This window comes from Tursiops truncatus, chromosome 19, assembly GCF_011762595.2.
Source record: "Tursiops truncatus isolate mTurTru1 chromosome 19, mTurTru1.mat.Y, whole genome shotgun sequence".
Classification (NCBI taxonomy): Eukaryota; Metazoa; Chordata; class Mammalia; order Artiodactyla; family Delphinidae; genus Tursiops; species Tursiops truncatus.
In genome coordinates this window covers 57,944,158-58,016,246 of record NC_047052.1, presented here as the reverse complement: position 1 = coordinate 58,016,246, position 72,089 = coordinate 57,944,158, and the positions used below count along the sequence as shown (strand labels likewise).

Here is a 72,089-nt window from a genome sequence, read left to right as displayed (position 1 = left end):
TTGAATTCTGTAATAGTCACCAGAGAACCCGCCGTCCACAAGGGGGAAGGCAGGACTCCCTTCGCTCTTCTGTCTTGTATGTGACACCCTGAGACCCTCAGCAGCAGTGAGTCCTGCATCCTCTTCAGTGGCTGTGACCGTGACCAAGGATGCAGAGGGACTGAATGAGTGAGAAGACCAGGACGTGTGTGTGTTGGGGGGTACGTTAGGGCATGTTTAGTACCCCTCCCCACTTGGAGGCATGGGCTGCCATCCAGAGTTGTCTAGATACACATGCTTCGGCTGGGCACCGACACCAGGACATTCCCAGGCCCTGTCTGTACCTCCAAATACAAGAAACATCCCGAAAGTCCCGTGGACCTGGGCTTTGATCATTACAGAGACTGCGAAGGGCGGTGAGTGGGACCTGGGGACCCAGATCTATCGTCTAACCAACGAAAGAAAAGCAAAGAAGAATAATGGGGAAATGTGACTGCCAACTGGTTATTTATTGCTTTCAGGGACAGCAATGGGGGGGGGGACAGTCAGGAAATGGGTAAACGTGGTCAAAATGTACAAACTTCCAGTTATAAAATAAGTCCTGGAGATGTAATATACAGCATGATGACTATAGTTAATACTACTATACAGGCATCACCCTTTATGGGGGTGAGAGGGGATGCATTCTAAGACCCCCCAATGGATGTCTGAAGCCACAGATAGTACCAAACCCTATATATACTATGTTTTCTCCTATACATACATACCTATGATAAAGTTTAATTTATAAATTAAGAGATTAACAACAATAACTAATAATGAAATGGAACAATTATAACAATAGGCTGTAATAAAAGTTATGTGAAGGGAATTCCCTGGCGGTCCAGTGGTTAGGACTCTGCGCCCTCTCTGTGGAGGCTGGGGGTTCGATCCCGCAAACTGCGAGGCGCGGCCAAAAAAAAAAGGTGGATATGGTCTGTCTCTCTCAAAATGTTGTACTGCACTCACCTTTTTTCTTGTGATGTGAGACGATACAATGCCTACAGGGTGAGATTAAAGAGAAATGAAAGACATAGGTGTCGTAACCTAGCGTTAGGATACTGCTATTGACCTCCTGGTGATACTTCAGGAGGAGATCATTTGCTTCGGGTGATCCAGGATCATCATGTGATGATGTAGATGGTTGGCTATCCGAGGCAAGACGGAGCAGGACTGCTGAGAGTTCATCACGCTACTCAGAAAGATGTGCAACTTAAAACTTACGAATTGTTTATTTCTGGAAATTTCCTTTTAAGATTTTTGGACCACAGTTGACCTCGGGCAACTGAAACCATGGAGAGTAGAAGCTTGGATAAAGAGGGACCACTGTATTGTATATTTGAAATTTCCTAAGGGAGTAGATCTTAAAAGTTCTCATCACAAGAAAAAGTTTTGTAAGTACAGGCAGACCTCGGAGATATTTCGGGTTTGGTTCCAGACCACGGAAATAAAGTGAATGTCGCATAAAGCAAGTCACACAAATTTTTTGGTTTCCCAGTGTATATAAAAGTTATGTTTACACTATACTGTAGTCTATTAAGTGTGCAATTGCATTATGTCTAAAAGCACAATATGCATACCTTAATTAAAAATACTTTATTGTTAAAAAATGTTAAACATCATCTGAGACTTCAGTGAGTCCTAGTAGTAACCTGAAAGATCATTGATCACAGATACCATAACAAATATAATAATAATTAAAAAGTTTAAAATATTTCGACAATTACCAGAATGTGACTTAGAGACATGAAGTGAGCAAATGCTGTTGGAAAAATCGTGTCAATAGACTTGCTCCAATGCAGGGTTGCCACAAACTTTCAATATGTAACAAATGCAATATCTGCAAGTGGCAATGAAGCAAAATATGCCCGTGCATGTATGGCGATGAATGTTAGCTAGATACATTGTGGTGATCATTTCATAGCACAGTAGTCCCCCTTATTTGAGGTTTCACTTTCCGTGGTTTCAGTGACCCTGGATCAGTGGCAGTCTGAAGACATTAAATGGAAAATTCCAGAAATATGAAACAGTTCGTAAGTTTTAAATTGCAGGAGACGACATTCACCTAACTTTTATTACAGGATATTGTTATAGTTGTTCGATTTCATGATTAGTTATTGTTTTAACCTCTTACTGTGCCTAATTTATAAAGTAAATTTTCTCAAAGGTATGTATGTATAGGGACAGAACATAGTGTACATGGGGTTCAGTACTGTCCGTGATTTCAGGCATCCACTGGGGGTCTTGAAACGTATGCACCTTGAGTAAGGGGAGACCACTGTATATAAAAATTTTGGATCACTATGTTGTACAACTGAAACTAATGTAGAAAGAACGAAAGAAAGAAAGAAAGAAAAGAAAAGCAAGAAAGAAAGAAAAGAAAGAAAGAAGGAATTCATCAAGCCCAGGCCTTCCTTGCTGTGCGTGGAGATGGCGTGTGAGCACGTCTATGGGGAGAATCCAGGATGGAAAAGAAGCTCCATCTACACATCTGGCTATCTGTCAGGCACTTGTGTTCCACCCGGGGCTGACTTCTCCATCAGGCACTGGAAACCTAGTGCCCAGGACCCATAAAACTTTTCTTAGAGGAGGAGATTTCTTATGATGTTTTAAAATTTATTTATTTATTTATGGCTGCATTGGGTCTTCGTTGCTGTGCGCAGGCTTCTCATTGTGGTGGCTTCTCTTGTTGCAGAGCACTGGCTCTAGGCACGTGGGCTTCAGTAGTTGTGGCATGCAAGCTTCAGTAGCTGTGGCTCACGGGCTCTAGAGTGCAGGCTCAGTAGTTGCGGCTCACGGCCTTGGTTGCTCCGTGGCATGTGGGATCTTCCCGGACCAGGGCTCAAATCCATATCCCCTGCATTGGCAGGCGGATTCTTAACCACTGTGCCACCAGGGAAGTCTGTGATAATGTTTCAATTTCTTTTAAAATCAGACGAGGAAAAAATGAACATAGTGACTGCTACATCCTGGAATATATTCATCTTTATACCAGCATGGTCATAAAATATAACTTTTTAAAAATTGAAGTAAAGTTGGCTTACAATGTTGTGTTAGTCTCTGCTGTACATTAAAGTGATTCAGATCTGTATATACATATAGATATACTTTTTCAGATTCTTTTCCATTATAGGTTATTACAAGATTTTGAATATAGTTCCCTGTGCTATACAGTAGGATCTTGTTGTTTATCTATTTATATATAGTAGTGTGTACCTGTTCATCCTAAACTCCTAATTTATTCCCCCCCTTCCACTTTGGTAATCATAATTTTGTTTTCTATGTCTGTGAGTCTATTTCTGTTTTCATTTGTATCATTTTTTAGCTTCCACATATAAGTTATAGGTATTTGTCCTTCTCTGTCTGACTTACTTCACTTAGTATGATAATCTCTAGGTCCATCCATGTTGCTGCAAATGACATTATTTCATTCTTTTTTTTATGAACGTAATATTCTGTTATATCTATATAGATATAGATATATATATCTCACATAGTCTGTATCCATTCATCTGTCAATGGACATTTAGGTTGCTTCCACGTCTTGGCTACTGTAAGTAGTACTTCTGTGAACATTGGGGTGCATGTATCTTTTTGAATTAGGGGTTTCTCTGGATGTATGCCCAGGAGTGGAGTTGCTGGATCTTATGGTAAGTCTATTTTTAGTTTTTTAAGGAAGCTCCATACTGTTTTCCATAGTGGCTGCACCAATTTACATTCCCACCAACCGTGTAGGAGTGTTCTCTTTACTCCACACTCTCTTCGGCATTTATTATTTGTAGACTTTTTGATGATGGTCATTCTGACTGGTGTGAGGTGATAACTCATTGTTGTTTTGATTTGCATTTCTCTAATAATTAGTGATGTGGAGTATATTTTCATGTGCCTTTTAGCCATCTGTATGTCTTCTTTGGAGAAATGTCTATTTAGGTCTTCTGCCCATTTTTTGATTTTTTTTTTTTTTTGATATTGAGCTGTCTGAGCTATTTGTATGTTTTGGAAATTAATCCCTTGTCAGTCGTATCATTTGCAAATATTTTCTCCCATTCTGTAGGTTTTGTTTTCCTTTTGTTTATGGTTTCCTTTGCTGTGCAAAAGCTTATAAGTTTGATTAGGCCCCACTTGTTTACTTTTGCTTTTATTTCTTTTGCCTTAGGAGACTGACCTAAGAAAACATTGCTACAATTTATGTCAGAAAATGTTTTGCCTATGTTCTCTTCTAGTAGTTTTATGGTGTGATTTCTTATATTTAAGTCTTTAAGCCATTTTGCGTTTATTTGTGTGTATGGTGTGAGGGAGTGTTCTAACTTCATTGATTTACATGTGGCTGTCCAGCTTTCCCAACACCACTTGTTGAAGAAACTATCTTTTTCCCATTGTATATTCTTGCTTCCTCTATCGAAGATGAATTGACCATAAGTGTGTGGGTTTATTTCTGGGCTGTCTATTCTGTTCCTTTGATCCATATGTCCACTTTTGTGCCAATACCACACTGTTTTGATTACTGTAGCTTTGTCATATTGTCTGATGTCTGGGAGGGTTATGCCTCTAGCTTTGTTCTTTTTCCTCAGGATCGCTTTTGCAATTCTGGATCTTTTGTGGTTCCATATAAATTTTAGGATTATTTGTTCTAGTTCTGTGAAAAATGTCATGGGAAATTTGATAGGGATTGCATTAAATCTATAGACTGCTTTGTGTAGAATGGCCATTTTAACTATAATTCTTCCAATCCATGAGCATGGGATATCTTTCAATTTCTTTGAATCATCTTTAATTTTCTTTCTTTTTTTTTAAAACATATTTATTGGAGTATAATTGCTTTACATTGTGTATGATAATTTTCTTTATCAATGTTTTATAGTTCTCAGCATATAAATCTTTCACCTCCTTGGTCAGGTTTATTCCTAAGTATTTTATTTTATTTTTTATTTTTTAATTTAATTTTATTTCTTTGATGTGATTTTTAAAAGGGTTTTTTTTTTTTTGTTTTTTTTTTACTTTCTCTTTCTGATATTTCATTGTTACTGTAAAGAAATGCAACAGATTTCTGCATGTTAATCTTGTATCCTGGACTTCCCTGTGGGCACAATGGTTAAGAATCCACCTGCCAATGCAGGGGACATGGGTTCGAGCCCTGGTCCAGGAAGATCCCTCATGCTGTGGAGCAACTAGGCCCATGCGCCACAACTACTGAGCCTGCACTCTAGAGCCCTTGAGCCACAACTACTGAGCCTGCGTGCCACAACTACTGAAGCCCGCGTGTCTAGAGCCCATGCTCTGCAACTAGAGAAGCCACTGCAATGAGAAGCCCGCACACTGAAACAAAGAGTAGCCCCTGCTCGCCACAACTAGAGAAAGCCCATGCACAGAAACGAAGACCCAACACAGCTAAAAAAAAAAAAAAAAAGCCCGTGGCTGCTGATGCCAGACCTGCCCTAGCCACAGGGGCGCCAGATGCCCCAGGGGGTAAACCCTTGGAAGTCACACAGCTGCAGGGAATCAGCTCAGATTTCAGCCCTGCCTCTGCGTGTGGGTAACCTGCAGGCACTCGTGCGCTCCCAGACCTTATAGAGGTTGAGCTGAGCCCACTGTGAGCACGCTGAGAATGAGGCTGCTTTGGGGGGGGGTCATGCCCTCCCCTTTACGTGTGCATTGACAATGACCTCCCCAGTTGTGGCCTGGACCACACTCCAGGCCCTTTGGGCTGTCCCCACACAGCTGACCTCAATCCAGTCCCTGGATCTGTCTGTTGAAGCCTGAGTTTCAGCCCCCAGGCACTGCATACTCCAGCGGGTGAGATCTCTGGCTGGGAAGTGCAGCAAAGTGACCAGGACCTTCTGTGCTGCTCTGTCTCAGTCCTGCCTGATGCAAGGCTGCTGCACTCACCTCTGAGCCTCTGAGGCTCCCTATCTGTGCTGGCTGATCTCTCAGCCAGGGAGGATTGCCAGGGAAAAGGAACCCTTCCTCCTTCACAGCTCCCTCCCATGAGCACAGGTCCCGTCCAATTCCTTTTTTTTCCCCCTTTGGTCCTACCCAATCTGGGGATCTTTCTTGCAGCTTTGGTTGTATGAGATCTTCTGCCAGCTTTCAGTAGGTATTCTGTGAGAACTGTTCCACATACAGATGTATTTTCGATGTACTTGTGGGAGGACGTGAGCTCCATGTCCTATTTCACCATCTTGATCTCTAGCTCATTAGATCTTTTTTCGAATATAACTTTTTGTTTGTTTGTTTTTGTTTTTTGGCCGCACAGTGTGGCTTGTGGAACCTTAGTTCCCCAGCCAGGGATTGAACCCACACCCTTAGCAGTGAAAGCACAGAGTCTTAACCACTGGAGAGCCAGGGAATTCCCGTCAAATATAACTTTTAATGTTATTTTGTTGAAGCTCAAGAATGTAACTTTTTTAAATAAAAATTTATTTATTTATGGCTGCATTGGGTCTTCACTGCTGCCCACGGACTTTCTCTAGTTTTGGTGAGTGGGGGCTACTCTTGGTTGCCGTGTGCGGGCTTCTCATTGCGGTGGCTTCTCTTATTGCAGGGCATGGGCTCTAGGCACACAGGCTTCAGTTGTTGTGGCTCGCGGGCTCAGTAGTTGCGGCTCATGGGCTCATTAGTTGTGGCTTGTGGGCTCTAGAGCGCAGCCTCAGTAGTTGTGGTTCGTGGGCTCCAGAGTGTAGGCTCAGTAGTTGTGGCGCAGGGGCTTAGTTGCTCCAGGCATGTGGGATCTTCCCGGACCAGGGATCGAACCCGTGTCCCCTGCATTGGCAGACAGATTCTCAACCACTGTGCCATCAGGGAAGTACCGCAAATGTTAAGTTTTGATATTACTTTTATGGGGCAAAACCACACAGGACCCACAAAAGTCCTAATACAACCCTGGGTCCCTGCCTTTGCTCGGTCTGCTTAGGTGTATACAGTGTGTCTGAGCCCCATGCCTGCTGTAACAGGTTACATTCCTCTGGCGTCTCTGCCTCGGTTCGTGTGGTGCGTATGAGCTCCTGCCTGGCCTAGGCAAAGCTTGGTGCAGCGGCTGAAAACACGGTCAATTAACTCCCGAAGCTCTAGAAGCCACAAGTCCAGAGTCACTTGCCCTGCGCTCATGCCCAGGTGTCTGCCAGGCTCGTTCCTTCTGAAGGCTCCAGGGAAGAGTCTATTTCTTGGCCTTTTCTCAGCTCTTGGTGTCCCCACATTTTTATGCCTTGTGGCCCCTTCCTCCCCACATTCTCTGCGGTCTTCACGACCTCTGTGCTCACGTCGCTGTCCTCCTTCTCTGCCCCCCTCCCACTTAACACCCTTCAGGAGCTTCCCATCTGAGAAATGAAACCCAGCCTCCTTGGGAGCACCGTGTGATACACCTGCCGTGTCCCTGGCTCCCAGGACTTGGAGCGGGAGGTGGAGAAGCCGTATCAGGCCCAGCAACCCGCCACCCCCATAACCTCACCGTTCCATAGACCCAGGCACAACATAGAGGAAAGCCCCTTGCTGGAACTTCAGGATGGCAACGGGGAAGGCTTAAAGCCAGCCTGGGCCCTGCAGGCTGCGCGGGTCCCCCAAGTACCATAGCAAATGCTTCTGGGCTCCTCTCCCTGGGGAATGGGGAGGAACTCCAAGGGCTGCTTTATCTGCCTTGCCGCACGTCACCACGCCACAGGAACCTGAACCACTCAGCGCCTGCGGATGCGGACGAGGCTCGTGCCTCTGCAAAGCCGCATGTGTCACCCGGCTTCCCGGGGCAGCGTGCGGAACCGAGAACCCTGTTTTCTGTAAACGGCAAGTCCATTCTGAACCGAGGGCCTGGAGACGCCCTAATCTCAGCACTCATGCGTGATGGACCTGCTCCAGACGTTGTGATGGGGCCTGACCACATGGTGGGCAGCCAGGCACAAATGACCACGTGCACGATGGATAAAAATCCCTCCCGCGACCCCATGGACTCCTGGAGCTGGCGACAGGAGGGTGCACCCGTGCACAGAATGGCCCTTCTCACCCCTGACTCTTGTTCCTGCTGTGCCCTCCGCCTGGTGTTCCCCTCTTGTTCACCATGAACTCATTGACACTCCTCCCACAAGCCTTCGCTATTCCACCCTGCGTCGCCTGGCTTTCGCATCCACGTCTGCTTCTGGGGGGCCCCTCAGTGTCCAATTCCTGCACTTTTGTTGACATTCCTAGGAAAGAGCGAGCCCTGTTCCATGCAGCCGGCCCTGGGAGGATGCAAGCTCACATGGGGTCACAGGGGCAAGACAGCACAAGGAGGGGCGAAGTCTCTTCAGGGGAAAGGGGAGCCCAGAGCGGCGTGGGGTCAGGGCCGCCCGAGGGCGAGTCCCCTCTGCTGAGCTTTCCCGGACAGACCCGGGCGTCCATCTGCACAACCAGCCCGCGAGTCTCTGGGACAGGGTCTGCGCCCCACCGACCTAGCGCAGGGGAGGGTTTCCGACAGGGCCCAGGGTCCGGGTCGGGGGCAAGCCTGGTCTGCAGCAGCGCCGGGGGGAACCGGTGTCCTTCTGACGGAGAGCAGACAGACGCAAGCCGCAGGCCAGATGGACATGTGGTAAAATGGAGGCTCTCCAGTTACCGACGGAGCGAGAGAAGTGAGGCAGAGGCGTGCGGCACAGTGACATTTATGTAAAAAGCAAAAATTAAAAGCACAGGTGCACGGAACTCGATGCATGTTGGGCAGGACGTGCGCAGGGACACGGTTTGCTGGGATGGCCTGGGGCGCTGCGTGCGGGGAGGGGGCTGGGACTGGAGCGGGTGGTGGGGTGAGAGCAGGGCTGGGTGGATGCAACACTGTAAATCCCAGAGGAAAAAGAAGCGATCCGTGGGCACCGGGCCATGGAGACGTGGGCTGGAGCCCAAACTGGGCACCCGCAGGCTCTCGGTGCGGCCGCCCCCTCACCTTCCTGCCGCGGCATCTGGGTGAGGTCCTCTACCAGGCTAGCGGCCAATCGGAAGCCGCCTAGGCTGTGTTCCCCGCCCCAATGGAGTCCGGGTGTTACCGGGACACGGATTCGGTCGCCATGGTAACGGGGTGCCCTGTCCGGAGAGGGGGCGGAGAATGTGCAGTGTCTGCACTGCCTCTGAGCGGTGCTGTGCAAACGTGCTCCCTTTGCAATTCAGCTGCTAGGTAAGGCCGAAATTCCAGACAAATGAAGAAAGTTTTTCTTTTTGACTATGAGTGTGTCTCATATTTAGTATGTTAAAAAAATTGTTTTAAAAATATTTATTTATTTGGTTGTGCCAGGTATTAGTTGAGGCAGGCGGGTTCCTTAGTTCCCGCACATGGGCTCCTTAGTTGTGGCATGTGGCCTCTTAGTTGCGGCATGCATGTAGAATCTAGTTCTCTGACCAGGCATGGAACCCGGGCCCCCTGCAGTGGGAGCGCAGAGTCTTAACCACTGCGCCACCAGGGAAGTACCAAAAATTTTTTTTTAAAAAAGTATATCTTGGTTAGTGTAATATGTCCCAGTATAGGATTTCCACATTTAGCAACTTAAAAAATAGGAGAGGCCCAGTTAAGAATTGAATTGGAGATAACCATGAGTGTTTTTTAGGATTAGCATGTTTCACATTGAGTGTATTTTAAGAACTTCAAATAGATAAGCAGCAAGGATCTATTGTACAGCACAGGGAAATATAGCCATTATTTTGTAATTAATACAATAAATTTAAATGGAGTATATTCTATAAAAATACTGGACACTACGTTGTACACCTGAAACTAATATAATATTAGTTTCTATACTTCAATTTTAAAAAAGCGATCAAAGCCCAAGTATAGCAAAGGGATGATACCACATATGAAAAAGGAAAAAGAGGATTACCTTGTCTGCTATCGGACCATGTAATATCAATTAGTCAAATAAATATGAAATAGACACACGAAAAGCAAGTTTTGTTGCCTGTTGTCAAAGATGCCTGCGGGACTTCACTGGTGGTGCAGTGGTCAAGAATCCACCTGCCAATGCAGGGGACACGGGTTTGATCCCTGGTCCGGGAAGATCCCACATGCAGCGGAGCAACTAAGCCCATGTGCCACAACTACTGAGCCTGCGCTCTAGAGCCCGCAAGCCACAACTACTGAAGCCCGCGTACCTAGAGCCTGTGCTCCGCAACAAGAGAAGCCACCGCAATGACAAGCCCGCGCACCCAACTAGAGAAAGCCTGCGCGCAAAGACGAAGACCAAACATAGCCAAAAAAAAGAGCCTGGGACTTCCCTGGCGTTCCAGTGGTTAGGACTTCGTGCTTTCACTGCAGAGGGCACGGGTTTGATCCCTGGTCGGGGAACTAAGATCCCGCGTGACCACCTAGTGGGAGACATGTGGTCAGCCCTGCACATCCCCATGGCCTGGCTCCTAGGGCTCTATAAATTTCCCAAGGTGAATCACCCCAAAGCCTGTCCCCTTCACAAACTGTGCTTTCGCTACTACCGGCCAGGTTTCCCGCTAATGCTTTATGTGCCAGACACTATTTTTACTCCACACCATAACCTGGTGGTGAGGGAACCTCAATCCCTGTGACATCAACGAGGAAAGTGAGGTTTAGAAACAAATCAATGATGGGTCCAAGCTCACCCAGGGAGGCTTGGAATGCCACCACCTGGCGTTCCCCAAATTTCAGGCCCTGGGCGTCATCCCTACGACGGTGGTCATCTTCTTGTCTTCCTTTAAATTTGGCTCCTACGTTCACAGGTTTGTTGAGATAGAATTCACACACTACGCCACTCACCCACTTAAAGTGGACAATTCAGTGCTTTTAGTCTACACTCAGAGTTATGCAGACATCACCACAATCAGAGAACATTGTCATCACCCAATAAAGAAACATCAAACCCATGAGCCACCACTTCCCATCATCCTCAGCCCCTGGCAACCACTAATCTGCTTTCCATCTCTATGGATTTGCCTTTTCTGGACATTTCATATAAATGGAATCATGTCTCATGTGGTCTTTTGTGTCTGGCTTCTTTCACCCACCATAATGTCTTCAAGGTTCATCAGTGTTGTAGCATCTATCAGAGCTTCATTCCATTTTATAGCTGAGTGATATTCCATTGTATGAATGGACCACGACGTGTTTATCTGTTTATCAGCTGAGGGACATCTGAGCTGCCTCCACTTTTTGGTTATTGTGAATAATGCTGCTGTGAACAGGGTAGGTTTTGTGTATGTGTGTTTTCAAGTCTCTTGGGGATTTGAGTGGACTCGACGGGCCACATGGTAATTCTATGTTTAACTATTTGAAGAACTAACAGAGCATTTTCCAAAGTGGCTGCACGGTTTTACATTCCCACCACATTGTCTGAGGATTCCAATTTAAATCTATTCATTTTGACTTTGAAACTATATATTGGAGTGAATTCTCTCCTTGAAGCCTTAAATCTGCTAGGTCCCCAGTCCTGCCGGGAGAGGATTTCCATCCTACCCGTGAAGCTGGGGCCTTATAAGTCACAGAATAGGTTCCAGGGCATTTCTGGGGGCGGGGCTTTCGGGGTGTGGGTGCCACAAAGGAAGTCCACCCCTGGTTCCTCCTCGGAGGGCTTGTCACGTGACGCGGTTTATTCTTAAGTGTGACACTCCAGGTATGGGCTCGGCTGCCTGACTGATTCGTCCAGTTCTCTCCTGATAAAAAGGAGTCTTAGAGAACCTCTGCAAGTAACCACACCGCTGTTACAGGGGAAGAAACTGGGGACAGCTATCTGTGGATTCTGACAGGGCTGTGAATGCAAGATGCCATCTAAAGAAGAACGCTTGTATGGGGGGCAGGATGCTGAGGTAGCCCCTGAGATCCTTGCCTGCGGGTGCACACGCCCCCTATGGTCCCCGACCCTGAGCGGCCAGAGCAACCTGTGAGCGCGCTGGGGCCCTCGCTTTCGTGATTATGTTACATCATACAAGACTCGACAGAGTAGCCTGAAGAGACACTTTTCTCTTCTGACATAAAGGAGAATCAAACGGTATCATACTGATATCATACTGATATTTTTCCTTTGAGATAATTTATCTTTTTATTAAAAACTTTTTTAGATTTTAACTTATTTATTTTTATTGAAGTAGAGTTGATTTACAGTGTTGTGTTAGTCTCAGGTGTACAGCAAAGTGATCCATTATATATATATTTATATATATATTCTTTTTCAGATTTTTTTCCCTTATAGGTTATTACAAAAATTTGAGGTCTTCCCTCGTGGCGCAGTGGTTGAGAGTCCGCCTGCCGAAGCAGGGGACACGGGTTCGTGCCCCGGTCTGGGAATATCCCACATGCCGCGGAGCAGCTGGGCCCGTGAGCCATGGCCGCTGAGCCTGCGCGTCTGGAGCCTGTGCTCCGCAACGGGAGAGGCCACAACAGTGACAGGCCCGCGTACCGCAAAATAAAATAAAATAAAATAAAATAAAAATTTGAGTATAGCTCCCTGTGCTGTACAGTAGGTTCTTCTTGGAAACGGCCATATTTTGAGAGTAGGAGGCCATGTGACAAGAATCTGAGGTGGCCTCCAGGAGTGGAGAGGGGCCCTCCACCAAGAGCCAGCAAGAAAACAGGACCTCACTCTTACAACTGCAAGCAACTGAATTCTGCCAACAACCAATGATCCTGGACGTGGAGCCCACACCTCAGATGAGAGCCCAGCCCTGGCTGATTCCGTGCTGGCCGCCTTGGGAGACTCTGAGCAGAGGACCCAGTTAAGTAAGCCATGCTCTCACTCCTGACCCACAGAAGATGTTAGCTAAAAAATCCGTGATTTTTTAAGCTGCTAAGTTGCAGAAACAATTGGTCCTTGCTTAAGACAGGCACATAGATGGTTGTAGCTGCATTGCCTCAACTGAAATGATGATCCAGTTTGAAAATAAATTGATCAGGTGGTAACACAATAATAAAACTTCATTCATATCATAAGCAAAAAAAAAAAAAAAGAGAGAGAGAGAGAGCCTTGTGAATTTGTTATTGTCATATATTATATTAATACAAGTCTGGAATTTGGTTTTCCTTCTGTTAAAATGCCAAACTGGTCTTGGCATATTCAGACCATTCTTAGCAACAGGTAGTAAAAAGGCGATTCTTTGTGTAATCTGCCCAGAGAGAGGAGATTCAGAAAATTACCAGAATAACCCCTGGGGCTTGGGCTGAATTGTCATGCCCCAGTTAAAAAAGCAAACAAACAAACAAACAAAAAAATACAGAATTTTTTCCCCTCACTTCTGAAAGAGCTAATTTTATTTTTTTAATTTTATTGAAGTATAGTTGAGTTACAATATTGTATTAATTTCTGCTGTATAGCAAGGTGACTCAGTTATATATATATATATATATATGTTCTTTTTCGTATTCTTTTCCATTATGGTTTATCACAGGATACTGAATATAGTTTCCTCTGCTATACAGTAGGACACTGTTGTTTATCCATCCTTTATATAATAGTTTGCATCTGCTAATCCCAATCTCCCAGTCCATTGGAGGCAGGAGATAGATGGGCTCCAGGCTAGACATTTACAACCGGCCTCCTGTTCACACTTACTAGGGTGAGAAGAAGGTGGGCTCCAGGCTGGACATTCACTACCAGCCCCCTGTTTACATTTCCTGAAGCAAGAGACAAACGGCCTCTAGGACTACATATTTATGACCAGACTCCTGTTTATATTTTGAGATCTGCACCTCGATATAAAAACCAGCAACAGAAACAGGGTAAATAATTGGAGATTGGACATTCTTATGGCAGGGACGGAGTGGGACTAAACCCTGTTAAAAGATCAAGAGGTCATACATTTCCCATCCTTGGAGCAAGGGAAACATTGCACATGCGCAGAAAGGTTCCTTGGGGGCCAAAAAGGAGGGGGCGCCACCCCATAATAGGTGATGCTAAGGCCGTCCCATAGGCGTCTGGGCTGTAATCCATCTTCTAAAAAAGTTGAGCACACGGGCTTCCCTGGTGGCGCAGTGGTTGAGAGTCCGCCTGCCGGTGCAGGGGACGCGGGTTTGTGCCCCGGTCCGGGAAGATCCCACATGCCGCGGAGCGGCTGGGCCCGTGAGCCATGGCCGCTGAGCCTGCGCGTCCGAAGCCTGTGCTCCGCAACGGGAGAGGCCACAACAGTGAGAGGTCCGCGTACTGAAAAAAAAAAAAAAAAGGTTGAGCACGCATGTTGGGGAGGGTCCTAGGGCAGGGCAGGTGTGGAAAAAGAAACCAGATAATTGACCAGAGGTAAACAGAGACCCGGAAGAACTGCCCTATATGAATGACTTAACCGCCTCTTTACTGGTCTCCTCCTCATTAGGGAGGATGCCCACACCCTTTCTCTCCGGGTGTGCATCTCTGCCTTGCTTCTGTCTTAACGAAACAAACTGCTTCTCTGTGTGCTCTCCCACTTGTTGTTGTGCTGTCTCTAATAATAAACTCTGTACCTGTTTTTACAGTTTTTGCCTCCGTGAGAAATGCACTTTTCACTGGGGGCAAAAGCCATGGGGTGTAGTGGCCAGGATTCCTGGTTTTCATCCAGGCTCCCCAGGTTCAATTCCTGGGCAGGGAATTAAGATCTTGCTTCACGCCACCACTCACTGCTGCCTCTCTGAGATCCTTCCCCCACACCCCCTACCCCTTGGTAACCCCAGGTCTGTTCTCTGTGTCTGTGACTCTGTTTCTGTTTCATAGATATGTTCATTCGTGTCATATTTTAGATTCCACCTATAAGTAATATTATACGGTATTTGTCCTGAAAGAGCTAATTTTAACTGTGTTCTGTTTCTTTTAGAATCTAATCAGATATATGACTATTAGTTTCACATAATGTTTAAGATTTTTAAAAAATGTAACCTGGGACTTCCTTGGTAGTCTAGTGGTTAAGGCTCTGAGCTTCCACTGCCAGGGGCACGGGTTCCATCCCTGGTCAGGGAAGTTCAACATGCTGCAGCACAGTGCGGCCAAAACAAACAAAAAACATGTTCAACTAAGTTGAATTATCATTCTGACACATTTTTATATCAATAGTAATTATGATCCATGTGGTATCAACTGAAGGATAATTTCCAAGAACCTAACTTAACATTAAGAGATTGGACTCATGCTAATTTCTTAATTATTTAACGATCTTTGGATACTGGAACAATTTCTAAGTAAGTCAGAATACTGAAAGTCTGGCCACAAAGAATAGATTTGGTGTTTTTTTTTCTTTTTTCTTTCTTGCCGCACCATGCTGTTTGCAGGATCTTAGTTCCCTGAACAGGGATCAAACCTGGGCCCCCTGCAGTGAAAGCGTGGAGTTCTAACCACTGGACACCAGGGAATTCCCTAGATTTTGTATTTCTACCTTGACTTCATATTTCTACGCATTGTAGGGTAACATAGATTTGGGTCATGTTAATGAGTGTGCTTATTTTTGACACTTTAAAGTGTGTAAAGGATGTGTGTGGCTTTAGGGGGTAACATCATGCCTCCCAACGTACCCATCCTCAACAGCCTTTGGGTTGTTGGGTCTTTTGACTTGTGGGGTGTGATGCTATCTCATTGTGGTCAGAACAGCAATTTAATCTCCAAAGGAAGGGGTGGCAGAATGGGTGAGAGTTGCTGTCCTAGTCGGCAAGGGCTGCCATAACAAAATACCACAGACAATGTGGCTTAAAGAACAGACGTTAATTTTCTCAGTTCTGACGGCTGGACATTCAAGATCAAAATGTCGACAGCATTGATTCCTTCTGAGGTCTCTCTCCTTGGCTTGCAGATGACCACCCTCTCCCTGTGTCCTCACATGGTCGTCCCTCTGTGCATGTCTGTGTCCCAATCTCCTCTTCTTACATGGCAAGTCCACTGTGGCTGTGGAGTGATGTAGCCGAAAAATGACATTTTATGAAAGAACTATCCAACAACCTACGACTGATGCTTGCCTTCATTACCCACCTAATAAACAAAAACACCCAGGCACAGGATATAATATTTAAATGTCTTTGTTAAAATAAATGAATACATTTTTGTCTCTTATTTAAAAAACACAGGGCTTCCCTGGTGGCACAGTAGTTAAGAATCCGCCTGCCAATGCAGGGGACACTAGTTCAAGCCCTGGTCTGGGAAGATCCCACATGCCGCAGAGCAACTAAGCCCTTGAGCCACAACTCCTGAGCCTGCGCTCTAGAGCCCATGAGCCACAACTACTGAGCCCACGTGCCACAGCTACTGAAGCCCATGTGCCTAGAGCCCGTGCTCCACAAGAGAAGCCAATGCAATGAGAAGCCTGCGCACTGCAACAAAGAGTAGCTCCTGCTCTCCACAACTAGAGAAAGCCCACACACAGTAACGAAGACCCAACGCAGCCAAATAAATAAATAAATTTATATATATAAAAAAAACCAATAACAACAAACCAAATAAACAAGTAAGGTGACATTTATTTTTACTTCATCTCCAGGATGGTATATTTGTGAAGATAGCATCTTCCACACCTGGGGTGAAGGGCAGGCTGTCCTCAGAGGCCTCACGAGGCCTGGAGACAATGGACTACAACTTCCAGAATGCCTCGCGCCAAGAGGTCGCAGACTGGACCCGCCCACTGCACCGCGAAGCCCCCTGGGAGATGTAGTAGGACGCTCTAGGTGCCCGCGCGGCGCCTGGCGGACAAGGTGATTATGAGTTCCTAGGACGCCCTGAACGCCCAGAACGCTCATCTTCAGACTCCCCGGACCCTCTGGATGCCCGCCCAATAGTCGCTTCTGTGTGTTACAGTGAGATAAAGTGGTCTCAGTGCGTCCTAGACCTGGCCCGTGAGCCAGGACTTTGATTCCCGAAGGCCCTATTCCCAGCCTAGGCCCGGCCCCGCAAACCCATTGGGCGGTTCCCCCGCGCCGCCACGCCTTCTGGGAAATGTAGTCTGACTCTCTGTGCGCTCAGGAACAGGGCTCCGGCAGCGGCGCACATGTGTTGGTCGGCAAGCCGCGCCGCGGGTCTCCTGGTCTTGGTAGTTTCCCCGGAGGGCGCTCTGGGCCGAGGTCTCCGGAGTCCGCGGTCTGGGGACGGAGTAACCGTCGGGAGAGCTGCGGGGTCCGGCCGGCCGGGGCCTGGGGCGGACGGTGTCGGGAGCTGACGGGACCCGAGAACCGTGGCCCTGGCCCCTCCCTGTGTGCAGAGACTCCGGGGTGGGCGTTGCGGGTCGGACCTGACCGCCGTCGAGGTTTGTTACTCGCCTTTCCCAGCTCTGACTCGGTCGAGAGCTCGGAGTCGGAAGAGATGACGGCCACGGGGCTCTTGGCTGCCTGCCTCCCGGTGAGTGGCCTCTCCTCTCCCTCCTGATGGGCTAGGCCTGGACCCCAGGCTAGGGGGCATAACTCCCCCGACTTCGGACCCTCAGCCCGTCGTTCTGGCCGAGGAGGGATGAACAGAAGAGGCAGAAAACTGCCTTGTCCTGCAGTCCTTAAGTGTATCAATAAAGCCCTAGAGCCAGTGAAGATCTAGTCACAAAGCCCCCCAGCAAGAAACTTCCTGACCCGAATGGCTTCAGCTACCACCCGTTTAATGAACAAACGATTCTGGTATTTCCATCATCTGGAATGATTTGTCTAAAAGAGGGAGCATGTCTCTGTTAATTCTTATGAAGCCCACGTAACCTGTGTTCCAAAACTTGTGCACTTCTCTCAGCTCAGGCTCCTCCTTTGAAAGGACAACAAAACAGACTCCAGGAAGTGGCAACTACTTTCTCAGACTGTTTCCAGGGTTAAGTGAATTTCCGTTAGCGAAAGTGCTGACTTAGCATTACGCTCAGCCTGGAGAACTCTTGGCAAATGTTAACATTATTATCAGCAGTTAATAACATCATTTTTTTATGCCTGATATATAAAAAGGAAGAGGAATCGTGAAGGATGACTGTACATTTTGATCTCGTGGAGGATCCTTAGTTTATCAAGAAATGCGTGAGATTCTTAGGGGGTAAACATTTCAGTATTATGGGGGCTCTCCTCTGAAATGGCTGATGGAGGCCCCCAGATCCCCCGGGGAACCTTGAGTATCCCTCCGAAGCCAGAACCTTCTCAGGACATCTCTCTGTACGCCTGAGTCCATCCTCACGTTCTCATGTATGCTGCTCCCAGCCCTTGTGGGAGCTTTGCAGAGATCAGGGTCTTAGCTAAGCAGACACGACGGTGACATTTCAAGGGCAGTTAACCTTCGATGATGTGGCTGTGGACTTCACCCAGGAGGAGTAGGGGCTGCTGGGCCCTGGCCAGAAGACCCTGTACCACAACATGATGCTGGAGACCTTTAGGCACTTGGTCACTGTGGGTGAGGCTGTGCCTTGTGTTGACTTGCATCTGCCTGGGGTCTTGGCAGAGTGGGTGTGACCTGGCTGGGAGTGTGGGGTCAGTGAACCCTAGAAGGGTTTCTCTTCTTCCAAGCCCTCAAGGCCTGATCTCTCACTTGGACAGTGTCTTGGATCTCCAAACCAGCTATCGTGGCCCAGCTAGAACCCGGAGTAGAGCCATGGATAATGGACAGAGGACTCTCCCAAGATTCCTGCCCAGGTGAGAAAGGATCTTTACAGTCAATGTTTATATTTTCCTTCATATCTACCCTTTCATATACTCTTCGCTCTCTTTGGTATTTCCATAATTCCTCCTAGGATCATTTTCCTTTTGTCTGAAGAGCTCCCTTTATCATTTCTTTTAGAGTGACAGAATTTCCCCACTTTGTGTTTGCCTGAAAATGTCTTTATTTCATCTTCATTTTGGAAAGATACTTTAAGCAGAGAATTTTAAGTTGGCAGTTCTTTTTTTTTTTTTTCAGCCCTTTAAAGACACCATGCTATTGTTTTCTGTATTCCATGGTTTCTGTTGAGAAGTCAACTCTCCGTCTTATTATTGTTACTTTGAAGACAGTGGGCCTTTTTGTATGTATTTTTGCTAACAGTGCTTTGTTAAATACACAAATTTTAAGTGTACAATTGAAAAATTTTGACAAACGTGTACCTATATGTAATCATTCAAATTGAGCTTGAGGACATTTACATTACCTCACAAATTTCTTTTGTTACCTTTTCCATTTAAAAAAAAATTATTTATTTATTTATTTATTTATTTATTTTTGGCTGTGTTGGGTCTTTGTTGCTGCACGTGGGCATTCTGTAGTTGCAGTGAGCGGGGGCTACTCTTCGTTGCGATGTGCGGGCTTCTCACTGTGGTGGCTTCTCGTTGTGGAGCACAGGCTCTAGGCACGCGGGCTTCAGTAGTTGTGGCACTTGGGCTCAGTAGTTGTGGCTCGCGAGCTCTAGAGCACTGTCTCAGTAGTTGTGGTGTGTGGGCTCAGTAGCTGTGGTGCACGGGCTTAGTTGCTCTGCAGCATGTGGGATCTTCCCGGACCAGGGCTCGAACCCGTGTCCCCTGCGTTGGCAGGCAGATTCTTTTTTTTTTTTTTTTTTTTGCGGTACGTGGGCCTCGTTGGGGCCTCTCCCCTTGCGGAGCACAGGCTACGGACGCGCAGGCTCAGCGGCCATGCATGTGTTAATGAATTGTGGCTTTGTCATGGCACTCGAGGAGTGTGACTGGCGGTGTGTGCATGCTTCATGGCCTTATTCAATTAAGCGCTCTATTCTTAATTTACTACTAAATCCTCCTTTAGTTTTTAGGTTTCATAAAAACTTTCGTGTGGGTAAAGGGTGTTATTGGTGTAGAAAATGTAGCCTATTTCTTCCCACCCCATAGGTTACACCTTGACCTAACGTTCTTAGGTGTTATAATTGTGCTTACTTTTGCTCCTTTTTAGGGATTGCTGAAGATGGAGGCATATAGACTGGAGTAGCAAGGGTTGGTGAGGTTTATCGGGGTTTATCGATTATAGAACAGGCTCCTCTAGAGAGGTGTGAAGCACCAGCAAGTCCTTTGAGTTTTAAGCTGTTGCCAGTAGTACTCTGGTGAATAGTCTAGTTCTTATGATTATTTGGGTTTAGGGCTAAGAATAGCGGGGTATCTAATCCCAGTTTGGGTCTTAGCTATCGTGTGATCAGAATATGTTAAAGTCACTTTAGTAGTTGATTTTTATTTTAATTATGGTTTTTTACAGCTTAATTAAGGTTTAACTTTATATTGTATGGTTCTTTAACACGCTTTACGCCGTAGTTCTATTAATTTGGGTCAATCATATGACCGCGGTGGCTGGCACGAAATTTACCAAACCAGATTAATATGGCTTAGTCAAACTTCCATTTATGGCTTAATTTTTATCCCTGCTGTCTCCCATGGGGGTGTGGTTAAGCAAGGTGTTGTGAGCTGCTGGTGTAGCATGCTTGATACCTGCTCCTTTTAATCTTAGTGATTTAGAGGGTATTCTCACCGGAGTGCGGATACTTGCATGTGTAATTCTATGAAAAACTAATAGAAAGGCTGGGCCCAAACCGTTATGTTTACGGGGCTAGTGAGCCCATCTAGACATTTTCAGTGTCTTGCTTTAGGAAATATTTGAGCTACATTAACTTGTTGCACATAGCTGGTGTTTGTATGGTTGTATTATGTGGCTTATGTCAGACTTAGTATTAAATTTTTGATAAGATGGCTGGCGAATCTAGGGGGATGTCTGTCTATATGGGTGGTGAATATCTAAGTAGCTCATTGGTATGATAGGGAGGGAGTTGAGGTTGATTTATTGTGATGGATAAATATTTTAAGCCGGGGTGGGGAATAGTAAAGTGCTATGTCCTGTGACCATTAAGTGATTGTACAACACAGGTTGCTCTTGCCAATTAATAAATACATCCAGGTCCAGCTACAATTTGCTTGACTGTGTTAAGACCTTTTAAGGTCATAGCTGAGTCTAAGCACTTCGCACCCCCCCCCAAAATAGAAAATACCAAACATATGAAATCGCAGTTATATGTGAGCATGGGCTGATTAGTCATTAACCCATCGACATGTCTTACTTAAGGGGAAAGAGTGGGTGATTTTAGGTGAGATGGCCCTGAAGTAAGAACCAGGTGTCTGATAAAGTTCAGTAGAAACCCCCACAAGTTATGGGCCCGGCGCGAGAAGAGGGACGCCTGCCGAGCGGGTTGATGGTTTCACGCAGCCTGGTGATTAAGCTCGTGGTCTAATGGACGGGATTCCAAGCATGTTGATTTAAACTGATTTAACTTAATGTACTATGTTCGATCAATAATATGTATTATGTAATATCAATGATTACATTACATACTAATATTCCCCATATTAGTTGTGTTTGGTTATACAACGGCTATAGCCGCTGAACAATATCCTGAGGTTTGGGTTTCTAATAAGGTTGTATTGGGGGCGTTTCTTTTAGGGTTAACAGTAGAGTTTTTACTGGTGTTTTGTATTTTGAAGGATGAGGATGTGGAAGTTGTGTTTAAGTTTAATGGGTTGGGGGATTAGGTTATTTCTGATACTGGTGACTCTAGGTGTCTTAGTGAGGAGGCTGTGGGGATTGTGGATTATATAGTTGTGGTACTTGGTTGGTGATTGTTACTGGTTGGTCATTATTTATTGGTGTTGTGCTTATTATGGAGATTACTCGGGGTAATTAAATAAGAGTATACTAAGGGTGACGGTGATGAGAAATGATAGAAAGTATAGTTTAATAAGGTCTTTTTGGTTTGAGATTAGTGTGGAGGATTTTAGTTGAATGAAGGCTATAGTCTTTGGTAAGATAGTTTCTAGTCAGATTAAGTCTAGGAGGGAGGTTGCTAATTTTTGGCTCATTAATAGGTTTAGATGGGGAGGTAGGCCGTGTATGATGGTAGGGAAATATCCTAGGAGAGTAGAGAATTTAAAGGAATTTGAGGGTAAGTATATTTTGAGTTTTGTGCGTTAAGGTTGGTTTCGAATGCTAGTACAAAACCCGAGCTGTTACTACGAGGGCAGTTAGTTTTAAGTGCAAAGGTGTGGTTATTAGGGGGATGGTTGTTGGGGGAATGTTGTTGGAGATGATGAATCCAGCAAAGATACTTCCGGTTAGTAGGTGTTTGATAGAATTAACTAGGAGGGGATTGTTTTCATTGATAGGAGCTGAGGTAGAGTAGCGGGTTGTCCCAGTAGCGTGAAGAAGATGATGCGAGTGCTATAGCTGGCTGTGAGGGAGGTAGCGATTAGAGTTATTAATAGGGCTCAGGCGTTGGTATAAGACGTGGTGGTGGTTTCGATGATTAGGTCTTTAGAGTAAAAACCAGTGAGAAAAGGCATTCCTGTCAGTGCCAGGCACCCAGTGATAAGGGCTGCTGCAATGAAGGGCAGGGTTTTGAATAGGCCTCCTATTTTTCGAATGTCTTGCTCGTTGTTTAGGTTGTGGATAATGGATCCAGAGCACATGAATAGTATGGCTTTAAAAAAAGCATGTGTGCGAATATGTAAGAATGCTCGACGGGGTTGGTTGATACCGATTGTTACCATCATCAGACCTAAATGGCTTGAGGTAGAGAAAGCGATAATTTTTTTAATGTCGTTTTGGGTGAGAGCGCATATAGCTGTGAGTAGGGTGGTAAGAGCTCCTAGGCATAATGTTATTGTTTGAATGAGTTTGTTGTTTTCTGTTAAACGGTAAAATCGGATAAGTAGGAAAATTCCTGCTATGGCCATTGTGCTTGAGTGGAGTAGGCCTGATACTGGGGTAGGACCATCTATTGCTGAAGGGAGTCAAGGGTGAAGTCCAAATTGGGCTGATTTTCCGGCTGCGGCTAGTACGAGTCCTGTGAGGGGGAGGTTTAGAGAATTTACGTCGAGTATAAAAATTTGTCGTAGGTCTCATGCCTTTGAGTTGGACAGAAATCATGCTGTTGATATAATGAATCCGATATCTCTGATGTGGTTATGTAAGATTGCTTGGAGAGCAGCTGTGTTTGCGTCTGTTCTTCCATATCATCACACGATGAGTAGGAAAGATATGATTCCTACCCCCTCTCACGCAATAAAAAGTTGGAAGAGGTTGTTGGCTGTAACAAGGATTAGTATAGTAATGAGGAAGAAGAGTAGGTATTTGAAGAATTGGTTGACATAAGGATCTGAATGTATGTATCATATTGAGAACTCTGTGATGCATCATGTGATAGACAATGCCACTGGTACAAACATAGTTGAGAAATAATCTATTTGAAGCTGAGTGTCAATTTAAGGGTTTGGACAGTGATTCAGTGTCAGTTTGAAGTGATTATTTCTTGGCCTGTATGAAGGAATATTATTGTTGGGATTAGACGGGTAATGAAAGCACATGAGACGGTATTATTTTACATATGATGGGTATTTATCACTTTTGTAGGAGTTTGTACTAGTTATCATGATTGGAATAATTAGTACTAGTAATGTGATTAGGGCAAAAGAAGAGAACAGGTTTATTACTTTTATTTGGAGTTGCACCAGTTTTTTGGTTCCTAAGACCAATGGATAACTACCATCCTTTAAAAGTTTGGAAAAGCCATACTATTAGTCATGGGGGCATGAATTAGCAGTTCTTGCAGTAGTTTCTCGGTAAATAAGAAGTTTTAGTCTTCTGTTGCTAGATTCACAATCTAGTGTTTTTTTAAACTATATTTACAGTATAGGGGGCCCAAGATGATTTTAGGATTTAGTGACAGGAGTAGAAGTGGCAGGATATGGAGAGCTGTAAGGGCGTTTTCTCATGTGAAGGAGGGTGTAATATTACTGATGTCGTGTGTACATTTGCCGCGTTGTGTTGTGATTAGTATATACATAGAGTATAGGGTTGTAATTACAATATTGGTTCCTATTAGGATAATAGTGAGGTTTGATCATGAGAAAGTTGATATAACTACGAACAGTTCTCCAATTAGATTAATAGTAGGGGGTAGGGCCAGGTTTGTTAGGCTTGCTAGTAATCATCAAGTGATTATTAGTGGGAGGATAATTTGTAGGCCTCGGGCTAGGATTATAGTTCGGCTAGGATTCGTTCATAATTTGAGTTTGCTAGGCAAAATAATATAGACGATGTGAGGCTGTGGGCAATTATTAGGGCGGTAGCCCCTATGTAGCTTCAAGGGGCTTGAATGAGGATAGCTGCGATAACAAGTGCCATGTGGCTGACTGAGGAGTAGGCGATGAGTGATTTTAGGTCTGTTTGACATAGACAAATAGAACTGGTTATGATTATTCCCCATAAGGAAAGCATAAGGAAAGGGTATGCTCTGAACTCTGTTAGGGGGTTGAGTATTGATGTGATCCGTGGTATGCCATAGCCCCTGTTTTAGTAGTATGGCTGCAAGGACTATAGAGCCTTCGATAGGAGCTTCTACGTGTGATTTGGGTAGTCAAAGGTGGAGGCCGTAGAGGGGTATTTTTACTATAAAGGCTATCATGCAGGCCAATCATATAAAGACGTTGGATCAGGAGTTGAATAGTGTTTGAGCTCAATATTGAAGTACTAGGAAGTTTAGAGAGCCTATGATGTTTTGTATATATGTTAGTGCCACTAGTAATGGGAGTGACCCAACTAGTGTGTAGAATAAAAAATAGAGTCCGGTGTTAAGTTGCTCTGTTTGGTTACCTCAACAGGTAATGATAATGAGGGTAGGAACTAGTGTGGCTTCAAATATAATGGAAAATAGTTCTGTGGCGGTGAATGTTGTGATTAGGAATGATTGGTATTAGTAACATGATTAGTATTGTGATGTATAGCTTTTTTTGGATTAGTGGCTCTTTGAGTAGGTAAGATTGGCTGGCTATTAGTATTAGGGGAAGGAGTCATATTGTTAGGATTAGTAATGGTGGGGAGAGGGAGTCAGAGAAGAATGTTAATGAGATGTTGAGGCTATTGTCGTTGAATTGGTTAAGAAGAAGTAGGCTTGTGAGACTAATTAGTAGACTGCGGGTTGTGGAGTTAATTCAGATTATACTACCTTTCCGCCCCGCCCCCCCCGCCCCCGTACGCGGGCCTCTCACTGTTGTGGCCTCTCCCGTTGCGGAGCACAGGCTCCAGACGCGCAGGCTCAGCGGCCATGGCTCACAGGCCCAGCCGCTCCATGGCATGTGGGATCTTCCCGGACCGGGGCACGAACCCGTGTCCCCTGCATCGGCAGGCGGACTCTCAACCACTGCGCCACCAGGGAAGCCCTATACTACATTTTGATAGCCAAGTTAGGGGTATTAGTATGATTGTGGGGCTGATAAATTTTAGCATTGGAGAAGATTGAGGTTTTGTATGTAATCGGTTCCATATTTGTTTGATACCATTACCGATAAGGCTAATACGAGGGCTGCTTCGCAGGCCGCGAATACCAGTAAGGTGATTGGTATTATGCTGGCTAAGGTGAAATGTGAGTTTAAGGTTGTCAGGGCTGCTAGGATAAATAGTGACAGTATCATGCTCTCTGGGCATAGTAGTGAGACTATGAGGTGGGACAGATATATTAGTGACCCTATGAGGGACATAGTGAAAGCTATGATAATATTTATATGTACTAAGGACACTTGGTAATTATGAGTTTAACCATAATCTAATGAGTCGAAATCACTTGTTTTATTTTAAACTAAATACCATATTCAGCTCGTTCCAATCACCTTTGAGTTCATTCAGAGGCCAGGCTAACTGCTAATAATGAGATTAAAAGTAGGGCTATGGTAAGTATTGTTTTTAGGTTGTCTAGGTCGAAAAGGAGGAAGGTGATCGCTACTAGGAAAAATTTTATGGAAAAGGGTAGGCGGGCGGATCCTATAGGGTCAAATCTGCATTCCTAGGGGCTTGTTTTTTCTGTGTGTTTAGTTGAGGAAGTCAGAAGGCGATAAGTACGAGTAATGAGGCTAGTATTGTGTTTGTTAATAGGGTCAGTATTAGGTTTATTGTTCTTTATCGGGGTGTACCGAAACTAGCTGATTGGAAGTCAGTTGTACTAATTAATGCTAAAAGGACTATGAGCCTCATCAATAGACAGATACATGAAGAGTCACACAACGTCTACAGAATGTCAGTATCAATCAGCAGCTTCGAAGCCGAAGTGGTGGTTGGATGTGACGTGGAATTTTAATTGGCGTAGGAAACAAACAATAAGGAAAGTAGACCCAATAATTACATGTAGTCCGTTGAATCCTGTGGCTATGAAGAAAGTTGATTTGTAGACTCCATCTGAGATCGTAAATGGGGCTTCGTAATACTCTGATGCTTGTAGGAGTGTAAAATAAACACCGAGGGCGATTGTAATAAGAAGGGCTTGAAGTATGTGCTTACGATTTCCTTCTATAAGGCTGTGATGGGCTCAGGTAATGGATACGCCAGAGGCCAATAACACAGAAGTGTTGAGGAGTGGTACTTCTAGGGGGTTTAAGGGGTGAATGCATAAGGGGTAGCCAGCACCTGCCTAATTCAGGGGTAGGGGCGGGGCTTGAGTGGTAGAAGGCTCAAAAAAAGCTGGTAAAAAATAGGACTTCTGATACGATAAATAAGATTATTCCGTCTCAAAGTCCCTTTTGGACGGTTGGTGTGTGGTGGCCTTGGAAAGTGCTTTCTCGAATGACGTCTCGTCATCATTGATATATTGTTAGAATATTAGCTAGTAGGCCCAGTATTAGTAGAACTATTGAGTTGAAGTGGAATCATATGTTATGAGAAGTGCTGAAAGAGCTCCTGTGAGAGGTCAAGGACTAGGATTTACTATGTGACACGTGTGGGTTTGGTGGGTCACTATGTGTTGCTATGCAGGTATAAGCTTACTAAGAGGGTGAATACATAGGCTTGAATTATAGCAACAGCGAATTTGAGGATGGGGAGTAGGGCGGGAATGATAAATGTAATGAGAGCCGTGAATGTGCTGGTGCTTATTAGCACTAGGGTTGTCTCTTCGATTAGATGTATTAGTAAGTGGCCTGCTGTAATATTGGCTGTTAGTCACACAGCCAGTGCTACTGTTTGGATGAATAATAGGCTGATAGTTTTGATAATTTCTAGCATAGGGATAAGGAGGGTGGGTGTGCCTTGTGATAAGAAGTGGGCTAGGGATGCTTGTGTTTTATTAAGGAAACCTGTAATGATGGCACTGGCTCATAGGGGGATGGCCATTCCCACATTCATTGAGAGCTGTGTGGTGGGGGTAAATTAGTGGGGTAATAGTCCAAGGAGATTGGTTGAGCCAATAACTAGAATGAGTGGTATTAGTATTAGTGATCAGATTTGTCCTTTATGATTATGGATACCTATTATTTGTTTTGATGTGAGTTGAATTAGTCATTGTTGAAGGGAAATTATGCAATTATTAATTAGTCCTTTTGATGTTGGAAATAAAATACTTGGGAATATAATGATTAGAACGACTACAGGGAGGCCTATTATTGGGGTTACGAAAGGGGCAAATAGATTTTCGTTCATACTGTTTCTCAAGGGGCAGGTTGTTTTTGCACTTTAGTGAGTGCTGATTTTGGGTTGGGGTAGTAGATGTGTTTTGAGATTTTTAGTTGAAATATAATAAATAATGTTAGAAATATAGATGAAATAGTAGTAAATCATGTTGATATATCTAGTTGTGTCATGCTATCAAGGAGAACTTTAGCTTTCAGTCTTTAATTTAAAAGGTTAACAATAATCTAGCTTCTTAATGAGTTTATAGCATAGACGTGGATCATTTTTCAAAGTATTTTAGGGGCACTAGCTCAAGGACAGTTGGCATGAAGCTATGGTTTGACCCACAGATCTCTGAACACTGTCCGTAATACAAGCCTGGTCGTGTTGATATTAGGGTTGTTTGGTTTAGGTGCCCTGGCATTGCGTCTGTCTTTAGGCCTAAGGAGGGTACCGCATGAGTGTAATACGTCTTCGAAGGAGATTAGTATTTGGATTGTTATCTCTATAGGTAAAACTACTCAGTTATCTACTTCTAGCAGTCGTAGCTCTCCTGGTTTTAGGTCTAGTGTTGGGATTATATAGGAATCAAAATTTAGGTCTTCGTGGTCTGTATATTCATAGCTTCAGTATCATTGGTGGCCTATAGGTTTTACAGTAAGAGATGGATTGTTGATTTCATCTATTATATAAAGGATTCGTAATGATGGCAAGGCAATTAAGATTAAGATAATAGCCGGTAGGATAGTCCAGATAGCTTCTACTTCTTGTGCATCTGTTGTGCTAGTATGTGTTAGCTTAGTTGTAAGTATTATATAGAATATAATATAAGTATTATACTTATAAGTAATATAAGTATTATATAGAATACTTACAAGTAATATAAGTATTACTTATAAGTAATATAAGTATTATACTTATAAGTAATATAAGTATTACTTATAAGTATTCTATATAATAGTTATAAGTAATATAAGTATTATATAGAATACTTACTTAGTTGTAAGTATTATAGCGTAATAATATAGAGAACTAAGGAGCTAATTAGGAAAAACAGTTATCAGTGTGTGGTCTTGAAAATGTAGCAGTTCTTCTATCATGCGTGATGTTACATCTTGAAAACCTAGTTGGAAGGGATATGCCATAGAGTATACAAGATTTTCACTTGTGACTTAACTTCGACAAAGTTATGTAAAATTTTACTAATACCTCGTTCATGAAGAAAGACATAGCGGCTATGATGTTGGCCTGAAACCAATAAAAGAGGGTTCGATTCCTTCCTTTCTTGGCTACTTTAGATTAACGTAAGTTGGCTATTCAAATGTATGGTATGGTGGAGGACATCCATTTAACCACTCTAATTTGTAAGTTCTACTGTTAATACTTCTCCTTTGGATGTGAATACTTCTCAGATAATGAAGACTATCAGTATGACCGCTGTTAATGAGATGAATAAGCCTATTGATGAAATAGTATTTCATGTTGTATAGGCGTCTGGATAGTCGGAGTACCATCGAGGCATGCCAGATAAGCCTAGAAAATGTTGTGGGAAGAAGGTTATGTTGACACCCACGAATATGATCACGAAGTGAATTTTTGCTCATGTTGAGTGTATATCCTGAGAGTAGTGGAAATCAGTGTACAAATCCTCCTATGATAGCAGAAAGAGCTCCCATTGAGAGCACATAGTGAAAGTGTGTGACTACATAGTAGGTATCATGAAGGACAATGTCTAATGATGAATTATCTAGGACAGTACCTGTTAGTCCGCCGACTGTGAAAAGGAAGATGAAACCTAAGGCTCACCTCATGTCCGGGCACCATTTAATATTGCCTCCATGGAGTGTTGCCAGTCAGCTAAATACTTTTACCCCTGTAGGAATAGCAGTAATTATAGTGGCTGATGTAAAGTATGCTCGCGAATCAACGTCTATACCTACTGTGAATATTTGATGGGCCCATATGATAAACCCTAAGAACCCGATTGATATTATAGCTCATACCATACTCATATACCCGAGAGGCTCTTTTTTACCTGAGTAATAGGTTACAATGTGTGAGATCATTCCAAATCCAGGTGGGATTAAAATGTATACTTCAGGGTGTCCAAAGAATCAAAATAGATGTTGATATAAGGTTGGGTCTCCTCTTCCCGCAGGATCGAAGAAAGTTGTGTTCAGGTTTCGATCAGTTAATAGCATGGTGATTCTGGCTGCTAGGACAGGTAAGGATAGTAGAAGCAATACTGCTGTGATTAGTACTGAGCATATGAATAGTGGTGTTTGGTACTGGGTTATAGCGGATGGTTTTATGTTGATGATAGTAGTGATAAAATTAATAGCCCCGGGCTTCCCTGGTGGCGCAGTGGTTGAGAGTCCGCCTGCCGATGCAGGGGACACGGGTTCGTGCCCCAGTCCGGGAAGATCCCACATGCCGTGGAGTGGCTGGGCCCGTGGGCCATGGCCACTGGGCCTGCGTGTCTGGAGCCTGTGCTCCGCAACGGGAGAGGCTGCAGCGGTGAGAGGCCCGCGTACTGCAAAAAACAAACAAAAAAAATTAACAGCCCCAAGAGTTGAGAATACACCAGCTAAATGTAGAGAAAAAATAGTAAGGTCAACTGAAGCTCCTGCGTATGCTAAGTTTCCAGCTAAGGGTGGATATACAATTCAACCTGTACCCGCACCGGCTTCAACTATTAATGATGCTAGTAACAATAGGAAAGAAGGAGGGAGTAATCAGAAACTCATATTGTTTATACGGGGAAAAGCCATATGGTCGCCCCAATAATTAGGGGTACTAGCCAGTGGGCCGTTACTACCACGTTGTAAATTTGGTCATCTCCGAACAGTGTTCTGGGTTGGCCTAGTTCAGTGCGAATTAATAAGCTTAGGCCAGTGCCCACCATTCCGGATCAAGAGTCAGATAGTAAGTATAAAGTACCAATGTCTTTGTGGTTGGTTGAGAATAATCAGCAATTTATGAATATAGGTAAAATGGCTGAGCAGGCATTAGACTGTAAATCTAAAGACAGAGGTTAAGTCCTCTTTTTGCTAAGTCCCCTGGTGAATTGATCATTTTGAATTGCAAATTAAAGGAAGCAGCTTCAACCCTGCCGGATTTCTCCCACCTTTTTTTTTCTCGTGGCTGGAGAAGTAGATTGAAGCCAGTTGATTAGGGTATTTAGCTGTTAACTAAAAGTTCATGGGAGATGTATCCCTCCCATCTAGTGAGGATTTAGCTTAATTAAAGTGTTTGATTTGCATTCAATTGATGTAAGATACAGTCTTACAATCCTTATTAGGCAGGAATTAAGTAAATTGTACTTGCTTAGGGCTTTGAAGGCTCCTGGTCTGGTTTAACCTAAATTCCTACTCTAGGATTGACAGTATTGGTGTGAGAGGTAGAAGTATTGTGGATACTGCGATTATGGTTGGTAAAAGGATTATTTGTTTTGTAGAGTTAAATTGTCATTTTATCTTCATGTTGTTTGTAGAGGGGAATAAGGTCAGTGCTGTGGAGTACGTGAGTTGTATGTAGAAGTACAGGTTGAGCAGTGCTGTGGTAGTTATGAGTGTGGGTAGGATAATAGTATTGTTTTTTGTTATTTCTTGAATAATCATTCATTTAGGCATGAATCCTGATAGTGGTGGGAGTCCTCCTATTGAGAGTAGGAGGGCAGTACATCAAAATGCTTATATTTTATATAAAGTTCTCCAAAGATAGTCCAGGTAAGCACGTACAAAGCGAACAGCAAGTCACTATGACCCCTACAGAGTTGGGAAAGAATGCTGTTCTTTTGTTTTCTTTGCCGCGCTGCGCGACATGTGAGACCCTAGTTCCCCAACCAGAGATCGAACCTGCGCCTCCTGCATTTGAAGTGTGGAGTCTTAACCACTGGACCGCCAGGGAAGTCCCAAGAATGCTGTTCTTTTAAGAAGTTACGTTTCTAGAGTCAGAAGAAAGGGAAAAAAATTGATCTTTACCGTCAAGCAGGCACTCCCATCTTTGAGGAGCTCTGGTTAATGTGTAATGCAGATTCACGCTGCACATTAGGGAGGGAGGGAGAAGGCCCAAACAAACACAGATAATTTTACGTTTAATTTTTTCTTGTCCTGCCTTAAAATATAAATTTTATTTCATCACTGTGAACTTGCTAAAATCACTTACATGTTCTAGAAATTTGTTAGTTTCCTTGGATTTCTTACACAATCATGTCATATACAAACAAAAAAAATTGCTTTACTTCTTCCTTTCCAGCCTTTATGTTTTCCTTATTTAATGTTAACTATACTGACTAGGATCTCTAGTACTTAACAGTGAGACATGCTGTCCTTAAGAGTACAGTCCAGTAAAGTTTTAGAACTGTATATTTATGTAACCCATACTCTAATCCACACATAGAATATTTTCATCTCCCGATATATTTCCTTTATGTCCCTCTCCAGTTAGTACCCCCAGAGGTGACAGCCATTGTTATATGATATCTGTCGCTTTAGATTATCCAGTACAATCTTGAATAAAAGTGAGAATGGACATACTTGCCTTGCTCATGATACCAAGAAATAGCACTCAATATTTCACCATTAAATGTGATCTGATGCCCTTTATTTGATTGAGGGCAATCGGATTGAGGACACTCTATTCCTAGTTTGCTGAGTTTTTATCATGAGTGGGCATTATATTTTATCAAATACTCTACATGCATGTATTGTCATGATGGTATTGTTTTTACCTTTGTTCTGTTGGTTTCCCCACTTGACTATTTTGTTCCTTTTTCTTGGTTTAATTTGCTTTCCTTTTCCCTGGCTTCTTGAGGTAGAAGCTTAGGTCATTAATTTTTTTTTAAGATTGATTTATTATTTATCTATTTTATCTATTTTTGGCTGCATAGGGTCTTAGTTGTGGCACGCGGGATCTTTGTTGAGGCAGGCGGGATCTTTCCTTGTGGCCCGGGCTCTTCGTTGTGGTACTTGGGCTTCTCTCTAGTTGTGGCATGAGGGTTTTCTCTTCTCTAGTTGTGGCGCACATGTTCCAGGGCTCTGTAGTTGGCAGCATGTGGGCTCTAGTTGAGACGCGTGAGCTCAGTAGTTGGGGCATGTGGGCTTAGCAGCCTTGTGGCATGTGGGATCTTAGTCCCCTGACTGAGGATCGAACCCGTGTCCCCTGCATTGCAAGGCGGATTCTTTACCACTGGACCCAGGAAGTCTCTGGGTCATTAATTTTAATCCTTCCTTTCTGATGGTTGCATTTATAGCTACACATTTTCCCTTAAGCCTATTTTAACTGCATCCTGCACATTTTCATATGTTATATTTTCATTAGCGGTCAGTTCTTTGAATATATGAAACCGATTTCTTCTTTGATTTGTAAAATACACTGTTTAATTTCTAAATATGAGGAGATTTTTATTATTGATGGCCAGATTAATTCCATTGTGGTCAAATAACATATCTGTATGTATCCAGTCCTTTTAAATTTATTGAGAAATGTCTTTATGAGACAGCATATGATCTATTTTAGTGAATGTGTATTCTGCTCTTGTTAGGCATAGTGCGTGATAAATGTCAATTAAGTCGAGTTGCTTAGTTGTGTTGCACACTTTATTCTCATGGATTTTCTTGTTTGCTTGTTCTGTCAGCTGCTGACAGAAGAGTGTTAAAATCTCCAACCATTACTGGATTTCTTTATTTTTTTAAATCAATTCTTTTTTCTTTTTCTAGTTTTATTGAGATATAATTGACATGTAAAATTGTATTACATTAAGCTGTACAACATTATGACTTGATATATGTATATATTTTGAAATACCACAATAAGTTTAGTTAAAAATCTATCACCACAGAGCTATAATTTTTTATTTCTTGTTATGAAAACTTAAAGTTTTTATGAAGCTAGCGTAACTTTATTTTTTTATTGAAGTATAGTTAACTTACAATGTTATATTAGTTTCAGGTGTACAAAATAGTGATTCAGTCTTATAGATTATATTCCATTTAAAATTATTACAAAACAATGACCATTTCCCTGTGCTGTGCAATATATCCTGTTGCTTATCTATTTTATACATAGTAGTTTGTATCTCTGAATATTTTTTATCAATTTTTGCTTCATGTATTTTGAAGCTATGTTACTGGGCTTAATGACATGGCAGATTGTTCAGTCTTCCTATTGAACATACACTTTTTTTTTTTTAATATTTATTTATTTGGCTGCGCCGGGCCTTAGTTGCCGCACACAGGATCTTCAGTGCTACATGCGAAGATTGCATGTGGGATCTAGTTCCCTGACCAGGGATCGAACCCAGACCCCCTGCATTGGGAGCACAGAGCCTTAGCCACTGGACCACTAGGGAAGTCCCACATGTCTTTTTCTTCATTTTTACTTTCAACTCACCTGTTGAAATGTTAAAGTGAGTCTCTTGTAAACAGCATTTAATTGGGTTTTGTTTGTAATCCATTTTGGCAGTCTTATTTCTTAATTTGTTCAGTAAATTTGTATTTATTATATACTGATATGTTTGGGTTTATGTCTGCCACCTTGTTATTCTGTTTGTCTCCTCTGGTCTTTGTACCTTTGTTTTTCCATTCCGCCTTCTTTTGGATTAATTGGGTATTTATTCCATTTCATCTCCTTTTATTTCTTCTTAGCTTTATGTCTTTGTAATATTGTATAATCTTATGTTTTATTTTCTCTAAGGTTAACAATACAAATTTTATTTTATAATAATCTACCTGGAATTAATATTATGCCACTTAATGTAAGAACTTATATATTAGTATAATTGCAGTTTTCCCTGTTGTCGTATATATCACTTTTTACATATTATATAAGTCCATTATGCATTTGTTTTTCTTTTTTTTTTGCGGTACGCGGGCCTCTCACTGTTGTGGCCTCTCCCGTTGCGGAGCACAGGCTCCGGACGCGCAGGCTCAGCGGCCATGGCTCACGGGTGCAGCCACTCCGCGGCATATGGGATCTTCCCGGACCGGGGCACGAACCCGTGTCCCCTGCATCGGCAGGAGGACTCTCAACCACTGTGCCACCAGGGAAGACCTATGCATTGTTGTTATTCTTGCTTTGTACGGTCACCAGCATTTTAAAGAAATTTATAAGTAATTTTGTACAATATTTTTTTCCTAGTTAATTAGTTTTGGGGTTGCTCTTCATTCCTTTCTGCAGACCCAGGCTTCTGTCTTTGATGGTTTCCTTTCAGGCTAAAAAACTTACTGTACCTGGAGGAGACTTCAGATGAGTCTGTCATCATTCTGAAGTCTTGGCTGCTTCTTCTGTTATTCCAGCCTGGATGAGGCTCCCACATGTGTCTCACTTCTCTCTGGGAGGGAGGTGCAGTTCATGAACTGTTTTTAAGGGAGCAGAGAGCATCTACAGGAAACAAATTAATGAGATTAGAACTGATGGTTCAGTTCCTGTGTCTCTGGGTTTGGTGCTTTAAAGTTTAAACCCACACTGCCTGTGACCTTTCACTTTTTTGATTCTGTTTTGGCAAGTGTTTAATACGGGCTCAACAAAAAAGTTACATTAAAAAAATGGAAATTAAGTGGGGAGGGGGTAAAATGGAAATCTGGTTTTCATGTATAGTTTCCCCCCAGAGACTGTCATTTAGAATGACGTTACTAGCTGTATTTATCATACATTGAAGTGTGTAATGACATGCTAAAAACTATGATGTCAAACGTCAGAATCATCAGATTTTCTCTGCAGGTTGTTGCCCTTGAACAGTAAACATCTATTAGGGTAAGGACTACATTATCACCATATCTGGCTTCTTTATTCTCAGTTCAGATTACTTAACTCAGTAAATATTTGTTATATATCAGGTTATATATCTAACAGATGTAACATGCCAGATTTCAGTGCTTTGCAAATACCACCATCCAAGTTACTTCTATTATTATGATCTTTCTTGTACTGATTCGGTTCTAGCTTTCTTACTTATCATCACGTATCAGTAATTTCTCCCCAAGATCAGACTGCCGTTACCCTGGTTGAGATTGAGGCAGACATATACAATAATTGACACTTTGCTTATTTATACAGATGATGAGTCTCAGTCATTATTTGTTAATTTTACTAGATTAACTCTCAGAGGGTAACCTTATGCTAGAGTTTTGAGGTTGCTTTACTATCACCATAGAGTATTAGCAACAGAAATTACCTGTAGATAAAAAATTAACATCGATGATAATTGATTTAACAAACAGAATAGTTTTTGAAAGATAATAATAAAATTTAAATGCTAATGTTACAAATATCAGACCTTAGGGATAGAACATTTGCCAGGAAATAAATGCACATACCTATACTCCTGCTGTTATGAAGGATAATGGTGGAAGGGGAGAGGCTTCTATTTAGACATGTAATCTTCTAACCCAGGTTATGCAGGCAGCTGATAGAAGCCAGTACTAGTAAGGAATGTTGGCTGAATGCAGTAGTGAAAAGATAGAGGGTCAAGAGTTAAAAGACAACATCAGCTCGTGGCTTTTCCTCCATTTTGTTAAACGATGTTCAGTTTCAGGTACCTGCTTTGTTATTGAGTTTCATCATCAGTATTATGTTAGTTACCTTTCAGTTTTATTGTTATATCATTTCTTATGACTGTAGAGTGATAGGGAATAAACTACTCTATGTAAAAACAACAACAAAACATGCTGTAGTATTTCTTGTGATATGCTCAGATGATGAAAAATTCTCTCCACTTTATGTGTGTGTGTGTGTGTGTGTGTGTGTGTGTATGTGCATGCGTGCCTAAAAATGTCTTTATTAAGCCTTCATTTTGGAAGGATTTTTTTCTTGGATATAAAATTTTAGGTTTTTTCTTTCAGCTTTAAACGTAAGGTAGATAGCTAGTGGGAAGCAGCCGCATAGCACAGTGAGATCAGCTCGGTGCTTTGTGATCGCCTGGAGGGGTGGGATCTGGAGGGTGGGAGGGAGGGAGACGCAAGAGGGAAGAGATATGGGAACATAATGTATATATATAACTGATTCATTTTGTTGTAAAGCAGAAACTAACACACCATTGTAAAGCAATTATACTCCAATAAAAATGTGGGGAAAAAAAAAAGATGTTTGTCTTGGGGCTTCCCTGGTGGCGCAGTGGTTGAGAGTCTGCCTGCCGATGCAGGCGACACAGGTTTGTGCCCTGGTCCGGGAAGATCCCACATGTCACGGAGCGGCTAGGCCCGTGAGCCATGGCCACTGAGCCTGAGCGTCCGGAGCCTGTGCTCCACAACGGGAGAGGCCACAACAGTGAGAGGCCCTCGTACCGCAAAAAAAAAAAAAAAAAAAAAAAGGTGTTTGTCTTTTGTTTCCTTGTTTCCATTGTTTCTTGTGGGAAGTCACCTGTTTTCCTTCTTGTTGTTCCATGAATATAATCTGTTGTTTTCTTCTGATTACTTTTAAGATTTTTACTTTTTATTTGGTTTTCAACAGAGTGTGATGTTTTAGGTGAGGTCTTCTTTGAAATGATTCTGTTTGGAGTTTGCTGAGCTTGTAGGATCTATAGGATGGTGCCTTTAATCAATCTAGGAAAACTCTCCCACATCTCTTCAAATATGCCTTCTGCTGCTTTCTGTCTCTCTGCTTTAACATTACACGTTACACGTTAATCCTGTGTCAGATGCTCTGTTTTTACATTCTTTTCACTTCCTTTGTATCATCATAAAGTTTCCACCTACTGCCTTAATTCACAATCCTTTCTTCTACTGTGTCCAGACTGCAGTTAAGTGCATTCATGGTTTACGTCAGATATTATATTTTTATTTAGTTGTAGAATTTTTTTGGGTTCTTTTCTTCTTTTTTTTCCATGAAATTATTTATCATGTTTATAATAATTTTAAAATCTTTTCCTGCTACTTCTGATGTTTGGGATATCTGTTTTTGTTGACTTTTTTTTTCTTGATTATGTGTCACATTTTCCTGATTCTTACATTTCCTGATTCTAGTCATTTTTTTTGTGTACTGGACACTGTGGATGATACCTTGTAGGGAATATAGATTGTTATCTTCTACTAAAGAGTGTGAATTTTGTTTTGGTAGGCGGTTAAATAATTACAAATCACCTTAATCCTGATGAGGCTTGGTTTAGGATTGATTAAGGTAGAGTTACTTTGATTTTGCTTAATCCTTGGGTGTAGCCCTTATTCTTGGGCATGGTCTTTCCTTCTGGGATGTAGCTTTCTAGGGTTTCAGCTGAATGCCTTGGGTGCTTACTGATGTTCTTTTGCCCAAGCTGGGTCAGAACTCTAATGCCTCCCAACACTGTGTAACTCCTGAAACCTCTGCTCAGAAACCTAGCAGCTGTTCTTTGCCAGGTCTTTGAGAGCCTTTTCCGATACATTTGCAGTTAGGGTCCAGCTAAGGACTCATGGAGAAACCCACTGCAGGTTTCTGGGTCCCCTCCTTTGCTCTGCTTGACTCTGCAAAGCCCTCCTCACAGACAATTCCATAGCCTCCTCCCTGTGGACAGGAATGTAAGGCCTCCCCGCCTGGCAGGAGCACAATTGTGTACCCTCTGTCCACCTCACAGACATGTCCCAGGCACCCACAGAGCTACCAGTGCTGTGCTGGTGTCTGGGGAAGAGCAGACAATAAAGGACCAAACGAACAAGGTGATGTTAAATAGCACTAACCAGTGCTGAGCAGCAGATAAAACAGGACAGTGAGCTGGAAAATGAGGAGTAACCCATGTAGGAGGGGAGGTCAGAGAGGGTCTCTTAGAGGAGGTTACCTGGGAGTTGTGACCTGAATGATGAGAAGAAAGGGAAGGGTTGCTGTCACCTGAGACCTTGGGAATCAAAACAGACAGGCCTCAAACAGACAGGAATTGTGTGTTAATGGGGGAAATGGTCACTTACAGGGAGAACTAAAGAAATCCAGCAGAAAATGGAACAAGGAGAGCTGTGGTAGTTTGACCCTGATTCTGAGTGCTTGGGAGGATCAAGAGGTATCCTCTTGACATTGTGAAACTTGTTTGTTAGGAAGGTTAATATGATGTCAGTTACAGGAGGAATGGACCTAACTAGGGAGATGGATCAGAATTTGGAGATATCTAAGGATTAAAGAGGGGTGGCTGTTCAGAATATTTTATGTTGGCGATGTCTGCTTATTCCATGATGTTTCCCCTAATATGTCTTCTCCCCCTGTTTTGCTGATGACTTTTTTAGCTGATCAGTCTTCCTGTGGATTCCTCTTGTTCTGTGTGTACATTTTGTGGCTTCTCTTCTCAAAGTTCCATCTGTTCCCTTAGTTGATATTTAAAAACATCTACTTGTATTGTGCACATCTTGTTGCTTTTATCTCATCATTCTCACTCTAGGAGTTTTTTTTTCCAAGCATCTGTTTTTCATTTCCTTCCAGCATGGAAGCAGACCTAAAAGCCAAGAGTCACCATCAACAGAGGCCATTTCTGGTGACAGATTACCCAGCAGCATGAACCTGGAAAGATACACAATGGGTGATTCCTGGTGTTCTACCATAGCAGATGACTGGAAATCTGAGGATGAATCCGAAAAGCAGAAGATGTACAGTGTTAGTGTGGGGCCAGTGGAATATGAACAAGGGCAACTAGTGACCCCGGATGGGGATTGGTAAAATGCTGAAGTTGTGGGGAAATGCAGCTTCTATTCCGACTTTGTTTCTTCACAGAGATTTCTTATCAAAGAACATTTTAATAAACTGACTCAGGGGTTCACAGTTTACAGCATAATTTTGTTTTTCAGAATCATCAGGAAATCTTGGTAGAAAAGAAATCTTGTAAAGGCAATCCATGTGGAAAAGTCCTGGAAAAATTGTGTAAGTTGAATGAGCATGGTAAATATACCAACCAGAGCATATGCTTTTCTACACATGAGGTAATTAATACTGGAGAAAAATGTTATGGATATAAGGAAAGTGGGGATTTTTTTGCCCATAGGTCACACCTCTCTCAGTTCATGAGATCTCATGGTAGGGAGAAGTCCTATGAATGTAATGAATGTGGGAAAGCCTTTAAGAAGCTTTCATCTCTTTCTCACCATCTAAGAAATCTCAGTAGAGAAAAAGCCTATGAATGTAACGAATGTGGGGAATCTTTCTGGCAGAGTGTTCACCTCATTTTGCACCAGAGAATTCACACTTTTGAGAAACCTTATAAATGTAATAAATGTGGAAAATCTTTTAGCCAAAATTCTCACCTTAATGTACATCAGAGAACTCATACTAGAGAGAATCCCTATAAATGTGATGAATGTAGAAAATCCTTCAGTGGACGGTGTAATCTTATTGTGCACAAGAGAACACATACTGGAGAGAAACCCTACAAATGTAATGAATGTGGGAAAACTTACAGTTTTCATTTATCCTTCACTCAACATAAGAGAACACACACTGGAGAGAAACCATATGAATGTCATCAGTGTAGGAAAGCTTTCAATCAAGGTTCTAACTTTATTGGGCACCAAAGAACTCATACCAGGGGGAGGAAATTACACATTTCATTTTAATTCACAAAAGCTGTACAAGTATATGTATATTTTGTCTTTTTTAACCATTTCCAGAGAAGGGCTGAGACTGGGTGGTATTTGATACCTGGGTAAATTGCCAATGAAAAATAATTAGTAAAATCAAAACTCCCTTCAATAATACTAGTTAATACAATCAACCAGTGTGGGAAAGGCCGTTGCTGAGAAGTCAGAATAGGTTGATGATATTTGACTCAAAGACTGAATGTACTATTTCAAAGAGCCAGAGTGCTATGATTTACTTCTTTGTTCTCCAGTGCTAGAAAGTTAGGGTACTTTTAATTTGTTTCAGGAAGTCACCATAAACTGTTATTATGAACACTGTGTAGAAATACGGAAAGCACCTGTAATGTGTACTGAGAAGTGTAGAATTGTTGTGGCTGTGTTATCCTATGTGTGCATCTGGACAAGGGCTTAGAAGAAAACAGAAATGAACATAGCTAATTTAATAAGAGTCTGGGAATACTGGGCCTTTTTATGTTTCTCTAAAAATTGGTACAGTTTTACAACAAATAAAAATACAAGGAGGAGGGGCTTCCCTGGTGGCGCAGTGGTTTGAGAGTCCGCCTGCCGATGCAGGGGACACAGGTTTGTGCCCCGGTCTGGGAGGATCCCGCATGCCACGGAGCGGCTGGGCTCGTGAGCCATGGCCGCTGAGCCTGCGCGTCCGGAGCCTGTGCTCCGCAGTAGGAGAGGCCATAGCAGTGAGGCCCGCGTACCGCAAAAAAAAAAAAAAAAAAAAAAAAAAAAAAAATACAAGGAGGAGAAAGAAGCTCAAATGTCAGTCTGAATCATTAGAAATGGGCGCACTAAGGTAGCAAAAACAAGAAGAAATGGAAATAAATTTAGTGCTAAACACAAGAAATTAGAAAAAAAATATTTCTAATCAAGGCAGAAACAAGGATGTAATAGTGATAAAAGGAGAAAATACATGGTAAAAGATGATTCTGAGAAAAACAAACTATAAATTCCAAACTAACAGGATCAAGAAAAATAACACACAGATTTGCACCATTGGGAATGAAAAGGGAAATAAACATAGAGAAAATTATATCATAAGATTTGTACATTTTTGTGTTAACACACCTGAAAAACTTAGACGAAAAAGATAGTTTTCTAGAAAAACATAATATTGACTGAAGAAGACACAGAAAACCTAATAGACGAAACATTTCAGAATAAATTGAAAAAGTTCTCAGGAAATTACTCCACAAAATTTCAAGCCCAAGCTATTTTACCACTGAATTATTTCCACCTTCAAGAAATAGAAAATTCTTTGATATACAACTATTCCAGAACATATAGAGAGTTGAATGCTACCTCTTTTGTGATACCAGTCTGTCAAAGCTCAAAGAAAGAAAAAGGCCAATATCTCTCAGGAATATTAATGCAAAAGTTCCAGATCAGACATTACAGCGAGTACACCTGGATTTAGGAACAATCACTCCAGTAAACAGGTACTTTGTATTAGGAAATATACGACTACCATGCTCCATTTTAATCAAGCAGTGGGGAAAAACAAGTCATCTCGATGATTAATGAAAAAGAAGCTGATAAAACTTAATATTTATTATTTCGGGGGAGAAAAAAACCCTGGTAACGGAAAAAGTATTTTTGTTTGTTTGTTTTTGCGGTACGCGGGCCTCTCACTGTTGTGGCCTCTCCCCGTTGCGGAGCACAGGCTCCGGACACGCAGGCTCAGCGGCCATGGCTCACGGGCCCAGCTGCTCCGCGGCATGTGGGATCTTCCCGGACCGGGGCACGAACCCGTGTCCCCTGCATCGGCAGCCGGACTCCCAACCACTGCGCCACCAGGGAAGCCCGGAAAAAGTATTTTTATAATATGATGATATCAGGCTTAATGGTGGCACTAGAGCTGAGGTTGGCAAACTAGGGCCCACAGGCCAAATCTGGCCCATGTGTTTTTGTAAGTAAAGTTTTGTTGGAACATAGCATGTACCCACTCATTTCCATGTTGTCGGTAGCTGCTTTATGAGGTAGAGTAGCTGTGAAAGAGGTCGCATGGCCTGAAAAGCCAAAATGCCAGAAAAGCTTTGCCAATTCCTGATCTAGAGCCGTTCCTGTTCCATTCAGGAAGGACCAAGGCAAGGTTGCTCACCAGTCCTTATGTATGAGCAGGCAGTTAACAAAAGGAGTACATATGGACAATAAATACATGGAAAAGTGTATGAGCTCATCAATAATCAAAGAGATATAAATAAAAATGATAAAAGTATATACTTGGGCACCTGTTATGAGGTAGGCAGTATCCCAAGCATTCAGTCTAAGTAACCTCATTTAATACAAAAATCCTAGTAAGGAAGTTCTGTTTAGACTGCAGAAAATTCAGTCCCAGGAGGCTAACTGACAGGTAAAGACTGGCAAGGATTTTAAAAGACTGTGTTGGATGTAGGCAAAACTAGTAGGGAAATTGACCCTATTATTCAGCACCCATGGATGGTTATATGGGTGCCCCCTCTTTATAGGGTGGTCAGGTTAGAAGTGTCCATATGTAAAGTATGCTCATGAGTTGATTCAGCAGTCTCACCCGTGGAAATAACTGCCCAGTTATGAACGCACACGGCCCTAGGACCTTTGTTATAGCACGGTTTGTAACAGCAAAATAAGAAATGCTCACCAATAGGAGAATGTTTAAGTAACTGTGGTGCAGAAATTAAATGGCATATTGTTGGGAGACAAAATTAGGCTCATAACAACCTGGATGATCCCAACTCTATGAAACCATAAATCTCAGGGGAACTCTGTGGAAGAATGTCACCCACATGTTGACATTGATTATCTATGGGTAATGGGACTTTTAAGCAATGTTTGCTCTACCTTTTCCTAAGCGATTTTGTTTACAGTGAATGTGTACCATTTGATACACATGCAGCTTACTTATTCAGCACAGTTCCCAGAATAAGTAACTTCTCAGCCTGTGTCTGGTTTCTGCCTGCCTCTGAATGCTCCCACCGTAGCACTGTCCCAGGTGTTCACCCTGCTTGGCTTGCACTGGCCCTGTTCTGGTTCCTGGAATCTTGGCAAGGTGCCTGCAAATGTTTTTCCCTCCATCTGGAACCACAGTCCACCCAGCATAACCTTTGGGAAGCTGAGACCCATCCTTCTGGTCTGGGTTTAGACATCACTTTAGAAAGGACATTCATGACCAACCAGACCTAGCTGATCCTTCGTCATACCATTTATCAGAGTTTGCAAAGATTTGTTTACCTGTTTATTCTTCAAACAGCAAGTAGAATTCCTGCTGAAACGTTAACTCCTGTCATGCCAGCCTCTGTGGAGAAAGTTCCTGTGTCTTCCCATTTTATCCAGAATTTAAGATTCAGATCCTTAACATGGAAAAGCTTACTGGGGCCCTCACCTGTGATTCTCCCCCTGACTACATTTTAATCACAGAGGTAGCTTTAAAGAAAATGACAACATCAAACTTGTTTCCAGTGAAGATGTAGGAGTGCATGAACAACCTTAGCTCCCAATGTAACAATGAGTAAAACAAAGTTTAAAAATTATACTCTCCTATGGTACACTACCAAAGAGGGGCTGGGAGCAAGGAAGCCTTGATGCATTTCAAGGAGGTGGCCCCTTCACAGGTGAGCACGCTGGGGACAAGCAACTTGTCTGGGTGCAGGTAGGCCTCAAAATTGGCTAGAGCAACTCTGAACAAAGAAGGAGAGAGCAGCAGAGCCCTGGACAACAGTGAGCGGGTGGAACAGAGCCCCAAACTTGGGGCAGGAAGAACTCCAAGTGCAAAAGTAATTTTCTCATCCTGAGAATCCCCTTAGCCTAGAATTTTGCTGTGTACCCAGAACAGTGAAGTGCTCATATCTTAGAGGCACCATTGAATCATTTTTGACAAATGCATATCAAGACACAACATTTCTATTACGCTAGCAAGTTCTTTCATGTCCCTTGCCTCAACCTGATAAAAGGCATCTACAAAAACCTACAGGTAATATCACACTCAATAGTAAAAAACGGAATGCTTTACCTCTAAGATGAGAACAAGACAAGGATGTCTGATCTCACCACTTCTATTCAACATTGTAATGGAGGTTCTAGCTAAGGCAATTGGCAAGAAAATGGAATAAAAGGAATCCGTATTGGAATGGAAGAAGTAAAATCTGTTATTTACAGATTAACTGATCTTCAATGTAAAAATCTGATGGAATCAAAAAAGAAAAAAACTATTAGGACTAGCAAGTGAGTATAGCAGGATTGCACAATACAAGATCAATATTCAAAAATCCCTGGTGGTCCAGTGGTTAAGACTCTGCACCCCCAATGCAGGGGGCCCAGGTTCGATCCCTGGTCAGGGAAGTAGATCCTGCATGCTGCAACTAACATAGCCTACATGCCGCAACTAAAGATCTGGCACGTGGCAACGAAGATCCCACATGCCACAACTAAGACCCAGTACAGCCAAATAAATAAATAAATAAATATTTTTTTAAAAAAATTGCAGGGAGCTCCCTGGTGGTCTAGTGGTTAGGGTTCAGCACTGTCACTGCCATGGCCTGGGTTTTGCTATAAAAAGAGGAATATTTTCAGTGTTATTGGCCACAGTGACTTTTTCTTGTTGTTGTTGTTAATGATGTTCTTTTAGAGATTTTATGTGAGAATAATTTCCTTAGGTAAATATCCAGTTATTTTGGAAAGATCTTTTTCCATTTTGTTTTTGTTGTTTTTTAAACAGTTGAAATAACAAAAATCCTAAGTACTCAAAAAAATTAATTGCAGAGAGTTCCCTTGTGGTCTAGTGGTTAGGATTTGGTGCTTTCACTGCCGTGGACTGGGTTCAAATCCCTGGTGGGGGAACTGGGATTCCTCAAGCTGTGCGTGCAGTGGAAGCATGGAGTCCTGTCTTTTACTTTGTTTATGGTGTCTTTTGAAGAAAAGAAGGATTTTTAAAAATGTCTTTTTTCTTTCATTGTTTGTGTTTTATGTCTTCAGTTCAAAATCCCAACTACGTTTGGGTCCTAAAAATAGTAGCTTGTATTTTCTCCTAAAAGACTTTCTAATCAGCTTAATTGCAATATAATTGACACATAATAAAACTGCACATGGACTTCCCTGGTGGTGCAGTGGTTAAGAATCTACCTGCCAATTCAGGGGACACGGGCTCAATCCCTGGTCCTAGAAGATCCCACATGCTGCAGAGCAACTAAGCCCATGCGCCACAACTACTGAGCCTGTGCTCGAGAGCCTGTGAGCCACAACTACTGAGCTCATGCGCTCTAGGGCGTGTGTGCCGCAAATACTGAGCCTGCGTGCCACAACTACTGAAGCCCTTGTGCCTAGAGCCTGTGCTCCGCAACAAGAGAAGCCACCACAATGAGAAACCCGCGCACCGCAATGAAGACTATCCCCCATCACTGCAACTAGAGGAAGCCCGAGCGCAGCAACGAAGGCCCAACGCAGCCAAAAAATAAATAAATAAAAATAAACTGCACGTATTTAAAGTGTACAATTTCATAAATTTTGACCTTTTTAAAAAAATTTTATTTTTGGCTGCATCGTGTCTTAGTTGCAGCACGCGGGATCTTCACTGCGGCATGCAGGATCCTTCACTGGGGTGCGCGGGCTTCTCTCTCTAGTTGAGGCGCACAGGCTTAGTTGCCCTGCAGCACGTGGGATCTTAGTTCCCTGACCAGGGGTCGAACCTGCGTCCCCTGCATTGGAAGGCAGATTCTTTACCACTGGACCACCAGGGAAGTCCAATTTACTTTTTTTTTTTTTTTGCGGTACGCAAGCATGTGGGATCTTCCTGGACCGGGGCACGAACCCGTGTCCCCTGCATCGGCAGGTGGACTCTCAATCACTGCGCCACCAGGGAAGCCCCCCTTGACCTTTTTTTAAAAAATTATTTTTCTTTTGGCCACGCCATACGGCTTGTGGGATCTTAGATCCCCTATCTGGGATTGAACCCGTGCCCCCTGCAATGGAAGCGCTGAGTCTTAACCACTGGACCTCCAGGGAAGTTCCAATTTTGACGTTTAAATCTGTAAAACCATCACCACAATCAAGAAAATGAATATGACCATCACCCCCGCACGTTTCTTCATGCCCCTTGAAGTCCCTCCTCCTACCTCTCCACATCCTTCCCCATTCCTCTGTTCCCAAATGACCACAGGTCTGCTTTCGGTTACTATAGATTAGCTTGAATTTTCTAGACTTGTATATAAATGGAATGATATGTTGCATACTCTTTTTTTGGGGGGAGGGGGAACTGGCTTCTTTTACTTAGCATAATTATTTTGATATCCATCCATGTTGTTGCATGTATCAATAGGTCATTCCATTTTACTGCTGACTAGTATTCCATTTTATGGATCTACCACAATTTGTTTATCCAGTCATTTGTTGGTGGACATCTGGGTTGTTTCCAGTTTGGAGCTATTACAAATAAAGCTGCTATGAACACTAGTATAGTGTACAAGTCTTTGTATGGACATATATTTCCTTTTCGATAAATAGGATTAAAACATCTGGATCATACAGTAGGTGTAAGTTCAGCATTTTAAGAAACTGTCATTTTGTTTTTCAAAGTGGTTATACCATTTTACATTCCCATCAGCAAAGTATGAGAGTTCCAGTTCCTCCACATCCCCATCAATATTTGGTATAGTCAGTCTTTTTGATTTTTGCAACTCCAGTAGATGTGTATTGGATTCTCGTTGTGTTTTTTTTGTTTTGTTTTGCGGTACGCAGGCCTCTCACTGTTGTGGCCTCTCCCGTTATGGAGCACAGGCTCTGGACACGCAGGCTCAGCGGCCATGGCTCATGGGCCTAGCCGCTCCGCGGCATGTGGGATCTTCCCGGACCGGGGCACGAACCCACGTCCCCTGCATTGGCAGGCAGACTCTCAACCACTGCGCCACCAGGGAAGCCCTGTTTTTTTTTAAATAAATTTATTTATTTAATTTATTTATTTTTGTCTGTGTTGGGTCTTTGTTGCTACGCGTGGGCTTTCTCTAGTTTTGGTGAGCAAGGGCTACTCTTCATTGCGGTACGCAGGCTTCTCATTGCAGTGGCTACTCTTGTTGCAGAGTATGGGCTCTAGGTGCGCGGGCTTCAGTAGTTGTGGCACGCAGGCTCAGTAGTTGTGGCTCACGGGATCTAGAGCGCAGGCTCAGTAGCTGTGGTGCATGGGCTTAGTTGCTCCGTGGCATGTAGGATTTTCCCAGACCAGGGATTGAACCTGTGTCCCCTGCATTCTTAACCACTGCGCCACCAGGGAAGCCACTGATTGTGGTTTTAATTTATATTTCTCTAATTACTATTGATGTTGAGCATCTTTTCAAGTGCTTGTTTGTCATTTGCCCATCTTCTTTCATGAAAATATTTTACTCTTTTTTCAAAAATTGGGTTCTAATTGTTGATCCACTTTAATTTTTGTACACGGTGTGAGTTAAGGATCAAAGTTCTTTTTAAAAAAAAAAATAAAGATAGATATCCTGTTGTTCCAGTACTACTTGTTGCAAAGGCTATCCTTTTCCCACTGTGTTGCCTTCTGTGCCATTGTAAAAAATCAGTTATCCATAGATGTATGGGTTTATTTCTGAACTATATATTCTGTTTCATTGATGTATCTGTTTATACCAATACCATGCTGTTTCGATTATGTACTTTATAATAATTTTTGAGATCAGATAGTGCTAACTCTCCAATTTTCTTCATTTCTGAGTTGTTTTTATTATTCTAGGTCTTTGCATTTTCATATGATTCCATGTCTACAAAAACTCCTGCTGGGATTTTGATTGGAAATGCATTGAATCTATATATTTGAAGATAATTGACATCCTAACAATATTGAGTCCTCTAACATATAAACAAGTATATTTCTCTATTTGTTTAGGTCTTCTTTAATTTCTGTCAGCAATATTTTGTTTTCAATGTATGAATTCTTCACATCTTTTGTCACATTTATCCCTAAGTATTTCATATTTTTTGATGTTGCGGTAAATGGTATTTTTACTATTTTCAATTTCCAGTTGTTCATTATAAGCATATAAAAAGGCAATTGTTGGGACTTCCCTGGCTGTCAAGTGGTTAAGACTTTGCATTGCAGTGCAGGGGGGTGCAGGTTCGATCCCTGGTTACAGAGCTAAGATCCCACATGCCTCATGGCCAAAAAACCAAAACATAGAACAGAAGCAATACTGTAACAATTTCAATAAAGACTTTTAAAAAATGGTCCACGTCAAAAAAATAATCTTTAAAAATAATGCAAAAATAATAATAATGCAGTTTTTAAATAATGCATTAGGACTCCATGCTTCCACTGCAGGGGGCCGGGTTCGATTCCCTAGTTGGGGAACTAAGATGCCACATGCCACACGGAAAAAAAAAACAACACTGAAAGGATAAATCTTTCCTTATATATGGAGCAAAAAATGCAAGTTGCAGATGAAATCTTATGCATTTATGTGAATGCAAAACGTGCTTTGTATTGCTTTCGAACACAGGCATGTAAAGTTTCAGGAAATGTATGGAGTGATCCACATCTCATTCAGGATAGTGGCTGCCTCTGGAGGAAGGGGGGTTTCTATTGGCGAGGGAAACACAGGTGTTTCAGCCTGTAGGTTGATTTTTTTTTTTTCAGCTTAGGAGTGTGTTCACAGGGTTTCATTGAATCTCTGACGAGTTTACTATATTTTACATGTTTTTCTTAAAAGAAAAACGAGCAGACGTCTAACGTTAAATTCCAGAGATGTGAGAATTTGGATGCTGAATGGTGAACTGGTGGCAAAGAAAAGCTGTGGAAGGGGGAGCTTCTGCATGGTCACCAGCAGTAAAGAAGCATCTTGACGTCCTTCTGGGGGGACTCAGAATCCCATAGTGTTGACCTTAGTGACTCTTGGACTCTTAGCTGGAGAAGATGAGTTAATCCTAGGATTTGAGAGCATAAGGTAACTTCAAGTCTAGCTGACTTGTGCTAGTTATTATACTATTGGCGACCCTACAACCCAGTTCATAAAATACCCTACTTATTCCAAGTAATGTATCCTGGACTCCTCCTCCCTTTACCTTAAAAAAAAGAAAAAAATTAATTAAGTTTTATTTATTTATTTTTGGCTGCACTGGGTCTTCCTTGCTGCGTGCAGGCTTTCTCTAGTTGTGGCCAGTGCGGGCTACTCTTCATTGTGGCGTGCAGACTTCTCATTGCGGTGGCTTCTCTTGTTGCAGAGCATGGGCTCTAGGTGCGCGGGCTTCAGTAGTTGTGGCTCATGGGCTCTAGAGCGCAGGCTCAGTAGTTGTGGCACACGGGCTTAGTTGCTCTGCAGCATGTGGGATCTTCCCAGACCAGGGCTCGAACCTGTGTCCCCTGCATTGGCAGGTGGATTCTTAACCACTGAGCCACCAGGGAAGCCCCCCCTTTACCTTTCATTCTTATCTGGTTATGAGGAAATGGAACCAGCTGAAGCCCTTCACGTGGCATGGAGTGACCACATTTTGGGCACCTCTCAGAGGAAGGGCATGTCCACAGACAACCTAGATTCTCCTACTGCTCTGGTCTCTCCCCACTCAGAAACCTCAGTAACAGCCCAGACGTAGCCCAGACTTCCATAATGTGGCATCCAAGATGGCTGTTCGCCCCAGCGTTTGCCACCTCGTGACAGAGAGAACAAGGTAGGATCCAACAAGCTGGGGTACCTGAAGTAGGAGAGGGCCTGGGTATAGGGAAGCAGTATCATCACACACCTGTAACCCACTCCCCACCGGGCCCTGGTGAACTGCTCTGCATTGAGAGGCCTCCTCCATGCCCTTCCTTGTTCTGGGTATTACAGACTGGACCGCAGCCCATGATGCACAACCTTTAACCTACTGCCTGTTGGCGCTACCTTTTGAACGCTAACATTTCCACAATCTGACCACGGATCACCACCCACGTTGATTACTGCATTGGTACAAAGGTCACTCTGGTCCTTCCCTCACCCTCTTTAACTCTGCTCTCCACACAGAAGCCACAGTGAGTGATCCTTTGAGGAGGCCAGAGCCCATGACTGCTCTGCTCAGAACCATGCCCTGGCTCACAGCCAGAGCCATTCCGATGCCCCTAAGGCTCTCTGCAATTGGCCACTCTCTGACCACCATGCTGTCCCCCCAACTAATCAGTCGAAACTAGGGTGGAGAAATGAACAGGCATGGCGAATAAGGAGCAAGGAGGAAGGGGCTAGGGAGCTCTGAGCAAGGGTCACCCCCAACACAGCTGGGAAGGAGGCCTCGGTCCAGCGGACTCAAATTCGTCTCGGTAACAAGGAGTAGGGCTTCATATGTGAGGGGAAGCTCAAAATTAGGTTCCTTGTCCCAAAAGGGTATCCTAACAACCACTTCCTTACAATCTTTTAACTACTGAACGAAAAGGAAAGTGCTCAGACTTCAACCAAGTTCCCACCGCTAAGTGCGGCTACAGCAAGCCGCCGTTTTACGGACGGGCAAACTGAGGCTCGCCGACCGGCGATTTACCGAGGCCCCCTACCGTCAGGCAGCGGTGGCTGGGGAGCACGGTCCGCCGCTGGGAAACCACCGCCCGCCTCGCCGAGGTCTCTGGCACGGCGGTCCGGGTAAATCCCTAGAAGGAGGAACTCGGAGGCCGAGCACCTCCAGGAACTTGCCAAGGTCTAACCGGAAGCGCTCCGCCTGGAACTACCACTCCCAGCAGCCTGCGCGGCGCGTCCCGGTCGACGCCGGGCCGGGGTGGGTGGGGGGAGCGACCGCCATTGTCCGCTGCTGAGGTGAGGCGGTCGCCCAGTCCGTGGGGTTGCTACTGCTGCTGCTGCCGCTGCTGCTGCCGCTGCCGCTGCCGCTGGCCGGGAGGTCGGGAGAACGGGTGGAGAGAGCCGACGCCTACACTCGCGGCGGGCGCGACGCCAGGGCAGGTCCCTCGGCCCGCCTACGGCCTCGCGGCCGCGCTGGAACAACTGGGCGGGCCTGGGTGAGCTCTGCGCGTCGGGCCTTTGTCCTCCGGGCGGGAACCCCAGACGCACGGGCGAGCCGGGCCGAACGTCCCCGGCGAAGCAAACGCGAGCTTGTTAAGTCGCCCGCGAAGAGCGGCGGGCACTGGCCCTCAGGGGTGCGAGGCCGGTGGTTGCGAACCAGGTGAGTCCGGCCGTTCCCGGGACGGGCTGAGAGCATCGCACCCGCGGCAGGGTTGCGGAGGAAATCCGGGGCGGGAGGCCAGGAAGCAGGAGGCGAGGACCCCTCCGAGGCCGTTCCGGGGAGTCTACCTTTCCTTCCCTGGCGGGCGTTTCTCGTACGAGTCCGTTCTCATCTGACGCAGAGGCAAGTCAAAAGTGGGTTGGGAACAGCCCAGGGCTCCTTTAAACGTACAGTGACCGAGGACTTTGTCAAGTTGCAGGCAAGAGTGCAGAATACTCAGTGTGCCGACTTGGAGTTCGGGCGCAGATCCCGGTGCCCCTGGTGCCCAGTGGGCGTCCCAGCGCTTTGTGCACTCTCCCAGGAATCCGCAGAGCTCTGCCAATGGGCGTCGGGCCCTCAGAGAGGTGCGGGACTTGCATAAATAAGCCTAGAACTTAGGGAGTTGGGGATGGTCTGGGCTCCAAACCCGGCTTTCTTTTGGCCTCTGCACCAGCAGAGACAGACAGACTTGGGCCTGGTAGGTCTTCCAGGTGGATTTTTTTTTTTTAAAGATAAAATTTACGTAACATAAAATTAACCATTTAATCGTACAAGTCAGTGATTTTGTTGTGCTTTCAGAACGTTGTGCAGTCATCACCACTATATAATTCCAGAACATTTTCATAACAACCCCCAAGGGAAAAACCCCTGAACCCATTAAGCATTCATTCCCCCGTTCCTCCTTCCTTTCTGCTCTAGACAGCCACTTACATGTGAAGGTTGTACGTAGATTTTATAGTAATTTTCGTTAAATCAACAGAAAAGCTACCTTGTCCTTGTCAGTAGCTGTCTCTTGAAAACTGTTGACAAATTTCTGCTCTCTTATTCTGGAACGTGCCCATTTTTCAGCTAATTCTTGTCACCCTTCATTTCTCTTAAGAAATTCTGTTATGTTTTTGACATGTAAATTGTATTCTTATATTGCTCTGTAGGAGTCTTTTTGTTTCTGTGGATGTGTTCTCTTTATTCCCACTGGATCTTCTGTGAGGAAAGACCATTTTTTGTCTTTTTACACTTTTATCACTAGGTGGGTATTGCAGTTGCTTTCAGTAATCACCCAAATCCACTGCTCCTGGGCAAGCTCCTGGTGGATTAATCCTGCAGGATGGCAGCCATCAACCCGTGGGCTTCCTGGGGTGAGTACAAATCTTGTTTCTTCTGGGCCTCCCCAGCAATGATGTGCTGGAGAGGGGCTGAGGGCTTTTGGGATTGGGGAGTGGGGGGGTGTCTCTGTCTTGGTATAGAATTAGAACTGAGTGAGATTTCTTTAAAAAGTTGGTTGTTTGTATTAAAGTCAGTGTAATTTTTGTGTATTTCATAGTCATCTCCTGAGAAGTCTCATTAGTTTTAAGAGATTTTCTAGTGATTTGTGTGACAGTCGTACGTACAACCAAAATTTCTCTACTACACCCGTATTTTTTTACTATTATTATTGTTTCTTATTATATAGCAGTGTTTTATGATATAAGAACAATGTTAAAATAGTGTCAGTGGTGTGTTTTATCTTTAAGCGAGCTTTCATGTATCTGTCATTAAAGATATCAAAGGAGTATCTTTCTACTAATATTTTTTAAAAATTAAGTAATGTTAAATTTTATCAAATACCTGTCCAGCCTATATAAGTAGTTCTGTCCTTAATTGTTCTGTTGCTGTGTCATATCAATAAAATTCCTGAAAGTGACCCACCTGTGCATTTCTGCTATAAATCTAGCTTATGTTGGGTTTGTTTCACACGTCCTTGGTCTCTACTTATGGAATTTTGTTTTGCGCATTAGTGAGACAGTTCTCCTTTTCCATTTGTAGCCTTTAGTCACTAGGATTGGTGTCACAGTTCTTTCCTTTCCTTGTCCTAACCGGATCCTCTGATGCAGGTATCTTTACGGACCAGTCCTGGGGGATGGCGGCTGTTGACCCGTGGGCCTCCTGGGGTGAGTCAAGAACTTTTGTCCCCGGACTTCCCTGGTGGTCCAGCAGTTAAGACTCCACACTTCCATTGCTGGGGATGCGGGTTCCATCCCTGGTCGGGGAACTATGATCCGACATGCCTCATGGTGTGGCAAAAAAACAACTTGTGTCCCCATCAGCCACATTGGTTAACATGTTGTGGTCTCTCCCAGCAGTAACCTGCCATTGCCAGGGAATTAGAGCTGGGGAGGAGGGGGCCGGGGGCGTGGGGTCTGGTCCAGCTCTGTCTCTGGGCAGAGCTGGAACAGAGAGGGACCAGAACACTCCACTGGGGGGTACAGTGTGATGATATCTCCAGGACAGGATGCATGAGAATGAATGTGTGGCCACTTAGGGCTCAGGCCTAGAAAGTCTGTGAAGAGACACTTTGTCTAAGACAGTACCTCAGCAAGGGGAGATTATCCCTGTGTTTAGGCACATTCTTTAATTTCTCAGCCCCACTGCTTTCATCTATAACATGAGGAGGTAGGGTTTTTCCCTTGCCCAAAGGGGAAGGACAGGGTCAGGAGGTGGGACTCATGTGGTCACACTTCTGGGAGGGAGAACTGCCTCTGTGACTTCACTTTCCTCCCCCAGCTCTGTGTCCTCAGGACTCTACCTGGTGCGTGGAGAAGACCCCTGAGGAGAGAAGGAGGGCCCCCAGGCTTCCGACAGCCCAGGCCCAGGTGAGATGGGGCTTCTGCTTTTTCGTGAAGGGTTGCCCTGTTCCCTAAGGTGTTCAGGGTGTTCCCGGCCATCCCAGTCGATGTACTTCCTCAGTTTACCACAGCTAGGGTTTGGGTAAAGAAGAAATCAGCTAGAAGTTTATTGATTCCTGAGCACAGGTCGGGAGAATTCTGTTTTCCATGACTTGCAGCCTCACTGTCAACCAGCCTGTTCAGAGTCCCGGGCCCCAGCTGTGCTGTGGGCTGTTTGGTGGATAAGGGGCAACCCTCTTCTGGCTAGCATCCCCCTCCTCTTTTTCCCTCCCACCTTCCCTCATGTATTCAGTGCCTGACTCAGATTGATGATGTCTGCTGAGCTCTGTGCTTACTGGGAGGAGAACAAGGTGAAGTGTTAGCCCCCATCCTGAGGAGCTCCCATGCCACTTTCCAGGGTGGTTCAGTCAACTGCTGAGACCTCACCATCTGCCTAGTGCTGCACATGTGGTTCAGGACACAAGCCAGAGGTGCTTAGGGAGGCCCTGAGCCCTGGAGGAGCTGAGCACAACTGATGCCTTGGGAGAGTCTGCATAGAGGCCGTGGGGCACAGAGCACCTGGGGTCCTTTTGCTGTGGAGAGGAGGCTGCCTGGGAGATAGAACACCCCTGAGCCAAGGGGTAAAGGGGACACATCAGCCGGGTGGGCATAGCCTGCTGAGCAGGAATCTGGCCTCCTGTAGCACCATGGGGACACACCACATGACCAGCATCTGGGTGAAGGCTGGCCATAATTAGATTTTAGGCCAAAGAGGCCAGGACAAACCCAGCCGCATCCTGAATGCCCGCCACCGAGCTGGGTCTCCATCCTGGTGGTAATGAGAAGCCTCAGAAGTGTTGGAAGCAGGAGGAACCAGGGTCTACAATGTGGCTGGAAAGTTGCCTCTGGCAGGGGAGTGGAAAGAATGGGGGCTGTGGGAAGCAGGCTGGCGTATCAGGCTTCAGTCTGACCAGCACCTGGAAGCCAGATCTGAGAGGTATAAGGGAGTCGAAGCAGGAGGACTTCGTGACTGTAAGGGCACAAGGGTGGCTCCCAAGAGAAATAGGGCAGCACAGTTCATGATGTTGGACAGGTGTCATCTCCCTCCCCTCTTGCTCAGCCCCCTTACTTGAGGCAGCCACTTAAAAAAATTTTTTTAATAAAAGCTTTATTAAAATATTAATGTACCATAAAGTTCAACTTTTTAAAGTATGTAGCTCAGTGGGTTTTAGTATATTCACAGAACTCTGCAACCATCACCAGTATCTAATTCTAGAACATTTTCATCATTCCAAAAAGAAACCCTATACCCATTAGTAGTTACTCCCTGTTTCCCCAACTCTCAGCTCCTGGCAACCACTAATCTACTTTCTCTGTATTTGCGCATTATGGGCATTTCATATAAAGGGAATCATATAATATATGGCCTTTTGTGTCTGGCTTTCATGGGTCCTGTATGTCATATCGTTTATCAGTATTTTATTTCTTTTCATGACTTGGAAGTAGCCATTTTTAACTTATGTTTCAGTTTCTTAGGGTTTTTTCTAAATGAGAGATTTTTATCCTAGTTCTTCACATTTACATGTACTCTAATGATTGTCTGCTGTGAAAGACAAAAATAGTTTCATTACTATATTTAGATTTTTCATTTCTAAGTTAAAATAATGAATCAAGCAAATGTGAGATACTGTGATATAAAAATGTTAATAACATCTCTGCTTAGCATTACGCCTCCCGCCAAGTTAAAAAAAAATTAACAAAACCTCCCACGGTTTCAAGGCTGACTGGTGAAGCACGTCGTGAGCATGCTGTCCCCACGTCACAGCACTGCCGTCTCAGGTCTGAGCCACGTAATGAGGGCTTCACAGCTTGGGTGACTGGTGTTCGTTGCTCTTACAACGTGCGGTCATTTGCAGACAATCGATAGTGAAGCTAGACTAGGCTGAAAGATGGGCCCTGATCAGTTGCTTGGGAACAGAAGTTAGCTGTAGTGAAGTGCTGTGAAGAAATTCTAATAACCACTGTGCTGCACTCTGCTGTCCATTTATATGAGGGTTTCTGAGAGTTATTAGAGTTAATGCCGAGAAAATAACATGGAGAATTAAAATAACACCACCCTCTAATGTCTGAAGAGTTGTGATTTGTGAGCATGTACTCCTGGCCCCTTCCCACACCCACTTTGGATCTTTCCCTGTGGGAAACTCAAGACTTGAATGTGTGAGTTTTGTATTAAGTGAGGTCTTGGGAACACAAACAAGAGCGCCTTATCCCTCTATTGTTCCCTCCAAATTAAATATTTATTGAAATAAAGCATTCACCTGGTGAAAATATCAAATGCTGTCATCCCTTGTTATCTGAATAGTCTGATCTTACAAACATGTTGGTTAGTGAAGTTTCAGCTAGTGGGAGCCCATTATTTTGATGAATAGGGAAAATAATAATAATATCCCAGCCCATATAAAAACCCCAGCCAGACCCCCCCAAATATGGAAACTCTCAAACCCCCACTATAACAATACACCAAAGATTTCTGCACAGTAAACATTCACATAAAACACGAATTAATGGAATACTCTGCCTCCGTCTTTGGTTGTTTCAAGGTTGAGCACAGTTTAGTTATATTTTCCTTCTCTGCAAAGAGCTTGCCCTAAAATATTAATAAATAATGAAATTCTGAAGATGCCAGAGAGTATATCTGGACTTCCCCAGGTTCCATGAAGGGGCCAGTTGTCAGAGAATTCAGGTAATGCAGGAGCAATCAGATGAGATCCTTAGCTGTCAGGTAAACAGCTAAGACCCAGCTCAGAACCCCCTACATCCTCTCTTAAACCCTCCTGTAGTTTAAACGTGAGGCTGGTGTGTCAGATTTCATAAAGTGCCTTAGAATGTCTAGATAAATGATTATACTTGTATACAAAGCAACATGTCCAAAAATGTTTACAAGAATTTGGGTGAAACATCTTTGCAAGTCATCCTGGCAGATGATATTTGGAAAGTAGGAGTTCAGGTAAGGGTTACCTGTGAAATGGAAGGGCTCACTCCTACCTAGGGGGTGGGGCCCTTCTCTGTTCTGCTTCCTTGCTCCTAAGCATTAGGTAACTGAGGCTTTCGTCTCCCAGCCCCACCTCTTGTCTCCACAGCTGGTGAGACTAGGTGCCTATCTTCTGCTGTCTCTTTGTTTCATCACCAGCCTCAGTTTTGCATTTTCTTTGTATCCCTAAGGCCTCCAGGAGTTGTGGGCCCTGACATTGGGGCATATTCTGCTAGGGGTCTTTTTTCTTCCTGATTGGCAGTCCATGGGCCCTTCCAGTTTTGATGACATCTCTCAACTCTGAAAATATTTTTTATTTAAATTTTTATTTTGACAAATTCCATAACTGCAGAAAAGTATAAAAAGTGATTAAACAGGGTCCCACTCCAAATCATCGTTAATGTTTTGCCATATTTACCTTTCGTTCTTTTTCGTCCCCAATCACATTCTTTTTGCACCCTTCCTGACAACAACCACTTAAGATACGTACATAGTTAATCCATTTTCATACTCATGTAGGTAATAAACTATATAGACATTATAAGGTAATAATCTGGTTTTTTTAACAATGCTTTTTCCACATGTAGCTTTTCTACACCTTTCAAGGTCAATTTTGAGGTATATCCATGTGGTAGATGAAGGTCAAGTACATTCCTTTTGCCACATCAGAGAAGCGCACTCTACTCATCTCTTCTGAGAATAAGCTTATAAGTCCTTCCTCCTTCCACCATTTTTCCTATTCCAAACAAAGCCCTGTGGAAGTTCTTTTAGTTTTGCTTTGTGCGCACATTTAAGTTTATCTAGGCATACCTTGGAGGCAGCACTTCGCTGAGTTTTAGGGTGTTTGTGTTTTCCGTGTGACCAGTGCTTCCACGTGGTTCTGAAAGGGCAAAGCCCCTTCTCAGTCTCCCCACTCAGAAGGTGCATATTTCCCTGCATCTTTGCTGCCACTTGACAATATTAATATCGGGTCTTTTAATTTTTGTTTACCTCAAGACCACAAAAGTTTATTGCATTATTTTAATTTGCATGTTTTTGATTGCTAGTGAGGTTGAATATCTTTAAATGAGTTATTGGCCATCTGTATTTCCTTCTTTCTCTGTGTGTCTCCCATCCCTAGATTTCTGTAGATTCTCACATTAATATGTAGGCATTTCATGCTTTCTGGATCCTGAGTCTTTGCCACATATGGATTATCTTCTCCAAATCTATAGCTTGTCTCTATGGTGTCTTTTATCAGTGAAATGTTTTTTGGTATATTTTTGTCAAATATATCTGTCTTTGTTTATGGCTAGTGTTGGTTGTGTCTTTTTTAAAGAAGTCCTGTGTTTTTAAAAAATTCCCTCCTGTTTTCCTTTATATTATTTTTCTGAGGTTGTCTGTTAGATGGCCCCCTGACTGCTGTGTTTTTTATCTCTTCTTCATATTCTCTGAGCCTCTTGTATTATCCTGTCCTATTTTATACCGAATCTTTCCAATCTGGGAATTAGAAGTATAGGTCATTGGAAGTTGGATGTGACTGCTGCCTGGATTCTCTGTCCTCTTAGCTGCTAAGTTCAGTCTTTCCACCTGTGCAGATGTTCCTCATGTGTGCAGGGGCCCTCTGGTCTGTCTTTGTTTACCAGAGAAGAGCTGTGAGGCTGTGTCTGACAGATCTGCTTTGTGCACCTGAGTAGGTCTGGTTCCTGATTGACCTGCCTCTAGGTCTCTGTCTCTATCTGTCTCTCTCCCTCCCTCCCCTGACAAGTCTCACTCTAATCTCCATGTGCCTCGGTGGGCCAGGATCACCAGGTCGGTTCTGCTTCCGGTTTCCTGGGTGCACAGCTGGCTGTTAGGCCACAGACCCCTCCCCTCTCCCTGTGTTGGGCTGAAGGGGTCTCAACTCCAGGGTAGTCACTCATCCAGGCAGCCTGAGAACCTCCCACACTCTTGAGTATGAGGAGGGTCCAGGGAGTTTTTCCCACAAGGCAAACTGGCTGGCAGGGATGTGGGGCAACTGGCAAAGTTGTCCTGAATATAGAGGTCCTGAGTATAGACCTTGCAGCCTGATTCTCCTGGCTTCAGTGGCATTTAAGCTCAGAGCCCAGAGCCTCTCTTGGGGTCCTGCTTCCCCTGCAGCCCCTTCTAATGTGCAGGCCTGGGGTCTCCTTTGCTCTGGTTCCTTGGTCAGCCACACTCATCTCCCCATCTTGCGGGAATGTGTAGAACACCACATGCCGACGGCCTCTTCGCTGGCCAGTTATGTCGTTTACTTTCTTAAAAAAAACTTTTGGAGGGGCTTCGCTGGTGGCGCAGCGGTTGAGAGTCCGCCTGCCTATGCAGGGGACGCGGGTTCGTGCCCCGGTCTGGGAGGATCCCACATGCCACGGAGCTGCTGGGCCCGTGAGCCATGGCCGCCGAGCCTGCGCGTCCAGAGCCTGTGCTCTGCAGCAGGGGAGGCCACATCAGTGAGAGGCCCATGTACCGCAAAAAAGAAAAAAAAAAAAAAACTTTTGGAGATTTAAAAACCCTACGAGTTTCCTGTTGCCGCTATAACAGATTACCACAAACTTAATGGCTTAGAACAACATGAATTTATTCTCATGTTCTGGAGTCTGAAGTCTAGAATGGGTCTACAGGGTTGTGTTCTTTCTGGAGGCTCAGGGGAGAGGCTGCTTCCTTGCTTTCACTCGCTTCTAGAGGCTACCTGCCATTTCTTGGCTCATGGCCCCTTCCTCCATCTTAAGTGTGCATCACTCCGACCTCTGCTTGCATTGTCTCCTTTTCTCTGACGCATACACTCCTACCTCTTTCACTTGTAAGGACCCTTGTGATTTCATTGAGCCCACTGGATAATCCAAGATAGTCTTCCCATCTCAACATCCTTAACGTAATCACATCTCTGTAACTATGACATCTTTTGTCATATTAAGGTAACAGTCATTAGGACATGGACGTCTTTGGCAGTGCCATTATTCAGCTGACGACAGACACCCACATTCACCAGCCTTAGCAAATGTCACCTTCCAACTTTCTGCCTTTTCATTTATTCGGACAACCTTTTAAAAAAAAAAAACTAGAGTATTTTATAGCAAAGCACAGATACTGTATCATTTCACACTTCTGTGTATGTATCTGAGACATTCATACCTTTTAGAAGATAAACACAATACCTTTACACACCCAACAAAATTAACAACAGTAATTCCTTACTATTACCTAATACCAAGCCCGTATTCACTTTTCCCCACTTGTCCCCAAAATGTCTTTTGCAGTTGTTATTCAAATCAGGATCCAAGCAAGGACCACATGTTGCATGTGCTTCATATACTGAAGAAACCAGGTCACCTGTCTTGGGTTGCCTGATTTTGCCTTTGTGATGTCCTTGGATGAGTTCCTCTATCCAGCTGTCTCCCATAGACTGGTAATTGAGCTAGAGGATAGGGCAGATTCAGGCTTTGTATTTTGGGCAAGAGTACTTGATAGGTGGTGCTGGGTCCTTCTTACTGTCCTGCATCAGTGGGCACAGGTTGTCTGGTTGGCCCATTTCCAGGTGATGTGATGGATTAGTGGCTGCAGGTATTGTCAGCCTGACCCCTCCATCGGACATTTCCCTTATGCCTTTCACCTGTGGTTTAGCAGTCATCGATGATCATTGCCAATGTCCACTATTTTAGTAGGGGTTGCAGAATCTCTCTAGTGATTTCATTCCTTCTGTGTCAATTAGATGTGGTGGTTTTGTTCCTTTTTAAGTATGTGTATGGGGATCTGTTGGGGTCTTGGGAAGGGTGGGAGGTGAACTTGTGGCTCAGTCCACCAGCTTGACAGCTGCCACGGTATGGGCTTGGACCTTGTTAACTATTGAACTTTGAAGCCATCTAAGTAGGTGCCACCCTTGAGATTAGGGAGCATGAGATGGGCACACCAGGAGCACCCTGGGCAGGAAGCCTGGCCTCCCAGCTGGTCTCCCAAGTGTGATCACTCTGAAAGTGCATTGAGTTTAGGTATGGTGCACACTTCGGTTTTGTGCACTTCTCTACCCGAATGTTACATTTAAGTAAAAAAAGTTTACCCCAAAAATGTAGAAGCAGCAGCCAGTAAGGAAACTGAGGCCTGGGCATGTCTGTAAGAGGAAAATAAAAAAATTGGAATGGAGGAGTCCAAGGCTAAGGAGGGTTTCACTAAAGGAGGTTGTGAATAGCAGTTGTAAATGCTTTTTGGAGTTAGAGAATCACTGGAGCAGAAGCAGTTCTGTGTTTCAAGCCAGCCATGTGAAGGTGGAGGAGGAGCAGTTCAGACCAGCAGAGCAAAGTCTACACTGAAGACCAGCATGAGGGCTGACCCTGGTCGGGGATGACTCTCAGGACAGAAAGGAAGGCCACATGTGGGTGGAAGAGAAGTGAATAGCAGGCTGTGAGGAAGTGGAGGGATGCTTGGAGTGGAAGCGCACTGCACGTGTATCCATTCAGTGGGTGTTTGTCCTGGGGATGATTCTGCACTGACATGGAAGGGAGGACTGTAGTGCACAGACAGCCCAGGAGGGGGCCCTAGGAAGGAACAGGGGCTGTGGGGTTTGTCGCTCACTCACCTCCCATGAAGCACAGCTCGCTCCCCAGTCCCCCTGCCACAACCTGGAAGTGTCCAGATACCTGAGGCTCACGTTGATGGCTTCAAAGGACTGTAAGGGATGCATTCATTGCAAAAATCAGACTTCCCTTTAGCTTTCTAGTGGGTATTCTTGGTTCTCTTTTTCCTAAAAACATCAGTTTGAACTTTTTCAAAATCAAAGTGCTTTGACAGCAACTGTAAGTGATTCTCTTTGGCTTGGGCTGCTCTGCTTAATCCTGTCTCACCCCTACCTCCAGTCCTTGGGTCGGAGACAATCTGGGAGTGGAAGTGTCTCTGCTGTGGCCAAGAAGGCGGTCACCCTTCCAGGTCCTAGATCTACACGTGGAGCAGACTTGAGCCCCAGGTTCTCTGGTCTGTGACCAGGGCTCAGAGTCTGCATCCACCCTGGTCCTGGTCTCGGTCTTATTAAGTGTCTGCAGTTCCAGAGAAGCAGGAGGAATTGCCCAGATGGGAGTCCTGTCCATACTAGCCAGTGTTAACTAGAATTGGGCAAGATCTTAGGAGAGACCTGCTCATCTCTATTGTGGTTATTGTGGGCCCAGATATCTAACTCCCTAAGAGTACATCCCAAATGCAGGGCCCTGGGTGGCTCCCAGTGAGACCTGACCCACGTCAGTGAGAATACCGAACGCATCCAGGACAATTCCTCTATGTACTGTCTCCTCTCCAGGGCTGTCAGCCTCACTCCAGCCCCAGAAAACACTGGAGTGGGGGTAGCTCCGGGCTGAGGAGGAACATGTGTGCTCTTTTAGGAACCAGTGACCTTCAAGGATGTGGCTGTGGACTTCACCCAAGAGGAATGGGGGCAGCTGGACCCTGTTCAGAGGACCCTGTACCGTGATGTGATGCTGGAGACCTATGGGCATCTGCTCTCTGTGGGTAAGGCGGGGACTGCCCAAGTAAACAATGCTGTCCCCCTTGCAATCCCCTGTGCTACTCTCTGTTTACAAGCTTACGAGGCCTCAGAAGGGCTGAGATGATCTAGAGCCCTGAGGTTCAAGGATGAAATGAAGTCATTCATGAGAAATAGACAAGGGAGGGTTACATGGCTCTACAAGTCTGTGTTTTTCCTCCACATGTAGGGAATAAGATCGCCAAGCCCGAGGTCATCTCCCTGTTGGAGCAAGGAGAAGAACCGTGGTCAGTGGAGCAGGCATATCCTCCTCAAGGCACTTGTCCAGGTGAGCGCAGACCCCAGGTGGGAGCGAGGAACCTTCCTCCAAGCCATCCTTGTTTGGGAAGTGGGCTGAGGCTGTGAGGAGTTCACTTCCTCAGAGACGGTCACAGTTCCTTCCAAGGAGCTTTATCCCTTTATCCCTTGACTTTTTTCTGCTGTTGATTCAGAGCAAAGATGCCCACCTTTTTAACACGGTAACAGTTTTTGTATGCTACAGTTTCCCTCCTCACCTCTCATGTTCTTTGCTTTGTCCCTTTGTCTAAGAAGACTTCTCATTCATTTACCTGCTTTTTAATGTTTTATTGCCAAACTTGTGGCCTGTAGTCACTAACTCTTCTTACAAAAAAACAACAAAACATGTTTTTTTAATATAGATAATGTATTTACATGATTCAAAAAACTCAAAGCTATATAAAATGTGTAAGCTGAAAAAAATCTCATTTATACTCTCTCCTCTTATCCACATTATTATTATTCTCCAGAGAGACACACAGATAGACACACAGACACACAGAGGCACACACAGGTAACCACTTTCCTTTTACTGTAAATTTTGGGGTTATTTTATTAGTGGTTGCCCTGGGAATTATAATTAACATCTTAATTTATAACAATTTAGTTTGGGTTACTATCAGTTTAATTTTGATAGTATACAAAAACTTTGCTTCTGTATAGCTCTGTCCTCCCTCTTTTGTGCTATTATTGTCACAAATTACATCTGTACATTGTGTTTCAACATAGATTCATAACAGATCTTTAATTTATTTATAATTATTGCTTTATGTAGTTGTCTTTTAAATCAGATAGGAAACAAACAAAAAACACATTTGTATGGTCTTCTTGTATTTACCTATGTAGTTACCTTTACTGGTAGTCAGTATTTCGAGTTAGTGTCTTTTCATTTCAGCCTAAAGAACTCCTTTTAGCATTTCTTGTAGGGCAGGTTTACTAGCAGCAAACTCTTAGCTTTTTTTATCGGAGAATGTCTTGATTTCTCCACTTTTGAATGATAGTTTTGCCAGGTATAGAATTCATGGTTGACATATTTCTTTTTCTCTCTGGCCTCCGTGGTTTCTGATGAGAAATAAGCTGTTTATCTTGTTGAGGATCCCGTGTATATGATGACTTGCTTCTCTCTTGTTGCTTTCAGGATTCTCTCTTTGGCTTTGGCTTTTGAAAGTTTAATTACAGTGTGTATGCATGGGCCTTCTAGATTCCCAGGAATATGTTAGGACTTTTCAAATCTATGGACATCTCACTCCTCAGGTTTTCCTTTCATTTTCTGGTTTGTGTATTGTGTACCCCGTCTGTTTTCCATCACCTCAGACAGTAACGCTTTAAAACATTGCCATTAAACGTTTGACAAATACCTACTTCCTAGAAGTTTTTAGCGCTGTGCAAGTTCCCACAAGCCTTTCAAGTGGGGTCTTCCTGGGAACCACCAAACAGGTCAGATGATGACTGTTCTTTGGGAATGAGGCTTTGAAAAAGCTCTAGCTTTGTTCTGTTCCTTCTATCACCAGAAATGTGAGCTGTTATTTTCCAAGGCTACTGCTGAGTTGAGGAGTCAGATGGGATTAGGGTAAGTTAAAATGCCACAAAACTCACCGTTATTATTGAAACTCAGTTTTCCTTGAATAAACTCTCCCTGGGTTGCTGCAAGTCTTTGGTTAATTTAGAGAATTCAGAAGAAACTTATTCTGTCAGGTTTTGCCAGTTTTATGGTTGCTTTTATGGAGTGGTGAAATTTCACTGACGTCTTACCGAGGTTAATTGCTTGCAATAATTTCTATTGTTTGTTTCCTGAGTTTTTTTTATGCAATTATAAGAATATAGGCATATGTAGGTACTTTTCACCTTTCCAAAGGTAGAATACAATACACATCATTCTGTATCTTGTTGTTTTTAATTTAACGATATACCATGGCCCCCTCTTGAGTCCTGAAGTTGGACATCTTCCCATCTAACGAAGTGAACTTTTGTGGAGTCTTAACCAGCTGCCCCCTATCTGGATCTGAAACCTTCCACCAAGGAGTCATGAATTCCAGAAGCTTTAATGGTCAGTGCTGACCATTCTAAGTAACTGTCCTGAGCCCTGTGGTTCCACCACCTCCATCCTTACACTTCTGCCTTCTTGGAAATCATCTCAACTGTCTCCTTGATCTTGGTAGAACCAGGAATCTCAGCTCTCCCTTCTAGATTGTTTCCCCGTCTTCCTGATCTATATCCCTGATGCCAACCTTCTATGAGTCTGCTAAGCTGGAAATGGGGAAGTCATCCTGACTGCCTGCTCTTTCCTCTCTAAGAAGTAATCTCTTGTTTGACTTCTGAGATTTTCTTCCTCTGAAATGTCAGCTGTGTCATTCAGCTTCCACCAACATCACCCTCAGGTAGGCATCCTCATAAAATTCCAGCTCAAGTTGGTGAGTGAATTATTATTTGTTATTAGCCCCCTCAGATGTTGTTTCTAGATTTATATCCCTGAAATCTTCCATTATGAGGTCTCTGCCAGTAAACCTACAGTGACTTGAGTTGCCTTTTAAATAACTCTGACCAGATTTCAAGACCTTCCAATTTTTTCTATTATTTTGCTCATTTCCTGACTAGTTCCTGCAGTTTACTCAGCTGGCATCCTTAAGGCCCTCCTTACATTTCAGTCACATCACGCATGCCTTTGCTCATGCCATACCAGCAGTCTGTCTGTATTTGAGCCATGCCCGAAGACTGAGCTCATGTTATTTCTCTTGTGTGAAACCTTCCTTGATTGCTTCTGTCGTGGTCTCCTTTTCTGACCTCCCATCCGCTTAGCATCTACAACCCCACAAACTCTCAGTGATGTAATGTGTGTATTCATAACTGTTTAGATCGTCACCTCATCACATAGATTATAATTTACAGGTGGAAGAGACACTCAGGCCGTAAGTACTGAGTATGAAGCTGGACGGACATTATTTATCTAATCAGTGACTTGGTCAGCTACCATTTTTTAAAGTTTCTACTGGAAAAATTCAAAAGTTGTTTGAAGATCATTCCCTAACTACTAGAAGCTAAGCTTAAAATTGATAGTAAGTGCCATTTCTTGAGCAGAGTAGGATCTCTCCTGTTGTAATGGACTTGGGTAATAAAAGAGGGAAAATGGTGTATAGTGAAGAAGAAAAACCTGGAGAAAGAGGACAAGGGTCTAGGCCCTGTTGGGTACCTGCAGCATTAGACCCTGTGGTATGCTGAATAATGAATGATACCCACCCCTGCAAAATGTCCACATCTGAAACTTGTGAATATGGTACCTTATATGGCAAAAGAGACTTTTTCAGATGTGAATTAAACTAGGGATCTTGAGATAGATTATCTTGGATTGTCTGGATGGGCCCATGTTATTGTGAGGTCATTCTAAGAGTGAGGCAGGAGTGTCAGAGACACAGAGATGTGACTGACAGAAGCAAAGGTTGGAATGATAAACTTTGAAGATGGAGGGGGGAGCTGCAAGCCAAAGAATGCAGGCAGCTTTTAAAGATGGCAAAGGCAAGGATGTGGATTTTCCCCTAGAGCTTCTGAAGGAAAGTTATCTTGATTTTAGCCCAGTGAAAGCCATTTAGAACTTCTGACTTTCAGACTGTGAGACAGTGAGTTTGTTATTTTAAGCCACAACATGTGTGGTAATTTGTTACAGCAGCAATAGGAAACTAATACAGACCCCTGTTGTTGGAGGACTGATACCTCAGCAGTGATGATAGGTAGCTTCCACGTATTGAATTTGCCAGACATTTTGCTGGATTCACAATCTCATTTAATCTTCAGAAAAGTCACGTAAGGATAGTGGCAGAGCCAGTACTTAAATACAGATTATCAGACTATAACTCCTGTATCTGCTTCATTGCAGTGTGCTGTCTTTCCAGTCTATCTCTTTTGTCATTATTCTACACATGTTAGAAGAACTTTAGGAGTATCCTGAAACCACGTGATTTTTGCCATTCAGGAGGATGATTTTGTGTTATTGACTGAACTCTGTGAGATAGGAAATAATGTGATAGCTTGAAGCCTTTGTTGGTGATACTTTCTCTTAACCCCATCCCCTTCTTTTTTTGGCAGGTGTCAAAGTAGGGGAACAGTAAGGACATTATAACATAGAAATGAATTAGCACACTTTAATAATTTAAACATTAGTTTCTGAGGGGCTGGTTGTTCATCTGTCTTTTGTTAAGCCAGTTACTATTTTTTCACCTTAATAGTATTAAATGCATCTGGATCCTCCAGACAACCCCCAGGTTCAGTGATTCACTAGAAGGACTCCCTGGACTCAAAAGGCATTATATTCAGGGTAATGGTTTATTACAGTGCAAGGACACAAAGCAACATCAGCAGAGGGTAAAGGTGCATGGAGCGAGGTCTGGAGGAAACCAAATGCAAGCTTGGAGGAAACCAAATGCAAGCTTTCAGTAGTTCTTTCCCAGTGGAGTTGCAAAGAACACACTTAATTCCTTCAGCAATGAGTTGTGTGAAGTGTCATCTACTAGGGAAGCTTGCCCAAGCCTGTGAGTCCAGGGTGTTTATTGGGGGTTGGTCATTTAGACACACATGACTGACTGAGTAATCATGGAAGCTCCAGAACCCCAGAAGGAAGCAGGTGTTCACCATAAATGACATTGTTTGTACAAACTATCTAGAGAAGTTGGTACAGTATACTTCAAGGGTTCAAGCATGCAGAACACTCTTATGAGTTAGAACATTGCAGGATCTCAGGCCTTAGAAGTTGGCCGAGGGCCAGTCATGAAACAGGCCTTCTTGGGAATGTGCAAAGTGTGACCAACTCAAGTGTGTAGAGTTAACTCTTTCCTGCACACACGTAATAACTGGTCCTCCTTTTCATGGGAAGATACTCCTAAATGGGTTTTATTCATATTCAGTGCACACTTTGTATTCTGGTAAACTACTTTTGTTCACTTTTTACTATTCTTCTCTTTCCTATTACAATCTTCCTCTGGGTTACAAGTCTATTTGGAAACAAGTTCATGCTTACCTTTTCAATAATATGGACAGTAAATCTTACCTTTTCCACTCTACTCTTAGAAGTTCTTTCCCTATGCTCTCATGGATATTTTCTGTTTATTTCAGAATGGGTGAGAAATCTTGAAAGCAAAGCGTTGATCCCAACACAGAGCATTCTTGAGGAGGAACAGTCCCATAGCATGAAGTTGGAGAGATACATATGGGATGATCCTTGGTTCTCCAGGTTAGAAGTTTTGGGATGTAAAGACCAATTAGAAATGTATCACATGAACCAGAGTACAGCTATGAGGCAAATGGTCTTCATGCAAAAGCAAGTACTGTCTCAAAGAGGCGCTGAGTTCTGTGAACTTGGGGCAGGGTGTAGCCAGAGACTAAGCATTGTTCCATCTCAGAAAGTTTCTCAAATAGAACATTTCTATAAGCCTGATACAAATGCTGAAAGTTGGAGATGTAACTCAGCCATAATGTATGCAGATAAGATTACCTGTGAAAATAATGAGTATGACAAAGCCTTCTACCACTCCATGCAACCTGTTCACCCTGCAAGGGTGCAAACTGGAGATAATCTTTTCAAATGTACTGATGCTGTTAAATCTTTCAATCATATACTGCATTTTGGTGATCATATGGGAATGCATACAGGAGAAAAACTATATGAATATAAGGAATGCCATCAAATCTTTAACCAGAGCCCATCATTTAGTGAACATCCAGGACTTCATATTGGAGGAAACCAGTATGATTACAAAGAATATGAGAATATCTTTTACTTTTCATCCTTTATGGAACATCAAAAAATTGGTACTGTAGAGAAAGCATATAAATACAATGAATGGGAGAAAGTCTTTGGGTATGACTCATTCCTTACACAGCATACAAGCACTTACACTGCAGAGAAACCCTACGAATATAATGAATGTGGGACGTCTTTTATCTGGAGCTCTTACCTTATCCAACATAAGAAAACTCATACTGGAGAGAAACCCTATGAATGTGATAAATGTGGAAAAGTTTTTAGGAATCGTTCAGCCCTTACTAAACATGAACGGACTCACACTGGAATCAAACCCTATGAATGTAATAAATGTGGAAAAGCCTTCAGCTGGAATTCTCATCTTATTGTACACAAGAGAATTCATACGGGAGAGAAACCTTATGTATGTAATGAATGTGGGAAGTCTTTCAACTGGAACTCCCATCTTATTGGACATCAGAGAACTCATACTGGAGAGAAACCTTTTGAATGTACTGAATGTGGGAAATCTTTCAGCTGGAGCTCCCATCTTATTGCCCACATGAGAATGCATACTGGAGAGAAGCCCTTTAAATGTGATGAATGTGAAAAAGCTTTTAGGGATTACTCAGCCCTTAGTAAACATGAAAGAACTCACTCTGGAGCAAAACCATATAAATGTACTGAATGTGGAAAATCCTTCAGCTGGAGCTCCCACCTTATTGCCCATCAGAGAACTCACACAGGAGAGAAACCCTATAACTGTCAGGAATGTGGCAAAGCATTCAGAGAACGTTCAGCCCTCACTAAACATGAAATAATTCATTCTGGAATTAAGCCCTATGAATGTAATAAATGTGGAAAATCATGCAGCCAGATGGCTCACCTTGTTAGACATCAAAGGACTCATACTGGAGAGAAGCCCTATGAGTGCAATAAATGTGGAAAATCCTTCAGCCAGAGTTGCCACCTTGTTGCCCATCGGAGAATCCACACTGGTGAGAAACCCTACAAATGTAATCAATGTGAAAGATCCTTTAACTGTAGCTCTCATCTTATTGCACACAGGAGAACTCATACTGGAGAGAAACCATATAGATGTAATGAATGTGGGAAAGCATTTAATGAGAGTTCTTCCCTTATTGTACATCTGAGAAACCATACTGGAGAAAAACCCTACAAATGTAATCATTGTGAGAAAGCTTTCTGTAAGAATTCTTCTCTTATTATTCATCAGAGAATGCATAGTGGAGAGAAACGCTTTATATGCACTGACTGTGGAAAAGCCTTTAGTGGTCACTCAGCCCTACTTCAACACCAGAGAAATCATAGTGAAGAGAAACTCTGTGAATTGAATTGATGAGAGATTTTTCTTTTATTGTACATTTGATAACACATTGAAAAAAAACCTATAAGTATAATCAAGAGGGGAAATTTTTAATACTAGTTCAGTAAGACTTCTCCCCTTATTAATCAGTAGAAATTATCATCGTAGAAGAAACCTGTGAATGAAAAGAATAGGCAAAATCCTTCCACAGTTGTGTAGCCTTTATTTAACATCAAATAATTACAGTGAAGAGGACACCAGGAATCCTACTTGAGCAACATGAACGTAGGGAATGAGACATCTTTTTGTAAGAGATCTCAACTATTTGTGGATCAGAGTGCATTGTTAAGGAAAAACTTTATCCTAGGAAAAGTGTTTCAACTAGAAATCCGCTGTTTTGCATCAAGCTGGAATATTGGATGGAAGCTTTACAATAACATTTTGTGCATCATTATGGAAACACAGATTGTGCTATTATAAGGGGAGGGTCTGGGTGCCCTTTAAGGAATAGAATATGGAATACTAAACCTGAATTTAAGGAAAAAAAAGTGTTGAATGGGATATCTACTGTTGATTGAGATTAACCTTAGAAAAGATTAGTAAATGAGATTACTAATGATGGAAAGGTATTGCCCATAAGTATGAGACTGATGTTGTTGGAACAAAAGGTGATACTTAATAACCCAGTGTGTCAGTGACCATGGTTTACTCATTACTGCATTGTTGGACAATTAGTTTGTAATCTGTTTTAGGCAGTCACTGTAAGTTATAATTATGGATACTGAGTCAATATACATAACAAAAAAGGAATTAAAAAGGACACAAAATTGTATATACATATCTACTATAACATCTAAAAAGTGTATATGCATAACGACTGGAAAGACCCATGGATAAATTAACCCGTTAAGGTTTTTTTTTTAAGTTTTACAAACACATACAGCACTTATCACGTGCTAAACTTTGTTTTAAATACTTTTCAAATATTAACTTGTTCAGTCCCCTTAATTCTATGAGATAGGTACTATTATCCCAGTTCTACAAAGGGAGAAACTGAGGCAGAAATCATCAGAAACCTACCTAAGGACACACAGCTAGTTAGGAATAGAAAGATTGTTTGGCTCCAGAGATTGTTTTAACCACTGTGTTGCACTGCCTCTGCAGTGATTTTTTTTCCCCTAATGTTTTTTTTTTTAATTTTGTCCAGTGTTCTTATAGTAGATATTTGATAATAAAAATCAAATTCCTAAACAATGAGAAGTAAAGTGACCTGGCTTTCTGCCCTGTGGGATTTCGGGTACCATGAGAGCAAACCTCCCTTTGGAATATGAAGTCTGGATTGGACATTCAGAATCAGTGCATTTTCTGGGCCCTGGGTTCCCTAGAATTTCACCAACTATGACCCTGAAGATTACAGCAGAGCAGGGGCTGGAGGACTCACTGGAGGTTTGGGCAAGTCAGAGGAAATGCCCCTTGATGGGTTTAGAATGCCCTTCATGAGGCAGAGGGCAAGAGACACATCTGCACATGAGAGCACCATTTCTCAAGGTCTCCGTAGAATTCAATGTTTATATTTTCTTTATCTTCTCCAGATGAAGAGATTACTTGATAGTAAGGAAGATTCAGAAGGAAAGGGAGCTAATCAGTCATAAAATGAGGAAGTTTCTCTGAGTGCTCAGAGTGGAAAGGGGGCAAGATGACTAGGAGGACTTGGGTGGCGTTTCTTCGGTTCACAAATATTTCCTGTATTTCCCTAAGGTAGGGCTATAATTAGGGGCCAGCAGTCCTTCCTGGATGGGTTTCAAGGGCATTGGTTAGAAATCCAGGGTACAGAAGGTTCATCTAGTTCTCGAGGGGTCCATGACTCTCCAGTGGTTGAGAAAAAGTGGCCTGCTGGTATGGTGGGACTCTGTGCTCACTGTCAAACTCCTGTAGCTGGCGCTTCCATAGGTATGTAACAGTGACCCTACCTTAATGTATAGGGGTTGCCCAGTAAAGGTTGCAGGGGTAAATTAATTGGATTTCTTGTATGATTTGTGCAGAGATCCTTGGAGAGAATAGAGGCAGCACTATTAACCTCTGTAAGAGACAGCAGCCTAATGCATCAAGAGGTGTACTGCCAATATATGGGTATTGTATTCTAATACCCAAAGTAATACACTTTGAACCCAGATTTTCTGATTTAGGGACTACAAAGGATTTTGTAAGTTATGCACAAATATTCCACAAGCATCCTGGCAAGTTCTGTAACTGTACCACCAAGCTTAGTATCTTTTAAAAAATATTTCTAAAAGGGCCTCCTGGACTTTTAAAGTGTCCTTCTAAAAGGGTCCCAGACTTCTGCTTCCTCCTAGAAGGATTCCCTACCTCCCTACCACCTATTACACAACCTTATGTATGCCCAGGGCTCCCAGGTCCCCTCTTACCTCCCTATTCTAACCCACATCTAGCTCAGTTCATTGCCCTTTTGATCCCCACGCTCCACTCTTCCCCAACTCTGAAACCTGCTGGGCCCAGTTGGAACTCTCCATTCAGCCATCTTCTGCTGTGACTGAAACTTGGGTCTCCCCTCTGCACAGTACCTTTTCTTACGATCCTTGCAGGGAGTGGCTGCTTTGTCTCCCAC

At 43.4% G+C, this 72,089-nt stretch overlaps 1 protein-coding gene and 1 non-coding gene across 2 annotated transcripts; both read left to right on the top strand.

The window, feature by feature from the left end:
- Nucleotides 1-16,867: 16,867 nt before the first annotated feature.
- ZNF606 (zinc finger protein 606) lies at nucleotides 16,868-69,471 on the top strand. Its single transcript, XM_073796742.1, is given in 9 exon segments — nucleotides 16,868-18,508; nucleotides 38,640-50,899; nucleotides 51,966-52,074; nucleotides 52,810-52,866; nucleotides 53,480-53,568; nucleotides 61,972-62,098; nucleotides 62,302-62,400; nucleotides 67,509-69,280; nucleotides 69,283-69,471. Coding segments are annotated over 7 exon segments (2,217 nt in total). The 5' UTR covers nucleotides 16,868-18,508; nucleotides 38,640-50,899; nucleotides 51,966-52,043; the 3' UTR covers nucleotides 69,325-69,471.
- TRNAG-CCC (transfer RNA glycine (anticodon CCC)) lies at nucleotides 44,044-44,116 on the top strand. The gene has a single exon. It is a non-coding gene; the product is annotated as a tRNA-Gly (tRNA).
- Nucleotides 69,472-72,089: the final 2,618 nt, after the last annotated feature.